Source organism: Alnus glutinosa, chromosome 12 (genome assembly GCF_958979055.1).
Source record: "Alnus glutinosa chromosome 12, dhAlnGlut1.1, whole genome shotgun sequence".
NCBI classification, from domain to species: Eukaryota; Viridiplantae; Streptophyta; class Magnoliopsida; order Fagales; family Betulaceae; genus Alnus; species Alnus glutinosa.
In genome coordinates this window covers 7,921,841-7,993,929 of record NC_084897.1, presented here as the reverse complement: position 1 = coordinate 7,993,929, position 72,089 = coordinate 7,921,841, and the positions used below count along the sequence as shown (strand labels likewise).

Genomic DNA, 72,089 nt, shown 5'->3' with positions numbered 1-72,089 from the left:
ACACAAAATTCTTGGCTAGCATTGCCACTGCTTCTTCTTCATTCTCATAGTCGTCTTCAGATGAAACTTTGACTTTCTTCTTGGAAGCCTTGAGGGCAATGGTCTTTACCTTTTTGACCGAGGGCAGGGATAGCTCATAAGTTTGAAGAGATCCCACCAACTCTTCAATCTTCATTTCTTCTAAGTCTTTGCTTTCTTCAATTCTAGTCACTTTGATTTTGAAATGCTTAGGCAAAGATCTTAGAATTTTACAGATGAGTTTTACATCCGAGACGGTTTTCCCAAGACTCACCATTGAGTTTCTTAGGTCGCTCATTTTGGAGTAAAACTCTCCGAATGTCTCACCTTCCATCATCTTAATCTCTTCAAATCTAGAAATCAACATTTGAAGTTTGGCTGATTTAACAAGTTTTGTGCCTTCATATATTGTTTGTAAGATTTGCCATGCTTCTTGAGCGGATTCAAAGTTTGAGATTCTTGCGAGTTCAGACGGTGAAAGTGCTTGACATAGAGCATGGAAGGCTTTATCATTGGAAAGTCGTGAGTTTTTCTTAGGGACTAGTTCGGGATTTGCATTTGCTAGCTTAGTCCAACTAGTTTCAACAATCTTCCAACAGTCAATGGATTTTAAAAAGAATCGCATGCGAGCTTTCTAATAGCCATAGTTCATACCATCAAAGGCAGGAACATTATTAAGATTTTGAGACATAGCAAAATAAAGTTGAAGTCAAAAGGATAACACTCAATAAATAAATCTAAACAGAATGTATCAAGCTCTGATACCAATTAAAAAAGAAAATAAGACTTCTATTTTACCAAGTGTGTGATAGTGTGCAACAAAATATTTAAATTGCGGAATTTAAATGACACAACTATTTTGTTGACGAAGTGGAAACTCAATTAAGAGAAAAATCACTCTGAGGCAGCCAAACCTAGGATATCCACTATTCAAAAGACAAAGCTAGTTACAAAGTAGTAGCACTCACATACCCTTATGCAATGGTCGTACCTTGAACTCTAACATGTAACCCAACACGAAAGCTTCCCAACCAAGTTACCTACTTGAAGGGGTCTTCAATGGAATCCTTTACCTTAGGGCCAACTCCTAAGATAGACTTCAGTTTCAGCACTTGGCAACGGCTTGAGAGTGAGCGGATCAGCACAACAACTCCTAAAATAAACTCTCTAAGCTCTACGGAATTCAATACTAAATTCTTACAAATTACATGCCTAGATGCCTCTATTTATAGTCTATAGAAACCCAAATCGCGTTTGATGCGATCTGAGGGCATCCAGACAGACAACTGTGCAATTGGTTTTCCAAATTCGCTTGAAATTCTTTCCTAAATAGGGTCGCGTCCAGACGGTTACACTTCAACTGCACCCAATTTTCATATTAAGGCCTAAGCATCCGGACCATAGAGTCTGACGTCTGGATGGTTGAACATCTCCTACACGACTTGCCTTATCAGGATAGCGTCCAAATGGAACAACCACGTCGTCCGGACGGTTGTAGCTATCTTCCCATATATGTGTTTTGGAAAGAAATCATTTTATTTGTTGAACACTAAAAGGTGTCCGGACATGTTGCTGAGACGTCTGGATGGATGCAACCAAGAACAGTTCGAAGCTTCTAGACACAGAGGGACATCTAGACGAAAAGTTCTCATCGTTCGAACGGATGATGCTTTGACAGATGAGCGTCCGGACAGAATACTACATCGTCTAGACGAATGCAAGGGAACTGAACTACATTGTTTTGAATCTTGCATAGAGTCTTCTTAAAGCTCATAACTGAAGTGTAGACTCTGAATAAAACAGCATCCCTATATAATAAGCATCATTACATAAAAGTGATTTTGTCCAACAAAATGCAGCCAATCACAAACTAACACCTTCCCCTAGGCCTGCTTGAGATTCTCACAATCTGCTTGCACGTGCCCAAAGCCGGAGCACTCAAAGTATCGGGGACCCCTAGGATCCTTTTTCTCAACTTCCTCTGACTCGGCTTCCTTGGAGACCTCAATCTTTCGATAAACTTCTTTTTGAATTTGTCGTTCTTCATTAGTCTACCGAAGTTCTAGGCGAGCATAGCAACTACATCCTTTTCTTCATTGTCAGAGTCTTCATCAGAGGAGACTCTGATTTTCTTCTTAAATGCCTTGAGGGCAATTGCCTTTACCTTCCTGATTGGGGACAGGGAATACTCATAAGTTTGAAGAGATCCCACCAACTCTTCATCGACTCCAGGTCCTTGCTTTCTTCAATGGTTGTCACCTTGATTCTGAAACACTCAGGTAATGACCTTAGAATCTTTTTGATGAGTTTTATATTAGATACATTCTTCCCGAGACTCACCATCGAGTTTCTCAGTCATTGATCCTGTTGTAAAACTCATTGAATGTCTCATCTTCCAACATCTTAATTTCTTCAAATTTTAAAATTGACATTTGGTGCTTGACAGATTTAACAATTTTTGTGCCCTCATATGTTGTTTCCAAAATTTACCACGCTTCTTGAGCAAATTCACAGTTTGAAATTCTTGCGAATTCAAACGCTGAAAGAGCTTGACATAGAGCATGAAGGACTTTATCATTGGAAACCCGTGCACCAGTTTGAGCAACTATGAGTTCAGCAGTTGTAGCCTTTGGTTTAGTCCAATTGGATTCTACAATTTGCCAAACATCAATAGATTTTAAAAAGAAGTGCATACGGGCTTACCAATAGCTAAAATGCGTGCCATCAAAGGCAAGAACGGAATTAAGAGTTTGAGACATGATAAAATAAGGAGTCAAGGATCGCACTCAAGAAGTTAATCCAATAAGAGTGAACCCGCTCTGATACCAATTAAAAAATAAAGACTCCTAATTTAACGTGTGTGTGTGTGTGTGTGTGTGTGTGTGATCAATTATACAACAAAATATTTAAATGCAGAATTTAAAGAGACAAATATTTTGTTGACGAAGTGAAAACTCTTATCAAGATAAAAACCACTCCGGGGAGGCCAAACCCAAGAAATCCAGTATTCAGAAGACAAAGCTAGTTACAAAGCACTCGTACTCACATTCATCTAATGCAGTAGTCATACCTTTAACTCTGACACGTACCTATACGTGAACTCCTCCCAATTGGGTCTCCTACCTGAAGGGGTCTTTAATGGACTCTTTTATCTTAGGGCTCCTCCCTAAACTAGACTTCAATGGGTTGATCAAATCACACAAATAAAACTCTTAGAGAGCTAGCTGATCTCACAATCTCTGCCTAAACACCCTATCCTATCACAATGGAATTCAATATCGAATTCACTAAAGAATACATGCCTAGACACTTCTATATATAGGCTTTAGAAAACTTAATACAATTCTGATTCGAAGTTCTCTTGGCGGCGTCCAAACCAAGACAATGGGCTTCCAGACGGCAAGCAGCAATCAACTTCTTTTCACGCGGTCTCACATGTTTCTTCATTAATCTTTAGTCATCGCGTCCGGGCGGCATAGCCCTAGTGTCCGAACGGTTGCAAGCTGTCTTCACTGTTCGCAGCCTTCAGTTTGTTGTTCTGACACTTTTGCGAATAGGTGCTCTCGGAAGTTGTTGTCCGAACATCTGTGCAAACATGAGTTCCCTGTGGTTGGTGTTTGCTGAGGTGTTCGGACACTTCTTCGAACACTGGTGGGCGTCCAGACGCTTACTCTAGGACGTCTGGATGATAACAAGGGAATCGTCTTTGCTGAGCTGTAAGTGCGTCAGAATCTTCCTTTACTTCTGGAAATTGCCTTTCTTGATATTTGAGACACTGAACTTGTCATATTAAGGCTTTCCATGTTAGGAAAATAATCTCTGAATATTTTGAAGACTCTAAATAATTACGGCATCCCAGTTATAGCAACACACGTACAATATAATGATTTTGTCAACAGAATGTAGCCAATAAACTAACATGAATGACCTAAGATACTGGTATAAGATGGATGACAATGGCATGGATGAATTAGGGAAGCCATTGACAAATGATGAACAGGTAGGGGATTTTCTTAATACTGTTGAAATTTACAAATTGAAAAGTGTTCACATATATGTTGAACATAGGGTTGATGAGCCAAATCTTGTAAGGGAATACTATTCTTGCTACTGCCTAGTCCACATCTTGATGAGCTAGATCATGATATTCAAAATGGCCATGTGAATGATCATGCAAATGTTGGCCATGCTGAGGGGAATACCGAAAAAGCTGAGGGTGATGCAAATGTTGAGGGAAATGTTGGCCGTGCTGAGGAGGATGATATTTATGTGGATTTTAAAGTAGAAGAGGCTGGTGTATCAAAAGCCTCAAAAAAGAAGGCTGCCAGATGTTCAAAAAAGAAGGCTTTTGTGACAAAAGCTAAGGTTGTAAGGAAAAAAAGGGGGGGGGGGGGGGGGGCTACTAATGCTGATGGGGTTGACACTAGTAAAAGAAGGAAAAGGGGGGCTGCCACTGCTAGAAGGGGTCAAGATAGTGGTTTGGCAAATGTAATAGACGAAGAAGAACAACAGTTGAGTGATTTCAAGATAATTGATGATGATGAGGATTTGTTCCCAGTTAATGTCCCCATTAAAGATGACTACATGGATGCTTGGTGGGGAAAGTTTGTAGATTCTGAGCAGCATTCAAACATTGCACATGAAGAGGATGAAGAATACTACGATAGTGAAGATTTGGTGAGTTTGAATGGGTCCAATGATGAGGGGACAAGCCGATGAAAGAGAAGGTACCGCGAGTTCAATGAGAGCCATGAGATGCAAAGACCAATTGTGTTAGATAAGGGGGACTTGTTTTGAAACAACCCGCCTTTTACAAAAAGACGTAAGTGAAAATTTCAATTTTGCGCGTGACGTTACGATGTCATCAGAGTTATAAAAAAGCAGCTGAATATAATTTTTACATAAAGACTTGGCAATTATAACACAATACATTAAGCTGACTGAAATTCCTCTAGACATTTATTAAGAGTCCTTTAATTTCCTTTACACTAATTACAATGAAACACGTATCATATATGACACGAAAGCATACATGGAAACTTACGACATACAAGTAAATCACTAAACATATTATATACAAATTAGTACAAACAATGATAATTACAAAGCACTAACACCTAGCTACAATAGCATTAGATCTCTTAAGCTAGTAGTTAATCAAATCCATAATCTTCAGAACCTACACAATCATCTAGGAGATGGTGGTTATTACCACAACCCCATAGTTTCATAAGTGAGCTAACTATCATTCAACAATATCATATATTATGCGTTATTTAAGGATAGAGATAACATAATGATGTGGTGACAATTTTATATGCAAAGTGTTAGACAGTTCAATTTAATTCTTTCACTCCACTCGTATTGAGCCGTCACTCGATTATCGACTATCCTCGGGGCCGTCCCCCTTACATTACTTTTTATTAACATATTTTCGTACTATCAGAGACCTCCCTCTTCTAGTACTTTGAGAGCCGTCCCAACTCAATATGATTATTATGGTTTCCGGTTTAGGAATTTCCTCATCTGAACCTTTGGGAACAACGTCATTTCCCAATATTAATAGATTTATTATTCACAGTATGCAATAATCATTCACACGCATCCAATTAAAATAAAACATAACACTATTGAAATTCAGTACTACCCTCAGTAAGTATTTTGTACTTACAGCCCTTTTGTGTAGTCTCAGTTCATCATCTACAATAAATACATATATATGTGCATAGAAGGTCAATATCATTACTTTTAGAAATTCATGCCTAAACATGAACTTAATCACACATATATACATACATATAAACAATTATCGATTAATTGGAAAATCATTTACATTTATTAACACTTAACATAACATGGTTAAGTCTCAATATTATTTTTCAACCATAACACCTAAACCTATTTTCTGCAAAAATACTAACATTTCTAACAAAACCTAATCATTTTTAGGGAACATCAATCCAAGCACCAAATTAATAACATACATTTAGCACCTATTAATTTTACAATTTCATAATCAAAGTAAACTAACATAAACATCCGTTTAAAAATATTAACTTTTAATTAATCATTCAATACAAAACAATACCACAGAATTTGCTGCTTAATTCACCATCACAGAGACCGTATCCAAAATTACAAAGATCACATGGCCAAAACAAAGGATTACCATGCTAAACACAAACAATCCCGAATCAGTCCATCCACGGCTAACCCACAACTAAAACTCCAACAACAAAGTTTATAATCAAAATCTGAAACCATGATAAATACCCAATTTCCAAAATATAGACTAATCAATAAATCCTAAAACATAGTATATGGCCAAAGTTATTAAATCATAACACCTTGCAAAACCCAGTTGATTTGAGAACTCAAAAATCACTGTTTAATTAATTTTGAAAGCTCAACCTTAACTCAATTGATTAACGATGAATCCTATCCAAAACATCACATGCCAAACACCATAGGGCCAAGAACAGGGAAAATACATCAAAATAGGGAAACCGAGTTTCAAAGCTTAGTCCAAATTGACAACTCATGCAATCAATTAAAACAGGTATCTAACTACAATCAAAACAGTACCAAGAACATCATAACAAATATAAGACCCAAATCAACAATTGGTTAAAACAAGGAGGAATACCATAAAACAAATGACATATCACAATATCCATAATCAGCCATCAAGAATCCAAAACAGGGAATTTTCCACAAAAAATATCAATTCCTAAATACCCAAATTACAAATCGTTACTGAACCCATACACGGCCAAACACACAAAAATCCAAGGAATCCAAATTTCATCACAAATCAGAGAACACCTCAGGACATACCCAAAAATCTTTACACCAAACACTAATCGGCTGACCTCACCAACAAACCACCCATAAACAATTGATCCTCAAAACATGGAAAATACACTCATATACATACAATCGGTTACACCGGTTCAACAAGAATCCAAACCCTCAAAACTAACCACAATAATCCAATCAAGAGTAACCCACAATAATAATAAATTAACAAATTAAACTAAATCATAGGGTTATTCACCTTGAGGATTTTTCCTAGAAAATCCACTGGAAATCATCTCTGATTCCGCCAAAAAACTCGTCGGAAAATCACACCCTTACACTGCTGGAGATTAGCCTTCCAGCCGTCGGAAGTCAGCTCTGCCTCCCCAGATTTGGCGTCCTCTGACTACCGGACTTCTCCACTGCCTCGACCCGTTGCTGAACTGCCAGAAATCAGCTCATGGAGGACCGGCCACCCATGATCGGGTCTCTCTCTCTCTCTCTCTCTCTCTCTCTCTCTCTGTGTCTCTGGGTTCAACAAGAAGAACCGGAAGAACATAGAGGAAAGAAGAGAAAAGGAAGAAAAGAAAAGAAGAAAGAAAGAAAATGAAAGAAGAGTGGTGCATGCCTTCACTGAAGGGTAGAGGCTGATTTTTGTAGAAAATATAGGATATTATTTCTAAAAACTTACTCACTGAGTTTAGTAAAATATCCCGTAGATATTTATGTATAAAACTTAGTAGTTAATTCTTGTAATGATATTTTACAAAACTTACTAATTACATTTTTACCGCGGATATTTTCACCTTGGGTCTTTACCATTTTAATTTAACTCATTAAGATTATAATCTAAGTCCGTTTTGAGCCTAATTCGTTTCATTGTTAATATTATTATTCCAATAATATTATAACACCATAAATATATACCAAATATATATTACACAATAATATTAAACACAGTAAATATTACACAATAATATTATTATATCAATTAGCCCACTGAATAATTCAGTCTGTCTATTTAATAATCCAGTAATATTATTAGAGTCTAATAATATTATTTTCTATTTATAAAATCATGGTTTATAAATAACAAGACTAAGGAATATGTATTTTCATAAATATTTATGTAACCTTATTAATTTATCGAGGATAAAGTATTGTATTTGAAGCCATATATTTTATTTACTACTAGACCTGAATACTGTTTCCTAGAGTATTAAGTCATTCAAGCATCGAGTCTTGTAGATCGAACGTTAATTCTAGACTTGTCTATTTTACTCAATCTTAATTCTAATTTAAGACATTTTATTTTATGACTTAAAATCTTGGGCGCTACGTGTTTATTGATACTTGTGTCTTTAGAAAGGCACTAAAATAGTATGCTATGCAATATGGGTTTGATTTCAAATACAAGCACAATGATAGGGTGAAGGTGACTGCAGTTTGCAAAGAGCAAGATTGTATTTGGAGGATTCATGCATCTTTGGATGCAAAGAAAGAAGCAGTACAGATTAAAACCTTTGTACCAGACCATCAATGTGGGAAACAATATGAGAATACAAAAGGGCTGTTGTGGAGTTTCTTGCAACCTAGTATATGCTTGATTTCAAGTATGATCCCACACGGACCATATGCATTGCAACAAAGGGTGAAGAGTGACCACAACATTGATGTTCCCTTAGGCCGATATTGGAGAGCAAAAAAAAATATGGCATTGAAGACAATCTTTGGTTCTCATATAGAGCAATACCGCTGTGCAAGGGATTACTGTGAGGCCATATTGAGGTCAAATCTCCGTAGTAGTGCATACGTGCAAATGGAAGGACCCTACTTCCAGCGGATGTATGTATGCTTAGATGCATACAAGAAGGGTTTCAAGTATGATTGTAGACTAACTTGAGTTTGGATGCTTGCCACCTTAAAAAGGGAATATGGGGGTCAATTGCTGTGTACCATTGGGAATGATGTGAATGATGATATGTTCCCCATTATGTACGCAGTAGCTGATGTGGTCTTTTGTTTACCAAAATATATCAATAATAAAATTACCACTCGCAATAGTATGAATCTTTGGAGGAGAGCTATATTGAGGGTATCGAACGTCAAAAACTGCGTAGGAATTATTATCAATCTTTTCGAGATTAAATATAACTTAATTAAAAGATGTTTGATTTAATTTTGTTCATAACTAAGTTAAATACATAAAACTAAAGACATAAAATAAAGATTAGAGTGATGAGAGAAAGAATAGGGGATTGATTTCACCAATCACTACATAACAATGGTCAATCATAAATTAACAAGGAAATTCATACTATGCATGATATAGGGCTCGTCTCACTCGAGTAGTCAAGAAATTACATTTAAAGAATAAGTATAATCCATCTTCGGTTGGCAAGAATCGTCCACCTAACTACTAAGATGTGGTATGACCCGTCTTCCCTAGGTATGGATTAGCTACGTCTTTAATAGGATACACACAATCAATGGAATAGTATAACTCATCTTCGGTTGGTACGAACTGTTTACCTAAATTACACTAAACTAAGGTGTAGTACAATCCGTCTTCCCTAGGCATGGCCTATCTAATCCTCATGATCATATATCAATTAAAACTGTTGTATAACAATCATTCACATAATCACAGAAAATATGAAGGATTGAGTTCAATCAATATAAATGACTTTCTAAGACAAGATAAGAAATTCATAATGATTGAATATAAACATTAAGATCAATTTTTACAGTTATACAACCATCATGCATATAAAAAATCTCAAATTAAAATACAATTAAATCATTATTACTTAGAAAGGGCTACATCAACACCCTATTAGGAATTTAGCTGCTCATCGTGGTGCTGGGATGATTCCTGCCATATTCTTTTCCTCTTCAACTTGTCAAGCCTCCAAGAAGAATTTTATGTCTAAATCTAAGTACAACACACCTTCTCTTGAAACTTAGGGGTTTATTTATAGAGACTAGGAGAGGCACAAAAGCCCAAGGAATTCAAGAATAATTGGAACTTAGTCTCTTAGTCCTAGTAAGAGATTGAAACTTCAATTCAAGTAGGAAAAGGACTCCAACTTCGTCCAGATTTGTGGTCTTTTATTGCTGGGCGATTTTGACATTTTAAACATTTGAATTAGGAAAACTCTATTTCTAACATATTTGTTTCATTTTGTATTATCTTTCCAACGCCACCAATTTCATTATAATCTAATAGCTAAGACGAAAGTTATGATGAAAACACTGAAACATATGCAAAATCCAAATTTGAATCCAATCCGATTTTGACTCTTATTGGAGAAATTCCGATTTAATTAAACTTAACAACATCATATAGGTCTTCTATTATGATTGGTTAAGTTTAAACATATGTTCTAGGTTTTCTCAAAGTGTGCTTTAAGCCCAAAATCAATGGAATTAATTGTATCTTTATTTAAAACCTGAAAACAATAAAACAACACAAAATTAAACAAATAACAATGCTAAGGAATTAATATATATAAGTTAATGAGTTTGAATGTGCAACATTCAACACTTATCACACTCCCAAACTTACATATTGTCAGTCTCTTAGCAATACAAAACAAGAAATAAAACTGAAAAACAACAAGATAAATCATTCTCTCGTGGGATGTACGATTGCATTTAACGTATGCAACAAGCTTTTTAAATCCCTAGGACTCTCTAGTAGACGAGTGAAGTCTCGTAAGGGTTTGCCAGGAATGATACCCACAAACATTGTTCCTACCATGTTATCCCCAAGAATGCTGTTTTGTAAAAATAATGTTCTCATTCCTTGGCAAGCTTAATAAAATAAACTTCATCTTCACAATTTCAAGGAATTAAAAATTAAGCTACTAACATAGCATTATGAGATATCAGAATATTCAACTAGTAAAGTGAACTTAACACAGCCATGGGCTTTCAAAACTAATCTCAATCATGAATGGTTCAACACTCAAAATTCGCTGGACTCCCCATTAGATAAAACAACCAAGGCATATATTATTATTATTATTATTATATAGGCTGTGCAATGCTTAGCTCCCTTAAGCTTTTTAATTGACTAATGTAACAAGTGTTAGGTCAATGACTCTCAAACCAGATAGTTTTAAGGCATTAGGTGTAAAACACCCTAAAGACTTACTAACTCGAGTCAAAAAGGCTACGAAGTTAAATTTAGCCATTTTATCAATCAAAGCAAACTTCTACTTTTTGACACAAACACTCAATGCTTAAAGAGGCAAGAGATCCGGTTACTCAGTGAAAAGCTCAAAGTGATCAATATTCTTCTTCTTCTTCTTCTTCTTCTTTTTAATTTTTTTTAATGCCAAGGTTATTCCTTCAACAAGTTGCCCAACTGCATCTAAGATATTGATAACAAATATAACTGATTTCAAATTTTATACCCCACAGACTACATGCTAGTGGGCTTGTGAGAATCAAATTGAAACAAGTAATATCGCATGCTACCAAAGAAAATAACAAAACTCTAAATTCCCTAGTCAAATGATCATGTGTTCATCATGTTAAGCTCACCAATGAAATACAAATTAGAATTTAACCAAATTCATAGAGATAACATAGCAAAATATTGGACAATGTTTCATTTTTTCATACCCCCAAACTTGAATCACACATTGTCCCCAATGTGTGTATAGAACTGAACATATCAGTAAGAGAATAGGAATATCTGAATGAGTAGATGTGGGGCATATCATACCCCCAAACTTGATTGCAAAAACACATATCCTGAAAAAGAAAGTGATACTCCAACCAAATACCAGTCAAGTGCAACATATTGTTGTAAAAATATAAACTAAGAATGAAATAACAATGGAGAAAATAAACCTAGAAGGAGATCATGTACCCTGGCCTGATGGAGGACTCGAGCGCACATGGCCTGTGCTCGAACCTATGAAGCTAACTCATTTAGTCAAAATATGTGGGATCTGCCAAGCCAATGAAATCCACATCCTTGATGTGCTCAGTGCTCTCTTACCCTTAAGTTTAAATTTGAAGCACCAATCTTTTCTTCTCTTGGACCAAAGAGAATGCATTTTACCGACAGAAAGGTAATTTCGAATGTCCGCATATCGAGGTAGATCCCTTTGAGTATTTTCAAACAGTTTCTCACCCGGAAAGGAATCATGAACTGGAATAGGGGCTCGGGGTTCTATCTTGGCAATGGATTCAGAGTGAGAGTTCACCATCTGATTCTAAGAGACTATTATTCGATCCATCGTGCTCATAAATTTCATCATCTGATCTTGAAAGTCATAACTCATCAGAGGAGGTGGTTCAACCAAATGGTATAGTTCATGAAATTGTGGTGCATAATTTTCAGGAGCTTAAGCTTGCCACGAGATATTAGATTGGTTACTCCATCCCGGGTCATAGGAATCAGAGTAAGGGTCATTCCTCAGCCTAGAGAATAGTGTGTTCATATGCTCATAAGAATAATTAGAAAATTGTCCGGTAGTAGGACAATCTCTAACATGGTGATAAGGATTATAACAATATGAACATGGTCCATGGGGTGTTGGAATGCCTCCCCACATGAACTAAATTGAATAAAATAAAATAAAATAACAAAAGAAAATTAAAAAATAAAAACAAAGAAACCAAAATTAGAAATAAAATAAAAACAGAAAAGAATCAAGTTAATTTCAATCTTTAAAACTTAATAAAATAACCGTTTGCAGTCCCCGACAATAGCGCCAAAAATTGATGTGGTATTTTGTTTATCAAAATATATCAATAATAAAATTATCACTCGCAATAGTACGAATCCTTATAGGAGTGCTATATTAAGGGTGTTGAACCTCAAGAACTGCATAGGAATTATTATCAAGCTTTTCGAGATTAAATATAACTTAATTAAAAGATGTTTGATTTGATTTTGTTTATAACTAAGTTAAATGCATAAAACTAAACACATAAAAATAAAGATTAGAGTGATGAGAGAAAGAATAGGGAATTGATTTCACCACTCACTACATAACAATTATCAATCATAAATTAACAAAGGAAATTCATACTATGCATGATATAGGGCTCGTCTTACTCGAGTAGTCAAGAAATTACCTCTAAAAAATAAGTATAATCCATCTTTAGTTGGCACGAACCGTCCACTTAACCATTAAGGTGCGGTACGACCCGTTTTCCCTAAGTATGGATTAGCTATGTCTTTAATAGGATACACAAATCAATGGAATAGTATAACCTATCTTCGGTTGGTACGAACTGTCTACCTAAATTACACTAAACTAGGGTATAATACAATCCATCTTCCCTAGGCATGGCCTATCTAATCCTCTTGATTATATATCAACTAAAACTGTTGTATAACAATCATTCACATAATCACAGAAAATATGAAGGATTAAGTTCAATCAATATCAAAGACTTTCTAAGACAAGATAAGAAATTCATAATGATTGAATATAAACATTAAGATCAATTTTCACAGTTATACAACCATCATGCATATAGAAAATCCAAAATTAAAATACAATTAAACCATTGTTACTTAGAAAGGGCTACATCAACACCCTATTAGAAATTTAGTCACTCATCGTGGTGCTGGGATGATTCCTGCCATATTCTTCTCCTCTTCAACTTGTCAAGCCTCCAAGAAGAATTTTCTATCTAAAGCTAAGCACAAGCACACATTCTCTTGAAGCTTAGGGGTTTATTTATAGAGACTAGGAGAGGCATAAAAGCCCAAGGAATTCAAGAAAAATTGGAACTTAGTCTCTTAGTCCAAGTAAGAGATTAAAACTTCAATTCAAGTAGGAACATGATTCCAAATTCGTCCAAATTTGTGGTATTTTATTGCTAGGTGATTTTGAAATTTTAAACGTTTGAATTAGGAAATTATATTTCTAACATATTTGTTGAATTTTGTATTAGCTTTCTACCGCCACCAATTTCATTGCAATCCGATTTCTAAACTAAAAGTTATGATCAAAACACTGAAACATGTGCAGAATCCAAATTTGAATCTAATCCGATTTTGACTCTTATTGGAGAAATTTCTATTTAATCATTCCCTTGATTTGATTAAACTTAACCACATCATATAGGTCTTCTATTATGATTGGTTAAGTTTAAACATATGTTCTAGGTCTTCTCAAAGTGTGCTTTAAGCCCAAAATCAATGGAATTAATTGTATCTTTATTTAACAAATAACAATGCTAATGAATCAACATATATAAGTTAAGGAGCTTGAATGTGCAACATTCAACACTTATCAATAGCAGAAGCTGAGACTAGGGCTTCTTAGGAGTGGTTTATACGTATTCTTGTTGATGATATTTATGTTGGTAGTGGCAAAGGTTGTGGCTAGACTATTATGTCTGACCTACAGAAGGTAATTAGCATCAATCATGTCTACATGTTTATTACTTTTTTATTTTATACTTTTTTGTTTTTGTGAACTTTATTGATATATATATATATATATATATATTTTTTTTTTTTTCTTTTTTGCATATGTGCAGGGGCTTGGCGACGGAGTATATCATTTGTTGCAACATATTGAGCATCAATTTTGTGTGCGTCACCTGCATACAAACTTTAAGGGAAAGGGATTCAAGGGAAAAGCATTCAAGGATGAATTGTGGGCAGCTGCACGGGCATCAAATGCAACAGTTTTTCAGCATCACATGAAAGTGATTCAAGGTATGGATGCCCGTGCCTATAAATACCTTGATGATGTTAACTTTGCACCGTGGTCTAGACATGCCTTTTTCTACTCAATCCAAGAGTGAAATGCTTCTGAATAATCTTACGGAAACATTCAATGCATGGATTAAAGAGTCTAGGGACGAGCCTCTCTTGACCATGCTGGAAATGATTCGGGGGCGCAATTGATGACATGATTCCAGCAAAAAAGAGATGGAATCCGAGCTGCTATTCACAAAATATGTCCCATGATTCAGAAGAAGTTGGAAAGATCAAAGGATGAAGTAAGGAACTGTATATGTAGGTGGCAAAATGAGTTGGAGTTTGAGGTTGACCACATGTACGATGTACGTCGTATGGTTAAGTTGGATGAAGGTACATGCACATGTGGGAGATGGTAGATCAACGGTATCCCTTGTGCACATGCTTATACTGTCATTTCATGCACAAACATAAGCTTGAGCAATATTTAGACGGTTATTACATGATGGTGAAGTACATGTAGGCATATGAACCACAAGTACTATTATGCCAAGGCCTGAAGAGTGGCCAGCTGCTGATGGCTATGATGAAATTATGCCTCCAATTGTGAGAGTTCAACCTAGACGTCCAAGAAAAGCGAGGAGAAGGGCACATGATGAGCCTACTAACCCATACAAGATTAGTCGTAGTGTGTATTTTGTGAGAGTTCAACCTGGACGTCTAAGAAAAGCGAGGAGAAGGGCACATGATGAGCCCACTAACCCATACAAGATAAGCCGTAGTGCGTATGTGGTCACGTGTGGGAACTGTGGGGGCCAAGGTCACAATTACAAGGGTTGCCATCTACCTCTAAATCCTAATCAAAAGATATGGAACCCAAAGAGGAAGAAGACTGTTGGAACTTCTTCAAATGTAAGTGTAATATGTTTATATTCTTCTATTACCAAATTTAGTGTTAACAAAGTTCTTACTCATTTCTAAGTTCTAATTACCCCAAAATAAAGATGCATCATCTCAACCATGTGGGTCATCTCAACCTCTTGCGTCATCTCAATTTCCTGCGTCATCCCAACTTATACAGACCCGTTATAGAAGAAGGAGGGGCAAGACAATTATGAAATGATATTTGGTTTTGTTTTATTTTGTTAATGATCTAAACACTTAGATTTGTTGGTTTGCTGAACAATATATGTATTTTGTTAATGATCTAAACACCTTCTACTAAATTGAATGTTGGTATTTTGGATAAACAATAGATGCATTATATTGGTGGAATGAACAGTATTTTGTGAATGTGTTGGAAGTATTGTACAGATTTTGTAATAGAGATATCTTGCGTTGTGCTGAAAATATTGGATTTGAGACAATATTTTCAATCCATATAAGGATATGTTCACCATTGAAGATATCTCTAAGCAGGTTGTTTGTTGGCACTGTATTACCTATTGCAAATGCATATTCTATCTCCTTTAAATAACCACTTGTAATGGAGATATCTTGTGTTGACATGCCTTCATAAAGATGCCAAATCATATAATGATTTCATCAAATAATATGATACTGCTAGAAGGGGTACCAACAAGCACTTCATGATTGAGCTACCAACAAGAACTTCATGAGCTATTCAATTAAAAAGTAATTCATTCTATTACACCTTCCACAAAATGGGAGTACCAAAATATACAATGTCAATGATACAAATTCACAAAATGGGTGTGGTAAATTAACTCCATCAAACATCCAAAAATGTCAATGCCGATAATACTATTACAAACATACTACCATTACATACACTTCCACAACCCTAAACACTATCAATGCATTGCCTTACACCTTGTCAAGCATCAAAAAATGCCAAAGCCAACGATACCATTACAAACACACTTCCTTCACAAACACACTACCATTATAAACAGATAAAAACATTACATACACTGTCAATGTATGGCCTTACACCCCATCAACCATACTCCTACAAAAGCAATAAAGACAACTGACAAACACACCAACATTTGAGTAAGCTGCCTCTTCCGTGCTCTAAGTTGTACAACCTCTTTCTTCAAGCGCTTTAATTCACTACGCAATGGAGGTAGTAATTCCTTTCCACAGGGACATGTTCTTTGTCAAACCAATGGAAAAATCGACATTGCTATGCTTTCTAACTTAGAAAAAGAAAAAAAAAAGGGTTATACATACAATCACATAGGTTTTACTTTTTGGGGAATATCATCAAACAATTGGGTTATGGTTAGTCCACCTTTGATGGGTCGTACATGGCACACTCAAAGAAACGCCTCACATGATTTTTTATTATCCACAAGGTCTTTTATGGAGATCGAAGGCTGCATTTGCACATCGGTGCATCAATACCCACATCACCTCTCACAGACGACATTGAAGAATCCTAAACAGTTAGATTGAGGAACTTTTAGCAAGAAACCCTAACTGAAACTACCCATAAACACAACTTACCAATACTCAACCTTATTTGCCTTCCCTATGGAGAGGTCTTCTATTTCACCTGCTCCGACTCCTTCGTGTAGCTTTTTTGCTTTTCGCATCATCCTTTCCCGATGTTCAGAAAATGCTCAAGAACATGTATAAAGTGCCGCCCATTTCCAATAGAGATGATTTGGGGCTGAGGTGTAAAGTCAAAAATGAAACAACGTCGTTTTTAGGCTGAGTTGTTAATGCTTACATGGACAAACGGTGACTCAACCAAACAAAATTTTCAAAATTGGACAAAAAGTGACAAAAAGATCCTATTCAAAATCACGAAAAAATTAATGAGTCAATATTGGAAATTAAAAAGTGAGTGATCATTTTCAAATTGCGCTCCGGCTTAGGGAGTTATTATACATTTACCAAAAAAAAAAAAAAATAATAATAATAAAAAAAGAAGAAGATAATAATAATAGCCCACAATTTACCCCTAAGGATTATAATTAGAAGGGCTTCCAGAATCCCAAACGTTCAAAACCCGTTTTGTGTTTTGTTTTCCCTCGGTCCGAACCACAAAACCCTGAAAACTCAAAAAAAGTGAAGCGCTAAACCACAAAACCCTAGCAGGAATGGAGGACACCCCAATCGAAGAGGGAGAAACCAACAAAGATATCGAGGTAGCTCCGGCCCTTATCGCCGTTCACCCGGTACAGGAATCCGTAGTTATCTCCGTCGGGTCGGACCTTCGCGTCTTCGACCTTCAGTAAGCTTCCATTAACTTTTCCTTTTTCTCTTAGTCTGGTTCGATTTTTCCTTGTTGATTCGGATCTGTAATGGGTCGAACCGAATGGAATGCATTGCATATTGTAAGTTTGCAAACTATAAAAGAAAATTACTTTTTTTTTTGTCATATCAATGCAAATGCAGCAAATTCTCAATCAAAATGTATATGCCTTTTTTTTTCTTTTTTAAAAAAAGAATGTTTTACGTTGGAAGTTTAAGATGCTGTTTTTTGATCGAAATTAAGCTCTGTTTGTCGCTGAGAAATGTGAGGGAAAGTAAAAAAAAAACACAATTTTTATCATAGTTTTTTAGTTTGTGTTGGTTAATAAATAATATTGGGGAAGTCTGCTCGGCTTGGTCTTATTGTTGCATTAGGCACAGTTCTTATTTTTTTAATAACTAATTTGCTCCAGGGGGCAGGGGAGGAGGAAGGGAACATTCGAATTAGTGACCTCCGCATCCGTTTGATTAGGCATAGTTTAATTGAATTTTTTGTTTTATCGGGTTTTAAAGGTCGAAAATGTCCATCCTCAAATTCGGTTTTCTTTTGTGTTATAAAATGAAAACTGTTTAAAATCTTCTCAGTAACCTTATTATGCAATTAAAGATTGGATTTAAAAAAGTGTCCATTATTTTATACAAAAAAAAAAAAGAACTGCCAAGTTTTTTCCTAAATTTTCATTGCTCAAGTTTTAAAGGTAAAGTGCAATTAGGATAATTTGATGGTCATGTTTGCAGATGTGTGTTCAGTACTTTGCAAAAGCTTTCATGGAGAGTAAGGGTCTATTTGGATTTACGATTTAAAAATAACAATTTAAAAATATGCGATTTGAACAAGAGATTTTTAAAAACGCAGCTAAGCTTTTGTGTTTTGAAATAGTAGATTTCTACGTTTTCAAATTGTAATTTTTAGAAAAAGTTAATTCTCAAACGATTCATTTTTTGCGATTTAGTTTAAAGTCACACATTTTATCTACGAAATCGCAATCCTAAGCGCATCCCAAGAATGTAACTTGGGTAACAAAATTTAACTTCTTCTTCTCTTTTTTGTTTTTTTTTTTTTTTACAGTGGAGGTAGTGCAGTTTCTTTAGTGGACGATTCACGTGGGCCGTCTCATAAGGATTCAATAAGAGCTATTTGTTATGGTGCAAAAGGGAAGCTCTTTGTATCTGCAGGCGATGATAAACTTGTCAAGATATGGTCCACGGAGCCTTGGCGCTGCATTTGTACTGTGTAGGTTCTTAAAGTCCATGAGGCTTTGTCTATTTTAAAACTTTAAGCTTACTTGATATAGGAGATTTTGAAACTTTCAGTTTTTAAGCTTTCATAGAGTTTATTGAATGCTATGTGTCACACAGGCAATCTGTGCAATATGTATCATTGAATGCTGTTTTCCTGCTGGCCTCATCTGTGCCATATGTATCACGCAACTCTGAATTCGTCTATAGCATTGAACCTGCCCCATGTCTGCCAAAAGTTTGTCCCTTTCCTGTCATATGAAGTTTTCCAACTTTTATAACAGGTCCTCCGAGAAAAGAGTAAGCGCAGTTGCACTGAGCAATGACGGTTTGTATGTCTGTTTTGCTGACAAATTTGGGGTTGTTTGGGTCGTGGACCTGGATGGATTTGATGGAAATCAAGCTTTAGACAGTAAGAAGGCAGTACCAATGCTTTCTCACTACTGTAGCATCATCACTAGCCTGGTGAGTATTGCTATTATTGATTTTCTTTTCTATGATTTTTTTTTTGTTAGTAATGTAAATTTTATCACTTACAGTTACTATTTTTTTTTCCCCTTTTCTCTTTCTTCTTCTTCCTCCTTTTTTTTTTTTTTCTTTTTTGTTCCTAACCTTGACAGCAGAGCAATAGATTGTGTCAGTACATATTTTTCATGGTCGTTTTCAAACATTCCTCGTTCACTTTTTTGAGACTTTATATGATGTTACTTTCTTTTTCCCTTTGTTTTTGGATGGATTCATTTCCATCTATTTTTGCTTACGTATTGGTGAAGTTCTTCATAGATTAGGAGTAGCTATAGTGTTTTTATCTTACTGGTTACATGATTTTCACATATGAGCTGGCTGTGCATACTTTTTGCAGGAATTTTCACCAGATGGGAGGTTTGTTGTTAGTGCTGATCGGGATTTCAAAATTCGCGTAATCCAACTGTACTACCTATTGAATGAGTGAAAGAACTATTTAATTTCTCATCTCTTTACACAATATTATTCTTATTATAGGTTACTGTGTTTCCTAAGAAGCCTTTGGATGGAGTTCATGAGATTCAAAGTTTTTGCCTTGGTCATACCGAGTGAGTGAGATTTTTTTTGTCACATCTTTTACCAAACAAAGAATGCAGATTGTGATTGGACTTTTAGGCAAAATAATTATTCTGTTTTCTTATTCAGATTCTTCTGGGTTTACTGCTGGTTCATGTTATCAATACCTTAAAGTGTGAATTTGGAAGACATATCAATACCTTTACTATATTTGGCTTGGCCTCTTCCTACAAACAAAAATGCATTTTTCTTTCTGTTAGCATTTATGTTGAAATAATTTTGCCACTTATCGGTGGTAATATAACCCTTATTGAATCTTGATTGCATAAGTCCTTTATCTTTCTTCATGTGTAAGTAATCTTCTAGCTGCTAGACACTAATTTCTGAAACTTTCATGTCTATTGCCAGATTTGTGTCCTGCCTTGCTTTTGTTTATACCTCAGAGTACCCCCAGGGGTTCCTCGTTTCTGGAAGTGGTGATTCAACAGTATGTGATCTTAACAACTTTGCATGATATAAAATAATTTGCTTTAAGGTGCAATTTTGAACTAAATGTACTTATCAAAAAGTTTTGGACTAAATGTAGATCCATGTTGATTTTGCAGGTTAGATTATGGGATATTTCCTCTGGATCTCTCCTTGATACTTATAAAGTTGAAGCAAAGGTATTCCACTTGTTCTAAGTATCCCTGAGGTTCCAACTGACCTCTCTATTCTTCTGAAATTTCACTTGCTTTTCTCTTCCGAGGGTTGATGTACTTAAGTCAATTGATTTCCTATTTTTTTTAATAAGTAATCGAATTTTATTAAAAGGAAAAGGGTGCAACCTAAGTTCACAGGAAGTATACAAGAGAGACACCTAAACAGAAAAAGAAAAACGATCAAGAAAATCATTAAAGCTAGTAATATGAAGGCAAACAAAGTGGCTGGCTATCCAGTGGTATAGGATTATGAAGTCATATGAAATTTGTCTTCAGATATTACCGTGTTTATTTGTATCTTAAGATATTTCCTGGTTTGGGTTGAACATTCCCAAATTACAACTATTAGTAAAATCCTAGTTCAAAATCCCCTGTTAAAAATACAGTATGATGTAAAAAAAATAACAGTTATAGGTTGAGATTATTAAAAGGAGGTGGATTTCCTTAGCCTTTTGCCATTAGCCTCTCTGTTTACTTGCTTTCAATTTCACTTTGCTTCCTGAAGGCAGGGCTTTTAGAGTCTAATGGGAAAGAGGAGGAGTGCAATTCTGCTGTTACCAATCTGTGCACCATCCCAGATGGTACACTTATTGCAGTGGCCATTCAAAGGCAAGTCAGAGCCTTTTTTACAGTATTATATCTTGCTGATGCATTCTGTTTTGATTTGATGTCTCAGTACATGTTACTGTTTTTTTATTGTAGCTTGCAAGGAATAGTGTTGTTGAGCTGTGACCTTTCTGCACGAACTCTTTCGATTGCAAAGGTTAGGACCTCAACCTCTTGGCAATATTGTGCAACTGTCCAGAAGAAAAGACTGCCCTGTGATCAGGCGCTTTCGGATGCATTAATTTATTTGATCCATCACGTCCAGTGGATCTGTTTCTTGTATCTGTTTGACATTGCCATAGATCTGTTAAGTTAGCATAATGGATATTTCTTGAAGCATGTTGATAATTGTCTTCACTTAATTTTCTGGAAACTTGTGGCTGAGTCAGATAAATACATCATGAATCAAACAAAAGTTCTTGATTGATCTATTTCCAACCTGTTTGGTTCTTCCAGGTGGTTTTAATCAAGGGCGAGACCTTCATTCCTACAAGCCTAAGCACTAGCTCTTCAGGATTATTGTGGATGGTGTCAGGTGTCTCTAACTTGCATGGTTTCGATCGCCCTTCTTTGGCCCGTGTGAGGGTTATCTCAGGGTTTAGGGAAAGCAGTGTCTGTTCCCCAGAGCATGAACCACCGACTGTCTTGGAAGATGATGAGATTCCTGGTGGCGACAAACTGCTCGAGAAGTTGCAGGGAAGTTTGACAGTTGAGGAAAAGGTTTTCCTGGCGGCTGCTGAAGCAGTGAAAACAGCAATGAGCAATTTGTTAGTTAAAAAACATTACTCTGCAGAGAAACGGGAACTTCGAAAGAGAACCAGAAATGATAGAAAAATCAAACAGTGATGAGTTTCTTGCAACGGCAACAGCTCTTTTAAAACTGGTTTTTTTTTTTTTTTTTGGAGCAACTGAGATCGGCCTGTTTGTAGTTCTCTCAGGTTCTTGTAATACTAATTATTTGTGGTTGTATCAGTAAAAAGCAACTTAAGGCTGGGTATATATATAGTTGTGATATTTCTTCAGGATTAAGGCAGCACTCAACCTAAGCCCAAAGGAAAATGAGTGGAGTTCGAAAGAGTAGAATTTGTTTTCTTTCATAATCCTGCATTCTTTTAGGAAGCAAAAGAGCAGAATTTAATTAATTTATCAACCATCTAGAAATTAAGGCAAAGAACATGGTTAAGGTTAAAGGGGCTTTTGAGACCGTGGTTACAGAAAAACAATGGGAAAATGGATAAGCAGTCTATGGGTAGTAGCCTCTCTGTTTTCTAATAAAAGTTGGTCTGTCATATCCACTAAGCGCTTGGTTAACATTTCGTGTTACACTGTTGAGAACCACGCGTGTTGCCTGTAAAAAATAATAATCATAATTAAAATTAAAAATTAAAAATCACTTGGGCACAAAACTGCAAGATAGAAAAGTCAATACTTGGGAGCCCGAAGAAAAAGAAAAGAAAAGTAAATATGGACTATTCGAGTCTGATATATATACGGCCAAATGCAAATAGTTTTAGTCGTAGTATCTCAAATATAATGTCACAGGGTCCTTATCAACATCAGCGGTACCTGGAGCCAAAGCATCAACATCTACACGATCGTGGTAGTAACCACGTTTAGATAGGTGAAAGTATGAGTTTACAAACTCAGTAGTATAAAATTCCTTAGGTTTTCACAATGAGCCAATTCCTTTATTTCTACTGTATATTTACAATAGTGGCTATTTTGTGGATTGATAGTTTTCATAAAATGTTTTGTAGCTGATAACGTAAACAATGACATTTGGTTTATAAATCAATAATCTACAATACACACACAATTACATATATATCATGTGACTCAAATACATTCATATACAAGCTCTCAAACCTTTGGAAAAATATAGGCATACAGATATATATAAAGAAATATTGACACTATGTCTTGGCTTTATGCGCATACAAGTCATCCGAACCTTTGGGGAATTATAATATACGCATACTCCTAAACATGACATCACAAGAAAACAATTGATATAATATTACGGCATTACACACATATAGTTCTTCCGAACCTTTGGGGAATACAAGTATACGTGCACCCGAACATTAAATCATAAGAAAGTATTCAACATAACATTTCGGTTATGTACGTATACATTTCTTCTGAACCTTTGGAGAATACAAATATACATATGCACCCAAACATTACATCTTAGCAAGTCAATCAACATCATAACTCGGCCTCACACGCATACATGTCATTTCGAACCTTTGGGAAATACTGATATACATGCACTCAAAATATATGACATCTCATAAAACAAATGCAATCTAGTCGATTATCACTATACATATGTTTTGCCCCATTCAAACTCATATGGATACTAATACGTCTAGCATGAAACACTTTACTGAAAAACATGTCACACGCTATCATGCTATGCATGCACTTGTTATGTTTCTTAGTTTCTAGTGCCTACAAAGATTCAACCCCAGGACTTGTTTCTGATGCCGTGGGACTATATACTAACCGGTCTTACACTTGCTCTGCCAAGGTGTCTTTCAACCAAAGTCTTATGTTCAGCGTTCATGATTTCGTACATGTTAGTGCTTCCACATCATTTATGCTCTGTGTACAGGCTTTCACACTTATGCAGCTCATATCATCTCATGCTCTTATAAAACCTTTCCATCATAACATGCATTATTAACTTCTTATAAAGCACATAAAATACAATCCAATGCACATATTTTCAAACACACTCATAACCATCATCAAATCAACTCTTTAACATTATTGAAGGTATTGAAAGCAAATCACAAGCATATATCATATTTAATTATCATTGGCTCGCATTTATAAAATCATAACATTTTCTTATCGTAAAACATACCATCTTTTCTCAATGAATAAAATACTCACTTTGGCTGCTCGGTAATTGGCGTAAATAAGGATTCCTAATGAAAGCATTGCAATGCACCACTACGTTATTACATTGTATGACATATCAAAACTAACACATAATATTTTCTAACTATAAATTCCCACATAGCTCTTGAATTGCTCAAGAACTAAAACCCATGGAAAAGCCATAGAATTTCTAGGGTTCCATTTGACAACCTATTAACTAAACACAATAACCCATAAGATTATCTTAGGGTTAGACACACAAATTGCTCATTTACAATACTTAGAAAAATCTAAGTTTTGGGTATTACCTTAATTTTTCACAAAAAATGAAACCCAACGATTGAAGATGACTTAGAACACTTCAAAACACACAATACCTTGAGAAAATTGAGAAATGAAGCCCAAACTCTCAAAAATTAACACAAATCTAAGGAAACTAGGATTTTTGGATTTACCTCAAAAGAATCTGTGAAAATGTGGATATTGCTATGAGGATCGTGTTTCCGGTATCGGATTTGAGTTTGGAAGCTTCAAACTATTGGAATCTAGAGTTTAAGATCAAACCCTAGGAGAGAGAAGAGAAGTTTTTCAGAAAAATGGGAGAAGAGGAGCTGAAAACTCACTCAACCAATTACTATCGAGGCCTGTCCGAACACGTTAGTGGGCTGTCCGAACACACGCTGAAGAAGGAACTTTCTACCAAGCCCGTCCGGACATGTGTCGAGAAGTGAATCTTCTGACACATGGGGGTCTACAGGGTTCATAACTACTCCTCTTACTACAAGACGCTTACCTAGCCAACACTTAGATCCGGCTCTACCCAAACTTTTCTGGTTCACCCCAACATTCCCCACTTGTATGACTATTGCTGAGCAGTTTTTGGATATCAAACGGACCTCCCCAGAAGGTAATTTTAATGTGGTCGATTTCTCCTATTTTGCAATCAGTTTCATTACAACACCTACTGCTCTAGCTAATTGTCCACCCTTTCCAAGTGTGATTTCTATTGAAAATCGAAATTGACTTCTAAAATAAGACAAGTGTGTGTAAAGTGTGCAACTAAAATAACAATGCGGAAAGTAAACAACACACAGATTTTTGTTGACGAAGTGGAAACTCAATTAAGAGAAAAACCACTCCAGGGCAGCCAAACCCAAGAATTCCACTATTCAGAAGACAAAGCTAGATACAAGATAGTAACACTCACATTAACCCGATGCAGTGGTCGTACCTTAGTCTCTAACGTGTAGCCCAACACGAATGCTTTCCAACCAGGTCTCCTACCTGAAGGGGTCTTCAATGGAATCCTTTACCTTAGGGCCAACCCCTAAGATAGACTTCAGATGTAGTGTATCACACTTGTGACGGCTTCAGAGGGATCTTGAACTTCTCTGAGCTCTTGTGGAATTCAATATCGAATTCTTGCAGTTCTCAATGCCTAGGGGCCTCTATTTATAGGCTGAGGTGCAGAATGGGCGACTGCTGTAATATGTACGGACGCCGTCCGGACGGACAACTGTGCTACAGGGTTTTCTGAAAACTCCTCTGAAAAATTTTTCCTGTTTGAGAGCCGCGTCTGGACGGTTAGACACTGACGTCCGGACGGTCGCACGTCAGCTGCAAGTAATTTCCATATAAGGCTTCGCGCGTCCGGACCATGGTGGATGAGCGTCCGGATGGCTGAACTTCAACACGCAATTTCCATATCAGTTATGTGCGCGTCCGGACCATGAAGGGCAGGCGTCCGAACGGTTGAAGTCGAATCGGCAATTTCCATATTAGTTGCACGCGCGTCCGGGCCAAGGCTGATTGACGTCCGGACCGTGATATTTGAATTGCAATTCTTGCCTTATGGAGACGCGCGTCCGGACGGGACACGAACATCGTCCGGGCGGATGTATCGATCTTCTCTTATTCTGAACTTGGATAGAATCTGAAGCTGGTCGATCACTGAAGGTCGTCCAGACGGGCTGCTGAGACGTCCGGACGTATGCAAGCCGGTACAGAAGCTTCTCGATACAGTATAGGGTCCGGACGGTATGGCACGTCGTCCGGACGGCTGGAACGGTTGACAGATGGGCGTCCAGAAGGGATGGCTTGATCGTCCGGACGACTGACAGGGATCTTGAATTCTTCTGACTTGCAGGAAAAATCTTCTGACATCACTCTGAATAGTGGAATCCCTGTTTACAACATCTTTTACATACAAGTGTTTTTGTCCATACACAAAATGAGGCCAATAAATCTAACAAACTCCCCCTTTGGCCATTCTGGGACAAAAAAAAACTTGACCGGTTTGGAAATACATTCCCGGTCCAAATCAAAAATTACTCTCCCTTTTTGTCACAAAGGGACAAAGGGTAAAACAGAGTAATAAAATCCAAATATAATAAAATAAAAATTACTCCCCCTAACGGTCTTAGAAGGACCTGGGTAAACAGAGTAATATAGATCCAAGTGTTTAACAGAACAACATAAAAATAAACCAAAAAGTCTCAAAAAGAAACAACAAGTAAAATAAAACAGAGGGAAACTCAAACATCCTCTGCCATAGGTGTAGTCCTGGGAGCCCGACGTACAGTCCTGGGAGCTGTAGCCTTATCATCACTTCTATCTGGATGATGGGCTTGGAGGCACTCCTGAATGTCCAAATGGGTTTGCTCCACCCGCTTGTTGATGGACCTCACTTCCAGCTGCATAGGCGTGATGGACTGCTGCATGGTGGACATAGTCACCTGCATATTGCTCATCCCCCCTGAAGGGCAGCAAGGGCCTCCATAATCTAAGAAACATTGACCTTCGGCTTAGACGGCGAGACGGTATGAGAGGATGAAGCCATGTCTGGAAAAGCAACTAGCATGGTGGCAGGCATGTCATCATCAGAATCCTCTCTCCGCAGCTGCGCATTTGACTTCATCAATGTATGTTTGCTGATGGGCTGCTGAATCTTCATCTTGGGCTCTCCAGTAATGATGATGCCGGACTGAAGAATGATCTGAGTGAGCAGGTAGCCAAATGGGGACTGGTATGATGCTCATCACGAGCCTCTAACATCACAGTCATAATATGCTTGCACAGGCAGAATGGCAAGCAGAGGTGAATGGCATACACAAACTGGGCCTTCTTCAGAGTCAGATCACTACGCCTGGCAATTGGCCAAAGGTTGTGTTGCACTATCTTGGCCAGTAAGCGAGGAGAGGGAGACAATGCGCCGATCCGGATGGTGGTAGCACGCTCTTCTCCCTGTGGAACGGCATGGAAGAACTCTCGAAGCTCATCTAGGGAGGGAGGTAGCACCACCTCATTGTATGGACTGCTGGGTAAATCAAGAACAGGTACCCTAATGAAGTGACTGATGATCTGGGGATCAACAGTGATAATATGGCCATCAACAGTGGACTGTAGTACCACCCCACGGTCATCATCCTGAACCACCTCCATGTTGGCATAGAACAGCCTGACCAGCCTGGTGAGAACAATGCAGGCACAGGTGTAGAGGTAGCCCCAGTGATAGGTTTGGATAGTCTCATAGATACTATCCAATGGAGGCACCATGATGTCGGCACGGACCACATTCCCCTCAGCAATGACATTACGGTCCATGATCTTGGCTTGGATTGCACTTCTTTCTTCCTCTGTCCTCTTTCGAACCCTTCGCTGGGAATTGATTGCAGACATGATGCTGCAAAAGAGCCAACAAGAATTTTGCCAAAAACAAATAATCCAAAAAAAATATTCTTGTTAGGTAAAAATTTGGATAGAGCAACAGCAGTTTAAAGAACTTGCATAACAATAAGATCATAAAAATCAAAATGTAGTCCTAAAAACATCAACACAAATAAACCCAATATGGCAGATCTAAGTTCTTTATAGATACAAATATTCCTAAAGAAACCAACATTCTAACAATTTTAAAAAAAAATTGAAGAGAAAAATGTTAAAAGAAATACCTAGAATGAGAAATAATCCACAAAAAGACAAGGAGCAACAAAAAGTTAAAAAGCTCACAAAATTTTCGCACTAGCGGCCAAAAAGAGAGATTGTGTGGGGTATGGAGGAAAAAACAGCGAACTGGGCCTTTTATAGCCACTGTGGGGTCCCCGTCCGAACGGTGAATTAATGCGGTCCGGACGCGCGCTGCCTCGGAAAGGAGCAGACTGGTTGTGCGCGTCCGGACGATTTAAAGTAACCGTCCGCACGATGATAGCCGTGTGCCTCCGGACGTAAAACAATTCCTGTCCGGACGTCTAGGCTCCATACAAGTCCGGACTTTCAGGGAATACCATCCGGACTACCATGCTCCACCCGTCCGATTGCCAAGAGAGACCGTCCGGACACTCCACATTGAAACACCAGAAAAACTGAGGAAATTTTACAGAATCAAATTTTCTCAAGTCAGTGTCAGAACACGCATGTATAATCAACTGATAACACAATCAGAGAACATCTCAATAACTAAATAGAGATATAAAGGAGAGTTGAGATTTCAATTAGCACAAACATTTTTCCTCATCATAGAAAATTCAAATAGACAACTCAACTTATGCAATGCGTGTGTGTGTGAAGACTTAAACCACAAGGTATGACTTTCAATGACATGACAAAGAGCAACCAGATTTCCTAGATAAGAGAGAAAATTTGCAACAGATTAGCCAAAAGTCAAACCTTATAACTTACTAAGGCCTAGCCACCCTCATCTGATACACTCCCCCTAAGATGGAACACCTAATTGATTTACTTGTACCATGAAGGACAACGTAAATGTTTTACTTGCACGTAGAGGGCAAGGCATAAAGCAAATGTAGCATATAAACAGTGAATATATACTTTAAAGCATAGATTTTATACGATTAACTGCTTGTTTCTTATGGTGCTGCAAACTATAGGGAATGCCAGAGTTTATAGGTGCTAGCATGTGGTCAATTTGGTCATCTTATCAAAAAAACTTCTTCTCTTATCCAGAATTTCTAGAAACAAAAAGGTTAGAGAAGGAAAGATGTACCTTATAGGAGAGTCGTAGATAGTGCACATTTTTCATCGCATGAGGATAATAAGCTATCAATCAAAACAAGTGAGCAGGAAACCTTTGCATATGTCAGATTTGTGTTCTCAACCATATGTAATAATAATTCATCCATGCATAGTGAACTAATAAACCAAGTAAAATGCATGAGAGAGCTGACATACCTTAGAAAGGACCAACCTGCTACAACCTCCCAAATTTTATTTATTTATTTATTTTTTTTTTAAAAAAAGAAAACAAACAAAACATGCAATATGGAAATGACATCATATGCAAAGGCAAGATCAAACCTGTGGATGCTCAATGATGCCAATACAGAAAAACAGTCGCTCGACCTGCTTTTTTTGTCTTCCCTAAAAAATTCCTGCAAAGTTCTCTCAAGAGACATAGGGGGCAAACACAACTGGTTCCTAGATTGCATATAAATATGTATCAAGTTAAGATAAGCAATCAAACCTGATGCCATAGGATTAGGAACCAAATCCTAGGCATAAACACCCGAATCTGCTAGGTGCGTTGCTTCCCCCTTATGGGGTGACTGTCCTTCTCGACCCAAGCCTGCCTTCCAGTGGGTGGTTGCTGGTAGGACTGCACCATCCACTCCATCATGTTCTGCATCCAGATAGGAGGCTCACTGGAGTATTGCTCTTCTTTCATCTTCTGAGGCCTTCTAAACTGCTTGGGTTTGCTCTTGTAGGTGCCACTGTGATTGGCTGGTACAAACCGATGCTGAGGCCGCTGATGCTGAGGAGCATGAGACCATGGGGCTTGATACTGATGCCTTGGTGCTTGTCCCCATGGTGCTTGGTAAGACGCCTGATGCCATGGAGCCTGATGTTGGACTACAGGTCTAGTGCCATAATGAGCTTGTCTGGGCACTTCTTTCATGGCTTTGGCCTTTTGTGCTTTCAGGAGGGAGCACTGAGGGTGAACATGCCCACTGAGAACGCAGTGATCGCAAATGGGAGGTCTTCTGATGGAATGAGGCTCCTGAGTGCCTGGTGATGTGAATTTTAATTGTACTCGCAAGTGCACGAATCGTTTGCAATAAAAGGTTTTACAAGTGCGAGGTCGATCCCACAGGGAATTGTGTTTTTGAAGAACAATTTTGTTTCTAAACTAATTGAATTTTAACCTAGTTCCAAAAAAAGTTTGATTTTAATAAATAAAAGAAAGAAAAAACATAAATAAAATAAAACAAAAGAAAAGATAATAAGGTTTTGGAATCCACACCCACCAAATCATAGCAACATATTATCATGTTCATCAATACACATCCGAAGTTCTCACCATACAAATCTTATGTATGCTTTACTATGCTTCAAAAAATCATTAAATCATTCAATGAATCCGTTCTTTGCACAAATCACAAAAGATATCCGATTTTAACCAAATCATCAAATGTATCTGTAGAACGAAACACAATGAATATCCAACGTTTTGATAAATAAAAACCCAAGCAATCAATTATGTGAAATTATCTCAAATCATCAAATGTATCCTTGAATCACAAAAGATATCCAAGAATCATTCCACACATTGAAAAGAAGTAAAACATAGGAAAAATTAAACCAAATAAAATTGTATAGTATAAACTTACATGAAAATATTGTTGCTCTTCTTCAATAGTGAGGCTTCATCCTCAACCTTAGTTGAAAAACTAGCTACACATGACTATTGAAAATAAAACCTAAACTAAAGAAAAGCTAAACTAAAAAGAAAAGAATATTTTGGTCTCTAGCTTCTCTATTTTTTTCTTGAGCCTTAGAGGTCTATTTATAGGGAGAAAACAAATCCTAGAAGCTCTAGAATTCCTAGAAAAATCGGAGGTTAATCTCCTAGTTTGAGTAGGAGACTCAAAACACAATCCAAGAAGGAAAAGGACTCCAAATCCGACCAAATTTGCGGTATTTTATTGCGAGGCACTTTTGGCATAGCAAACATCCGAATTAGGAAAATCCTATTTCATAAGGATTTGTAGAAAATTGAGTTAGCTTTCCTGGGAATAAATGCAAACGTGAATTGTAAAGGAGGACTTTCTGACCAACTTCAAAAGATCTTTGCAAAATGTTTTGGTCATGGGCCTTCTTCATATGAGTTTTGTACAGCTTGGCAGAGTCGTAAGCATCATTTCGCAGCTCCTCTAATTCATTGAGCTGGAGCTTCCTTTAAGAGCCAGCCTTGGTGAGATCAAAATTCAGCTGCTTGATTGCCCAATATGCTCGATGCTCCAATTCTACGGGTAGATGACAAGCTTTCCCATACACAAGTCGGTAAGGAGACATGCCAATTGGAGTCTTGAATGCTGTCCGGTATGCCCACAGTGCATCATTGAGTCACAAAAACCAATCCTTTCTTGTCGGGCTCACCGTCTTCTCTAGTATCCTTTTGATTTCTCTGTTAGATAGCTCAACTTGACCACTTGTCTGAGGATGGTAGGGAGTTGCAACTTTATGAGTAATACCATACTTCTTCATGAGTTGCTCAAAAAATTTATTGCAGAAGTGCTTCCCCCCATCACTGATAATGGCACGTGGTGTCCCAAAACGTGCAAACACATTATCCTTCAGAAATTGCAGCACAACACTATGATCATTGGTTTTGCAAGCAATAGCCTCCACCCACTTGGAAACATAGTCAACAGCCACAAGAATGTAGAGGTATCCATAAGAGTTCGGGAAGGGTCCCATGAAGTCGATTCCCTAAACATCAAAAAGTTCCGCAATCAGGATCGGGTTCAACGGCATCATATTCCTTCTTCCAATACTCCCTAGTTTCTGGCATCGCTCGCAAGCTAAACAATAGGAATGGGCATCACGAAAGATGGAGGGCCAATAGAATCCACTTTGAAAAATCTTCGCTGCGGTCTTTTTAGAACTGAAATGGCCTCCACATGCATGATCATGGCAAAAGGAGAGGACATTTTGCTGGTCACTCTCAGGAATGCACCTTCTTATAATTTGATCTGGACAATATTTAAACAGGTAAGGATCATCCCAAAAAAAATGTTTTACCTCAGCCAAGAATTTTGATCTATCGTGCTTGGTCCAATGAGAGGGCATCTGGCTGGTGACAAGATAGTTCACAATATCTGCGAACCATGGTGCATGAGTCTGGGAGATGTGCATCAGTTGTTCATCAGGGAATGTCTCAACAATGGGCACAACATCTCAGTGAAGTCTACAGTCAGCCTGGACAAATGGTCTGCTACCACATTCTCGGAACCCTTTTTATCCCGAATTTCAATGTCAAATTCTTGCAGCAATAGGATCCACCGGATGAGACGAGATTTAGCATCTTTCTTGGACAATAGATACTTCAAAGCAGCATGATCCGAGTAGACCAATACTTTAGACCCTAGCAAATAGGATCTAAACTTATCCAAAGCAAAAACGATAGCTAACAATTCCTTTTCAGTGGTAGAGTAATTAAGCTGTGCGTCATTCAGGGTCTTGCTGGCATAGTAGATGACATGAGGAAGCTTCTCCACTCTCTGCCCCAATACAGCTCCCACAGTATAATCAGAAGCATCACACATTATCTCGAACGGCACAGTCTAATTAGGTGGCTGGATGATTGGTGTGGAAGTTAAGGTCTTCTTCAGACTCTCAAAGGATGCATGACACTCTTCATTGAAATCAAATGGGGCATCTTTTGCAAGCAAATTGCACAGAGGTCTTGCTATCTTACTGAAGTCCTTGATGAATCTTCTGTAGAACCCAGCATGGCCTAGAAAGGAGTGAATCTCTTTCACTGTCCGCGGGGGTGGAAGATTGGAGATCAGATCTACCTTGGCTTTGTCCACCTCAATACCATTGTGGGAAACAACATGCCCCAAAACAATCCCCTGTTTTACCATGAAGTGACATTTTTCCCAATTTAGAACCAAATTCTTCTCCTTACATCGTACCAACACCAAGGTAAGATGGTGCAGACACTCCTCAAATGAAGATCCAAAAACAGAGAAGTCATCCATAAATACCTCAAGGTGACGTTCAACCATATCTGAGAAAATGCTGATCATACACCGTTGAAAAGTAGCAGGTGCATTGCACAAACCAAAAGGCATATGGCGATAGGCAAACGTACCGAAAGGACAAGTAAAAGTGGTCTTCTCTTGATCTTCTGGGTCCACTGGAACTTGATTGTAGCCAGAGTAGCCATCAAGGAAACAGTAATAAGCATGACCAGCTAGTCTCTCCACCATCTGATCTATGAAAGGCAGAGGAAAGTGGTCTTTCCTTGTGGCAGAGTTCAACTTTTTGTAGTCGATGCACACCCGCCATCCTGACTAAATACGAGTTGGGACCAACTCATTCTCCTTGTTCTTGATTACTGTAATTCCAGCCTTCTTGGGCACCACATGAATTGGACTCACCCATTTGCTGTCAGAGATTGGGTATATGATACCTGCATCCAAAAGTTTGATTACCTCAACTCGAACTACCTCTTGCATGGCTGGATTCAATCGTCTCTGTGGCTCACGAGAGGGTTTAGCATTTTCTTCCAGGTGAATCTTGTGCTTCACTACTGCAGGGCTGATTCCCTTTATGTCTCCAATGGACCAACCGATGGCTTCTTTATGTTCTTTCAACACATCCAGCAATTTTTGTTCTTGAGTCTCATTCAGGTCAGTGGCTATGATCACCGGTAGAGATTCAGACGGGTCAAGATATTTGTACTTCAGAGTGTCAGGTAGAGGCTTCAATTCCCACTTGGCAGGTTCAGATTCTGATGAAAATGGATCAGGGGATGATGTCTCAGTGGTTTCCCCAGTGTCAGTTTCTGTCTCAGGAGTTGAGTCCAACAAGGTGTCAGCTTGCTCAAGTAATGTGTCCAGGTCCATGTCACCTCCAAAAGTCGTAAGGCTCTTTCCCAACTGGTCTTCACTACTGGATTCATGGATAGTCTCCTCTACTAACTCCTCAATGCTACAAACACCTCTGACTCCATCATATTCAAATGGTTGTCGGCTGATATCAAAAATATTCAACTCCAGGGTCATGTTCCCAAAAGATACCTTCATTACCCCAGTTCTGCAGTTGATTAGGGCATTAGCTGTGGCTAAAAAGGGCCGCCCCAAAATTACTGGAATCTGAATCTCCATATTTATAACCGGTTCTGTGTCTAAAACAATGAAGTCTACCGGGTAGTAGAACTTATCAACTTTGATCAAAACATCTTCAATGATTCCTCTTGGGACTTTCACGGATCTGTCAGCCAGCTGAAGTGTTACCGAAGTGGGTTTGAGCTCACCTAATCCCAATTGGACATAAACTGAATGGCAAGAGATTCACACTAGCCCCCAAATCTAACAGAACTCTTTCAACTTTGCTGTCACCTATCATGCATGCAATTGTAGGACATCCAGGGTCTTTGTACTTGACAGGGATCTTACACTGAAGAATAGAACTGACCTGCTCAGTTAGGAAGGCTTTCTTGGGAACATTTGTCCTTCTCTTAATGGTTACCAAATCCTTCAGAAATTTAGCATACGAAGGCACTTGCTGAATGGCATCGAGGAAAGGAATGTTGATATGCACGTGTTTAAATACTTCCAAAATGTCATCAAACTTTGAACCTTTCTTAGGAGTCGCCAGTCTTTCTGGAAACGGAGCTTTGGGAACAAACTTCTGGGGAATCTCCTTAGCAATTGGAAAGATAGTGTCTGGTCCAAGATCTCTATCAAGCTTGTCCTGGCTTTCCTCCTCTTTTGTCGCCTCAGTGACTTCTTCCGGCATGGCCCCTTGATTATCCACTCGCCTTCCTGACCTCAAAGTTGTGATGGCTTGCATATGATCTTGCCCATGAGAAGGACCGGATGTACTCCCAATAACAAATTGCCCTTTTGGGTTAGGCACTGGTTGACTTGGGAATTTCCCTATTTCTCTTTCCCCCATTTGATTGGCTAGTTGGCCAATTTGCCCTTCTATCTTGGCAATAGCTTGATTTGAAGACATGACCTCGTTTTTAAGCTCTTGTATAGTCTGACTGTTGTTCATGGTGACCTTCTGAAGCTCTTGCATAATCTGACTGTTGTTCATGGTGACCTTCTGAAGCTCTTGTATGTTCTGGTTATTGCTCATGGTGGCACTCTTAAGCTCTTGTATATTTTGGTTGCCTGTCTGAATGAATGCTTTGACTGTGTCTTCAAATGATGAATGTGGTGCAGGTTGAGGCTGTGGCATTTGAGTGGTTGACTGGAACTGATTCTGAGCCTGTGGAGGGAATCCAGAAGAATATTGAGCATGAGCTTGATTCGAGGTTCTTCCTTGATTTTGGGGTTGATTTTGCTTCCAAGAGAAATTGGGATGGTTGCGCCACCCTGGGTTGTAAGTCTCAGTAAAAGGCCCATTTGTTGGTTTCCTGTAATCATTGAAGGCATTGACCTGCTCTGGTGGATATTCTGCACCTGACGACAGAGATGGGCAGTTCTGAGTAAGGTGCATCGGGCTAGCGCATAAATAACATACGTCAGCTTGATAAGTATTTGCTGCAATTACTGGCTTGTTCAGAGCAATGGCTTCAATCGTACGCATGATGTCCTTGAGTTGCCCCCTAATATCTTCATTGTCTCTCACCTCATAGAGTCCTTCCTTCATTGTAACCAGGCTTTTGCCTTACCATGTAGGGAGAAAGGAAATAGCCTTAGACGCACTGACTCATCTGAAAAATTTTGAAATTTGAAAGTGTTGCACCTCTCCAAAAATTCCTTTACATGAGCGTAAGGATCTTCATTCTCTAAACCATGGAAAGTAGGAAGGATTTGAATTACACTCGGCTTCAAATCAAAATGAGTAGCATTAGTAGCAGGCAACACTATGCAGGATGGAGTGTCGGTAGTGATGGGTGCAAATAATTCTCTGAGGGTTCTGGGTGGATCCCCATTCCTAAGTGGTTCTCCCATCTCAACAGACTTTTCCAACTCAGACTCTGAATTTTTCAGCAAGCTTAGATTCTCTCGAGCTGTTCTTTCGATCTCAGGATCAAAAGTGGTAAGTTCCAGATTTAAAGATCGTCGCCCAAGCATAAACAAAATGCAAAAACTAAAATAAACTAAAATTTAACTAGTAAAGAAAAATGCGAGTAGGGGAAACAGAATTCTCCAAGGACCTAGGGTTGTTCCCAGGAAAGTGAGGGGGGTCACACAGACACTCTTAAATCCCAAGACTTTCCTAGCCAAAACTTGCCTAGACACTTGGATAGTGCTGTAAGCCCACACTAGCAATTTTTTTTTTTTTTTTTTTTTTTGAAAAAAAGAAATTATTACAAGATAAAATAAATAAAAATAACTAATGAAAATTAACACAGAATCAAAAACTAACACACCAAAAATTAAAAACAAAAACTTATATGTTGACCAAAAATAAACTAAAACTAAAACTCACAAAATTGACCAAAAATAAATTTGGCAAAATTCCGCAGCTACTGAACTTATTGATGAAGCCTATGAGCAGAGGCGTATCCGAATAGTGCTACGGCAGAAAATTGAGTTGAAGGGATTGGTTGGACATCCACATGATCGAGGCAGGTATGGTAATTCTTTTTGTTATTTTATTTTTTGCATTTACTTTCTGCGTTCTTTTTACTTTTTCATTAAATTTCTTGTTATTTTATTTTTGTTTCTGACAGCATTTAACCTTTTGATGTTTGTTTTTATTAGAAAATATTGTTATTAGTTTTGTTGACAGGTGTTTTAGTGTTTAAGTTTGGGGGACGCCCTGGCCTTTTTCACACCTTGATGTTTCCTTACTTCTGGTAATGTATTTCTATACCACACATTGAGGACAATGTGTAATTCAAGTTTGGGGGTATGGAAAAACACTTTGTCTATTTGTTTGTTTGTTTGTTTATTTGTGTTTTTGTTCAAAAAAAAATAAAATTGTTTGTTTATTTGTCTTTTTCGTTTTAAAAAAAAAAAATTGTGCTAGGTTGTTGTTTGAGCATGATTACATCGTAACTGTGGTTTACATATCATTGGTTTGTTTAACATGTTGAATACTGCATGTCATTAAAATTTGAATCTTTTGACTCATCTGTTGGATTAGAGAGACTTCACTTGTTTGAATTATTTTTCACAAGCGCATTAGCATTGGTTCTATGAGGTATGAGATTTGAATTGAGGTATGTGTATCTTGAGATTTGTAGGATGATTTGTTGATGAAACCTTGGCTTAAATTCAAAAAAAAAAAAAAAAAAAAAAAAAAAAAAAAAAAAAAAGAAAAAGAAAAAAAAAAGATTTTTATCTTTTCTTTGTTTTGCTTGTTTTTATTTTCTTGGGACGATGATTCCTAGATTTATGCGCTTGTCTGCATAAATCCTTGAGAATCTTGGCATATGATGGCTCTTTGAGACATTGAAGAATCAAAACTTTGGATTCATGATGTGTCTCAAGAGGGACAATGATGAAGGAAGTGAGTACTGAAACTCATTCCTTCATCATTGTTCCTCTTGAGACACATCATGAATCCAAAGTTTTGATTCTTCAATGTCTCAAAGAGCCATCATATGCCAAGATTCTCAAGGATTTATGCAGACAAGCGCATAAATCTAGGAATCATCGTCCCAACTTTCTTTACCCAAATCACAAAAGAAATCCAATTTAAATTAAATCATCAAGTGTATTCGTAAATCACAGCAAGATATCCAATTTAAATCAAAACATCAATTGTATCCGTAGAATAAATCACAAGGGATATCCAATTTTTTTAAACAAAGAAAACCAAACACAATCAATTCTATGGAACTATCCTAAATCATCAAATGTATCATTGAATCACAAAAGATATCCAAGAATCATTCCAAAAAATTGAATTGAAGTAAAACAATTGAAAATCAAACTCAATAAAATTGGAAAATATTACATCACATGAGAATATTGTTGCTAATCATAAGTGAGGCTTCATCCTCAACCTTAGTTGAGAATTTAGCCTCTCATGGCTAAAAGTAACATGCTAACTTGAATTGAAAACATTAAAAATTAAAAGAACTTACAAGAAAAATTGTTGCAAGAAGACACCAAAATTTTGCTCTAGCCTCACACACACTTTTTCTTGAAGCTTAGAGGTCTATTTATAGGGAGAAAACAAATCATAGAAGCCCTAGAATTTCTAGTAAAATCGGAGGTTAGTCTCCTAGTTTGAGTAGGAAACTCAAAACACAATCCAAGAAGGAAAATGACTCCAAATCCGTCCAGATTTACGGTCTTTTATTGCGGAGCAATTTTTGGATAGCAAAAGTCCGAATTAAGAAAATCCTATTTCACAAGGATTTGTAGAAAATTGATCTAGCTTTCCAACGCCGCTTGATTCACTTCAATCGGATATTTGAGCTGAAAGTTATGGTCAAAATACTATGACATGTGCAGAATTTGAATTCTAATCCGATTTTGACTCCAATTAGAGAAATTCCGATTTAGTCCTCTCCTTGATTTAATTGAACATAACCACATCATCTAGGTCTTCTCAAAGTGTGCTTTCTTTCACCATAAAGCTATTGTTTTCTCTCAATGACCTACAAAATACTAAAATACCAAAACTAACAAAAAACATTAGAAAATAATAAAATTAAAGGTTTAGTAAATGCAAATTAAGGGGTTCACATATGCAATATTGGACACTCATCAAATACCCCCAAACTTACATTTTGCTAGTCCCTTAGCAAAACAAAACAAAACATAAAATGAAAGCATGAAATATAAATCATCTTTCGTGGGAGAGACGATTGCATTTAGCATATGCAACGAGCCTTTTAAACCCCTAGGAGTCTCTAGAGGACGAGTGAAGTCTCGTGAGGGTTTGCCAAGAATGATACCCACAAACATTATAAAGCATTATGTTGTTGACAAACAATGACTTCTATACAAAAACACGGTTTATACATCATGAGCAAGTTTAACAAGATGAACATCACACTCACATCATTAAGACATCAAAAATCATTTAACACATAGTTGAAAAATTGAGACAACTCATGCTCAAATAAGTGTAAAGTGAGATTAATATAGATTCATGAGGTTTCAATTTTTCTCAAAGCTTGTGTACCCCAAAATTCATAGGAATCTTGTCAGATGAAACAACCAAGGCTTAAATCAAAAGAGGTTTTTTTTTTTTTTTTAATAGGCTGTGCAATGTCTGACTCCCTTAAGCTCTCTAATTGACCTATGTAACGAGTGTTGGGCCAATGACTCCCAAACCAGATGGTTTCAGGGCACTAGATGTAGAAACATCCTAAAGGCTTAATTACTAAGTCAAAAAGGTTACGAAGTCAAACTAACCATACGATTAACCAAATTGATTTTTCTCATTTTTTTACGCGAACACTCAATGCTTAGTGAGGCAAGAGGCCCGGTTACTCAATGAGAAGTCAAACTGGTGACATTATTGTTTTTTTCTTTTCTTTTCTTTTCTTTTTTTTTTTTTTTTTTTTTTTTTTTAATTTAAGCCAAGGTTTCATCAACAAATCATCCTACAAATCTCAAGATACACATACCTTAATTCAAATCTCATACCTCATAGAACCAATGTTAATGTGCTTGTGATAAATAATTCAAACAGGTGAAGTCTCTCTAATCCAACAGATGAGTCAAAAGATTCAGATTTCTAATGACATGCAGTATTCAACATGTTAAACAAACCAATGATATGTAAACCACAGTTGTGATGTAATCATGCTCAAACAACAACATAACACAATTTTTATTTTTTTGAAAAGATTTTAGAACAAAAAGACAAATAAACATTGTTTTTTTTTTTTTTTTTAGATCAAAAAGACAAATAAATAAATAAACAAATAAACAGAGTGTTTTTCCATACCCCCAAACTTGAATTACACATTGCCCTCAATGTGTAGTTTAGAAATACATTACCAGAAGTAAGGAAACATCAAGGTGTGAACAAGGCCAGGGCGTCCCCCAAACTTAAACACCAAAACACCTGTCTACAAAACTACCAGCAATATTTTCTCATAGAAACAAACATCAAAAGGTTAATTGCTGTCAGTTCAAAAAATAAAATGACAAGAAATAAAATGAAAATAAAATAAAAAAACTCAAAAATTAAATGCAGAAAATAAAATAACAAAAAGAATTACCATACCTGCCCCGATCATGTGGATGTCCAATCAATCCCTTCCACCCTTTCTTCTTTAAAATTTGATAGTACTCTGAAAGGATATTTCCCCATCGTAGATAGCCAACTTGCTTGCTTAGAAATATTTTCTTGGGACGATGATTCCTAGATTTATGCCATTGTCTGCATAAATCCTTGAGAATCTTGGCATACGATAGCTCTTTGAGACATTGAAGAATTGAAGCTTTGGATTCATGATGTGTCGCAAGAGGGATAATGATGAAGGAATAAGCTTCAGTACTCACTTCATTGTCATTGGATGGACTTGTATCTGCTGGGGGCTCAATTTTTTCTTCATGTTCAACTTGTTCCTCTTGTTCAATTTGGTCTCTGTGTTCAATTTGCTCATCTTTCTCTTCTTGTTCCTCTATGTGCTCAATTTGGTCCATCTGCTCAATTTGCTCCTTTTTGTGCCCAATTTGCTCCTCTTTTCCTTCTTTCTCATTGTGCTCAATTTGCTCCTCTTTTCCTTCCTCCTCATTGTTATCAATTTCATTACTCTCGAGTATGATGGTGTCAGGGACATGCTCATAACAAGAATGGCTAGCATCATCCTCATCAATCATGTAGTGCCCTTCAGCCATCAACTGACTTTGAAGCTCTTCTTCCTCCATTCTGTTGAATTCAGCAACCAGATAATCAATATGTCCTTCTATCTTGGCAAGATTCTGTATATTCTCGTTATCGCTTATAGAGGCGGTCTTAAGCTCTTGCATAATCTGGTCGTTGCTCATGGTGACACTCTTAAGCCCTTGCATCATCTGGTTGTTGCTTATGGTTACCTTCTTAAGCTCTTGTATATTTCGGTTGCTTGTCTGAATGAATGCTTGGAGTGTTTCTTCCAATGATAATCTTTGTGCCGGATAATTGTAGGATGAAGGAGGGAAAGATTGGTGATTGATCTGCGGATACTCGGGATGGTGCAGATCATGGTATTAGGGACCACAATTTCCCATGGCTTGAGCTTGCCACGAGAAATTAGGATGGTTCCTCCAGTCCGAATTGTAAACATTGGAATTTGACTCAAATTCCGGGTTGGAGAAATTTGTGTTCATTTGATCATATGAAAAATTGGAGCCTCGTCCCCAGGATGGACAATTACTAGAACTGTGATAAGGATTGGAGCAATATGAACAAGGTTTATGTGGGTAACAATTGTGAGTATAGTTGATAGGAGCAGGTGTCCTACCACTAGGCGAAGCATGTTGTGTAGAAAAATTATTATAATTATTATAAGAAAAATCCATGCTTCGTTCTCACTTTTTAACATGCAAATATCCCACATAAAACATCAACCAATTTTTTTTTTTTTTTTTTTTTTTTTTTTTTTTTTTTTTTTTTTTTTTTTTTTTTTAAGAAAAAGGAATAACAAAAACAAATTGCAAATAAATAAATAAATCCTAATTATAACTAGTAGAAAGATAAAATCAATTTAAAAATAAACAGTTTTCAAAAATTCAAACAATTCCCCGGCAACGACGCCAAAAACTTGATGTGAAAATTTTAATTACTCGCAAGTGCACGAATCGTTTGCAGTTAATGGATTGCAAGTGCGAGGTCGATCCCACAGGGAACTGCGTTTTTGAAGAACAATTTTGTTTCTAAACTAATTGAATCTTAACCTAGTTCCAAAAAAAGTTTGATTTTAATAAATAAAAGAAAGAAAAAACATAAATAAAATAAAACAAAAGAAAAGATACTAAGGTTTTGGAATCCACATCCACCAAATCATAGCAACATATTATCATGTTCATCAATACACATCCGAAGTTCTCACCATACAAATCTTATGTATGCTTTACTATGCTTCAAAAAATAATTAAATCATCAAGTGTATTCGTAAATCACAGCAAGATATCCAATTTAAATCAAAACATCAATTGTATCCGTAGAATAAATCACAAGGGATATCCAATTTTTTTAAACAAAGAAAACCAAGCACAATCAATTCTATGGAATTATCCTAAATCATCAAATGTATCATTGAATCACAAAAGATATCCAAGAATCATTCCAAAAAATTGAATTGAAGTAAAACAATTGAAAATCAAACTCAATAAAATTGGAAAATATTACATCACATGAGAATATTGTTGCTAATCATAAGTGAGGCTTCATCCTCAACCTTAGTTGAGAATTTAGCCTCTCATGGCTAAAAGTAACATGCTAACTTGAATTGAAAACATTAAAAATTAAAAGAACTTACAAGAAAAATTGTTGCAAGAAGACACCAAAATTTTGCTCTAGCCTCACACACACTTTTTCTTGAAGCTTAGAGGTCTATTTATAGGGAGAAAACAAATCATAGAAGCCCTAGAATTTCTAGTAAAATCGGAGGTTAGTCTCCTAGTTTGAGTAGGAAACTCAAAACACAATCCAAGAAGGAAAAGGACTCCAAATCCGTCCAGATTTACGGTCTTTTATTGCGGAGCAATTTTTGGATAGCAAAAGTCCGAATTAAGAAAATCCTATTTCACAAGGATTTGTAGAAAAATTGATCTAGCTTTCCAACGCCGCTTGATTCACTTCAATCGGATATTTGAGCTGAAAGTTATGGTCAAAATACTATGACATGTACAGAATTTGAATTCTAATCCGATTTTGACTCCAATTAGAGAAATTCCGACTTAGTCCTCTCCTTGATTTAATTGAACATAACCACATCATCTAGGTCTTCTCAAAGTGTGCTTTCTTTCACCATAAAGCTATTGTTTTCTCTCAATGACCTGCAAAATACTAAAATACCAAAACTAACAAAAAACATTAGAAAATAATAAAATTAAAGGTTTAGTAAATGCAAATTAAGGGGTTCACATATGCAATATTGGACACTCATCACCTGGAACATCATCGTTGACCTTTTCCTTCTTTTTATCTTCAACAGTGGGAGGAGGCTCTGGGACTGTAGGTTTCACAAACACAGTCTTTGAGGAAGAAGGAACATTAGAAGAGGGAGCTACATACCCGAGGCCAGTCTTGTCATTTGGGCTCTTCTAGATAAACAGCATACGAGTCAACTTCTCATCAGTGACTCTCTCTAGATGGAGTTGCGTCTTTAGTAGCTTTTCCTCGAGCTCTTGTACTTTGAGCAGCAATGAACTCTTCTCGGTCTGCAAACTATTCAGATCATTAAGGTGCTGCTTCCGGCCTTCCCTCAGCTTCTCATACTCTATGTAGAGTGTCTTGTAGGCCTCCTTGAGCTCTTCCTCATTATCGCTATGCTCTGAGTAATACGAGTCTTCTTCTTCAACGTGTGGGGCTACAAGGGCCAAAAATTTTTCAGACTCTGGAGCTTCTTCTTCTGACTCATCACTGAGAGTCACATTGTATGCTTTCCCCTTGCCCTTTTTAAGATTCCCGCAATCGTCCCGGATATGCCCAAAGCCTGAGCATTCAAAACATCGGGGTCCTCTGGGATCTTTCTTATCTTCTTCCTCTGGTTTAGCTTCTTTGGGAGATTTCTTTACTCTTTCAGAAAACTTCTTCTTGAACCGATCATCTTTCATCAGTCTTCAGAAATTTTTGGCTAGCCACAGCCTTTTCTTCATCCTCAGATTCATCTTCAGATGATTCTTCTACCTTCTTCTTGGAAGCCTTTACAACAATAGTCTTCAACTTCTTGACCGGGGGCAGAGACAGCTCATATGCTTGAAGAGATCCCACCAGCTCTTCAATCTTCATCTCCTCAAGATCCTTGCTTTCTTCAATGGTGGTCACCTTGATTCTGAAACGCTCAGGCAAAGATCTTAGAATCTTTCTGATGAGTTTTACATCTGAGATGGGTTTCCCAAGACTCACCATGGAGTTCCTCAGGTCACTCATCTTGGAGTAAAACTCTCCAAAGGTCTCTTCTTCCAACATCTTAATTTCTTCAAATCTTGAAATCAACATTTGAAGTTTGGCAGATTTAACAAGTTTCGTGCCTTCATATGTTGTTTCCAAGATTTGCCATGCTTCTTTGACTGATTCGCAGTTTAAAATTTTGGTGAATTCAGAAGGAGAAAGTGCTTGGCAAAGAGCATGAAGGGCTTTATCATTGGAAAGTCGAGCGTTTTTCAGAGGGATTGTTTCGAGGGTTGTATCCTCTAGTTTAGTCCAACCAGTTTCAACAATACTTCAACAGTCAATAGATTTTAAAAAGAACCGCATCCGAGCTTTCCAATAGCCATAGTTCGTACCATCGAAGGTAGGAACAGAATTAAGAGTTTGAGACATAGTAGCAAATAGAAGTCAAAAAATAAATGACACTCAAGAATTTAATCTTCTCAGAGTGTACCAAGCTCTGATACCAATTGAAAATCGAAATTGACTTCTAAAATAAGACAAGTGTGTGTAAAGTGTGCAACAAAAATAACAATGCGGAAAGTAAACAACACACAGATTTTTGTTGACGAAGTGGAAACTCAATCAAGAGAAAAACCACTCCGGGGCAGCCAAACCCAGGAATTCCACTATTCAGAAGACAAAGCTAGATACAAGATAGTAACACTCACATTAAGCCGATACAGTGGTCGTACCTTGCTCTCTGACGTGTAACCCAACACGAATGCTTTCCAACCAGGTCTCCTACCTGAAGGGGTCTTCAATGGAATCCTTTACCTTAGGGCCAACCCCTAAGATAGACTTCAGATGTAGCACAACACACTTCTGACGGCTTCAGAGGGATCTTGAACTTCTCTGAGCTCTTGTGGAATTCAATACCGAATTCTTACAGTTCTCAATACCCAGGGGCCTCTATTTATAGGCTGAGGTGCAGAATGGGCGACTGCTGTAATATGTACGGACACCGTCCGGACGATGAACCTTGGCCGTCCGGACGGACAACTGTGCAACAGGATTTTCTGAAAATTCTACTGAAAATCTTTCCTGTTTGAGAGCCGCGTCTGGCCGGTTAGACACTGACGTCCGGACAGTCGTACGTCCGCTGTAACTAATTTCCATATAAGGCTTCGCGCGTCCGGATCATGGGTGATGAGCGTCCGGACGGCTGAACTTCAACACGCAATTTCCATATCAGTTATGCGCGCGTCCGGACCATGAAGGGCAGGCGTCCAGACGGTTGAAGTCGAATCGGCAATTTCCATATTAGTTGCACGCGCGCCGGATCAAGGCTGATTGACGTCCGAACTGTGATATTTGAATTGCGATTCTTGCCTTATGGAGACGCGTGTCCGGACGGGACACCAACATCGTCCAGACGGATGTATCGATCTTCCCTTATTCTGAACTTGGAAAGAATCTGAAGCTAGTCGATCACTGAAGGTCGTCCGGACGTATGCAAGTTGGTACAAAAGCTTCTCAATACAGCATAGGGTCCGGACGGTATGGCACGTTGTCCAAACGGCTGGAACGGTTGACAGATGGGCGTCACGACGGGATGGCTCGATTGTCTGGACGACTGACAGGGAACTTGAATTCTTCTGACTTGCAGGCAGAATCTTCTAACATTACTATGAATAGTGGAATCCCTGTTTATAACATCTTTTACATACAAGTGTTTTTGTCCATACACAGAATGAGGCCAATGAAACTAACATCTATGTTATGTATGGTCATGCCTAAGGGTATATCGGTTGAAGTAGATTCTTCTTTTTGATCAATCAAAACCTCTTCCCAAATTGTACAAGCTTTTTCCAAAGCATATGGCTTTCTGGATGTAGAAGATGATATCTATACAAATGGATCTTATATATATCGTATAATGAAGTCCGGACACAGCTAGAGGTGGTATTGGTTCAGTCGGTGTCGGTATGGGTGTTTTCGGCAACCAAACCGTCAAAGTAAGTTAATATTGGTTAATTCACCAACTTTATTTCGACAACATTTAATTTCGAAATTTTCGGTTAAATCGGTAGAATCGATTTAATGGTAGTTGGTTAGGTTGGTTAAGTCGGTTAAGTCACAAAGACCAGATCAATCCAATGCAACTACATTTGTACAACATAGTTGGCTGGTGCAACGTGCATTAAATTTTTTTAACATTAAATCAGTAGGCTTTGATGGCAAATCAATTACATTTGTATAACATGCTAAAGTCCTCTTCTAGTAAAGATCTTTGAAGCCATTTTCAGCCAACAAAATCAACTAGCTTTGAGATCCAGCTGCAAATTACTGTGTCTACTAAGTATAAAATAAAATGTAATAAAAATACCTCTAAGGATGATGATTGACGAATAGCAAGATGGCCTTGATCTAGTGCAGTGGTGTTGATGAGATCCACAGGACCACATGTTTGATCCACGTCAGTGACGCCGGCGATGGCTATGGGCAATGTCGAGATGGACACAACCGCACAGGGCATTGGATAGCGTCAATGTGGACTAGGTAGGGTCAAAATGGGCTTCAACTTTGAGTGGGGTGATGCGCCGATGGAGATGCTATCACATCGGTGAGAGGCGAGATTGGAGAGAGAGAGAGAGAGAGAGGGAGAGAGAGATTAATGGGTGGTGTGGTGCAGGAGAGACGAGACTGGGGAAAGAGAGAGAGAGGGCGGCTGCTGTAGTAGCTGTAGAGGAATCGATTGATGAATGGATGAGTTAGGGTCAAGAAGTTAGGAACTTAGTGGAAAAAAATGATTTTCTTATATGTTCAAAACGACTTCGTTTCAATTCTAATGAAAAGATGTCGTTTTGATTTCAAGAAAACTACAAAACGACGCTATCTCTAATGTTTCGGTTTGGCTCGATTGGTTAGTGTTTGGTTCGGTTCAGTCAGTTAGGTAGCGGTCCAGTTCAGTTCGGTTAACCAAAAAAAAAAACAATTATACCGATTAACCGAACTGAACCGACTTCGGTATAGATTTTTTATGCCGACTAACCAACCACCGGAACTCGGTAGAGGTGGTAGGCAGTCGATGGCAGTTCAATGGCGGTTGGTAGGTGGTAATCGGATATTTTGTCCATTCCTAGACACAGCAAGTGCCCGTTCGGACACCCAACCCAGAAACTCAATTCTATATGTTTTCTAAGTGTTCTTTTTGTACACTTTACCTAATTATTCACCTGATTAGTCTAATTAATATTTTTAGCACTTGATTAACATCTCGAACGTTACACTTTTGCATTGTGGTAAAATAGAAAAATGGGTGTAATTATTCTGCTATAAAGATTTATTTTATTTTATTTTATTTATTTAGATTCATTTTTTTTTACTGGTTCAATATGGTAAGAGTATATGACAAGGACATAAATTCTTTGTGATAAATGAAGATTTGTTTATTCTAAGTGAAGGGATTTGATTAGGATTAGATTACATTTGAAATTCAAATTATTTGTAAGTTCTATAAATAGAGCCTTTGTACAAAATAAAGTTAGGATTCTCTCAAATTATTTGCTCGAATTTGAGAAAATTCAGACATGTGATTGTGAGGGACCATTTATGGGATCCACTTGACCAAATTAAAATTGGGCTTCCTAACTACTTGTCCGGTCAGGTAGGTCCCATAAGTGGTATCTCACAATCAGCTGTCCAAATTCTCTCAAATTTGGGCAAATAATTTGAGAGGATCTTGATCTGTAAATTAATTCAATAAGAGTACGATATAGTTTGTTAGTTTTGTTAGCTGCATTCTATTGACAAAATCACTATTATGTAATGTTGCTGTCATAAACAGGGATGCCGTATATTTTAGAATCTTCAAGCATTTAGAGTTTATTTCTCTAATATGGAAAAAGCCTTATTAAGACAAGTTTCAGTGTCACAAGCTTCAAGAAGGCTATTTCAGTGTTCCAGGAAGATTCTGTGCAGATTCCAACTCAGAGAAGTCGGATCCTTTGTTTCAGTTCGGACGGCCCAGTGATGCATTCGAACACCCATCAGTGTCAATAAGCTTCTAAACAGCTCCAAGTTGCATCCGTTCGAACGTCATGGAAACACGTCCAGATGCTTTTCAGAGTTCGGGAAGATTCCAGTTTTCCTTTGCAGACATGGATTGGGAAGACAGTTTGCATCCGTCTAGACGACAGGGCAATACCATCCGGACGTAGTCCTTGATAAGGAAATTATGTGTAGACAATTTGCAACCGTCCGGACTCCAGAGCAACATCTTCCGGATGTGGTCCTTGATAAATAAATTACGTGAAGACAATTTGCAACCGTCCGGACTCTAGGGCAACACCGTCCGAACACACCCTTAATATGGAGAGTGTGAAGCGCGTTATGGAAAGGCGGTTGCAGTTATGAAAAAAAATTGTGCTTATTGAATATTTAACTCTCAATTATATATTTGCATATTTTTGAATTGCTATTTGATTGTCTTATTAGTTATTTATATATGCAAATTCTGAAGCTATCTTTAGGGAATTTTTTTTTTCCTACAAATTTTTCTTTAATTTTCAGCTTTTCAATGTGAAGTGTCCAAACCGACTTGGCTTACAGTCCAGACGCAAGTGGCCCTGCCGAATGCTAATCTGGCAGTGGACCGTCAGAACAAGTTGATAACACGTCCAGACACGATCCTTACAGGTATTTTCCCCCGCTTTCTTTTCCAGCCAGCCGCACACCACTGTATTTTCATTGATTTATCATGTCATGTTGTGTGTTTTTCTCGCGAATTTCTCCCAAGATTTTGACATTCTCTGCACATCTCTTCTCATTCCATGATATTCTTTGTGTCTTCCTTTGTTCTTTTAAGTTTTTTTTTTTTTGGCTTTTTTTTTTAGCATATTGGAACATTTGTTTGTTGGAATATTTTCTTGAGATATTGTGCATGAAAATCCTATTTTGTCTATGTGTTGGACTGATATTGATATATCTGGATCTTTTGGGTTGCTATTTTTTCTTGTGTAATTTTTCCATCTAATTGGAACTAACAGGATCTAATCTTTCTTGGTGTTAGTTTGTGTTAGCTGCATTCTGTTTGACAAAATTACTATCTTGTAAAGTTACTATTTTAATTAGGGATGCCGTATATTTTCGAGTCTTCATTTTAGAAAAGTGTTTCAAGATGTTAAAAGAATATTCTGTGTAGATTTCAACTCAGAGAAGTCAGATCCCAAGTTTCTGTCCGAACGGTCCAATCATGCATCCAAACGCCTATCAGTGTCAAAAAGCCGAATAGTTCAAGGTTGCATCTGTCCGGATGTCATGGCAACACATCCGAACACTCTTAAGAGTTCGAGAGGTTTCCAGCTTTCCTTCGTAGACACTGATGGGAAATTGCATGCATATACTCTGCATCTGTCCGGACAACAGGGCAACACTGCCCAGACGCAGTTCTATTATGGCAATTACATGCAGACAAATTGCAATCGTCTGGACTCTAGGGCAACACCGTCCGAACACGGCCTTAATATGAAAACGCGTGGAGTGCGTTATGGAAAGCCAATTGTACAGAAGACCGTCCAGACGCTCAATGCTTCCTTCCGAGCGCCTCCTAGAGAAATCAGAGATAGAATCGATTTAGGTCATTTTAGCCTATAAATATAGGCCTCTAGGCATGTATTCTTTACAAAATTCGGTATTGAATTCTTTATAGCTTAGAGAGGGTGTTTAGGGAGAAATTGTGAAGATCTGCTAGCTCTCAAGCTGTTGCCATTGTGCTGTTGCTATGCTCATGTTTGAAGTCTATCTTAGGGAGGAGCCATAGAAGACCCCTTCAAGTAGGTGACTTGGCTGGGAGGCGTTCATGTCGGGTTACGTGTCAGAGTGTAAGATACGATCGCTGCATCGGGTATGTGAGTGTTACTTTCTTTGTACTAGCTTTGTCTTCTGATATTGGATTTCATGGGTTTGGCTGCCCCGGAGTGGTTTTTCTCTTAATTGAGTTTTCACTTCGTTAACAAAATATTTTGTCACATGTTGCACACACACACGGTAAATTAGAAGTCAATTTTCACTTGGTAGTGGTATTTTTGGAAATATTTCTGCTTAACTTTTCAGGAATATGTCAGCCAGCGGCTTCCAGCACAACATTCGACAGATGGAACCTTTGGAAAATAGACTGTTGTTGAAGTTATATGCTCAAATACCAAGGGTCTTAGGATTTAGATGAGCTTGTTCCCCCAGCTCATGCAGAGCCTTCCGTAGCACCAATTAGAGGTTCAGTGGTGAATCTTCTCATTTATCTTGCAGACTAGTTGCTTAGAGGATGTCAATCTGCGGAAAACTAGTTTCAAGCTTTGCAAAATTAAGCGATCGAAGGTTTTTTAGTCTGTGGTTCCCAGCTTCAGGAGCTAAAAGCCGAAGTAGCACAAATCCAGCTTATTGCATGGATCTCTCTCCGTCACTTGTTTTCAGTGGATTAGCAGGATTTGGTACATGTAGGATTCTTGTTTCTTCCTCTATCAGTTGTTTTACAAACTTCTAATTATTTGGGCTACTTGCAGACACTTCTCTATTATCCCTATTATTTTTTGTTTTTAGAACTTTTTGTCTGCGAATTTTATATACTATGTTTATCCTTGTCCTTTTGAGACATCAAGAGGGAGTATTTTATAATTGTGGTTTTTCTATACTCTATTTACCCTTTGTCATTTTGAGACAAAAAAGGGGAGTATTTTTATTTTTGGACCAGGAATGTATTTTTTAACCGGTCAAGTGATTTTTATCCCAAAATGGCCAAACAAGGAGTTTGTTAGTTTTGTTGGCTGTATTCTGTTGACAAAATCACTATTATGTAATGTTGTTATCATAAACAGGGATGCCATATATTTCAAAATCTTCAAGTATTTGGAGTTTATTTCTCTAATATTGAAAAAGCCTTATTATGACAAGTTCCAGTGTCACAAGCTTCAAGAAAGCTATTTCAATGTTCTAGGAAGATTCTGTGTAGATTCCAACTCAGAGAAGTCGGATCCTTTGTTTCCGTCCGGACGGCCCAGTGATGCGTCTGGACGCCCATTAGTGTCGAGAAGCTTCTAAACAGGTCTAGGTTGTATCCGTTCGAACGTCATGGCAATACGTCCGGACGCTCTTCAGAGTTTGAGAAGATTCCAGTTTTCCTTTGCGGACATGGATTGGGAAGACAGTCTACATCCATCCAGACAACGGGGCAACACCGTCCGGACACAGTCCTTGATAAGGAAATTATGTGCAGACAATTTACAACCATTTGGACTCTAGAGCAACATCGTCCGGATGGGTCCTTGATAAGGAAATTACGTGCAGACGATTTGCAACCATTTGGACTCTAGAGCAACATCGTCCGGATGCGGTCCTTGATAAGGAAATTACGTGCAGGCAATTTGCAACCGTCCGGACTCTAGGGCAACACTGTCCGGACATGGCCTTAATATGGAGAGCGTGAAGCGCGTTATGGAAAGGCGGTTGTAGTATCTGTGACACGGCCTAGAGAAGTTCTATTTTAGACTCAACTTAGGTTTTCTTAAGCCTATAAATAGTGGCCTCTAAACATGTAAAAATTATGAATTCAATATTGAATTCTTCAGTACTTAGAGATGGTGTTTAGGTAGAAATTGTGAAGATCTGCTAGCTTTCTAAGGGTTGCCGGTGTGCTATTACTTTGCTCATGTTAAAGTCTATCTTAGGGAGGAGCCCTAAGGTAAAGGAATCCATTGAAGACCTAGTCAAGTAGGTGACTTGATTGAGAGGCGTTCACGTTGGGTTATGTGTCAGAGTGCAAGATACGATTGCTGCATATGAGTATGTGAGTGTTACTGTCTTGTTACTAACTTTGTCTTCTGAATAGTGAAATTCCTGGGTTTGACTGCCCTAGAGTAGTTTTTCTCTTAATTGAGTTTCCACTTTGTTAACAAAATATCTATTTCATTTAAATCCCTCAGTTATGATATTTTGTTACACGTTGTTCACACACACACACACACACCATAATTTAGAAGTCTCTATATTTTTCATAGTTTTATCGTGCTCTTCCTTAGTGGTGAACGTAGGTGTCTAAATACCGAACCACCCATAATTTTTTTGTCTTCCTTTTCTATTTAATATTGCATTTGTTTATGAAATTCTTCACAATATGGTGCATTGGATATTTGTGGCATGCAATTTTCAACCATTTATAGTAAGATTTTCATTGGGATGGGCTGAATATAGTACATACATATATTAATGCTATATGTGCAGTCCATTCAGATCAAATCCAGATAGATTGGCTGCATATAGCATTACTTGTAGAAATTGTTGAAGATATTTTTAAGATATTAATCTTAGTTGGGATGAAATATACTTGCCCTTGAACTAACAACATTTTTTATTTAGCCCCATGAACTGACATGTGTGACACTTAGGTCCATCAAACTATCATTTTATTACAACTTAGCTCTATCCGCTAGTCTTGACTATTATATCGGACAAAAATTCAAATTTGACCAATTTTTTTTCGGAAAATACCCTTATTTTGACCATTGAAAAACCAAAATTACCCTTTGAATTTAATAATTACTTGAAAAATATGATTTTTTTTTTTTAAAAAAAAAAATGCAAAATCAGAGCTAAATTTCAAGTCCCTCGTTGCTATATAAAATTTAATAAAAATGTCATCAGGATAGGCCAAAATAACAATTTACTCATTCCAGTCAAATTTTTCGTCAAAAACACTTGACGGATTCTATTAGTGTGTCACGTCATCACCAATAGAATGATAACACATTTCACTCTTTTTTTAAGAAAAACGTAAATAATTATAAATATATAAAAATTAAAAACTTAACAAATTAATTTTTTTTAAAGAAAAAAGTAGAAAAAGAAAGGGTGGCTAACCGGCAACATTAATTTTTAGGTTTTATATATATATATATATATATATATATATATATATATATATTAAGAGTGACACATATCATCATTCTATCGCAATGAGTGATTTGTAATTTAGGACAACTACATGGACCGAATTGAATTTATCCCAAAAATCTAATGTGGCTAATTTTTTTTTTTCTTTTTTTCTTTTTCCAATAAAATTAGTCTTTTTCTACTAATTAATAATTACAAAGGGTAATTTTTGTTTTTTAATAGTTAAAATAAGGGTATTTTTGAAAGATTTTGGTTAAATTTGATTTTTTATCCAACATTGTGCTCAACATTGACAAATGGGGGCTCAATTGCAACAAAATAACAGTTTGATAGATCTAAGTGTCACATCTGTCAGTTCATGGTGCTAAATAAAAAATGAATCTTAGTTCAAGGGGTCAAAGTATATTTATCCCTATAAAAAATATTTGTGATTTTTCGTACGCGTTAAATTCCAAAATATATTTTCTAAAAGATATTTTTAATGAAAAACATTTACTTAAAAATATATTTTTAATAAAAAAAATATTTTATACCAAAACAAAGGACATCTTAACTATCCTTCGAGTTCAAGGCTTAGCTACTTGACTTTTATGGTGGTCAAAAAGATGATGGTACTAATGGAATATTTGGGCCTCTAAATCCATTTACAATTTCCTTTTTATCCAATTGGGATTGATTTGATTTAGACAAACAAATGGCACAAATTCTAGAGAGTGGGAGAGAGAGGGGGGGGGGGGGGGGGGGGGTCAATTTCTCATCCTAATCGATGCCAACACCAATACCACTCACTCAATGATTCAATGATACGTGTAATTTCAACGCTGGAAGGGGTGTAATTCCAAGTGCGACGGTCAATAACACTAACGTTTGCTGCAACCAAATATTAACATCTAGTTTGAATCATGCCACTGACACTTGGAACAAGGAAAGGGACTTCCACTTGTCCGGTAGGCATGATGCGGCTAAATAATTCTTCCCTCGGAACAAGATATCACAAGAGGTCCTCTTATCCGCCTCCTAATAGTGCTTTGCCACATGCCAATACACGACAATCGAAAACTATGCCACCTACTTTATTTATTTATCTATATTCGCAATATAATTGATTTGGTTCAGAGACGTGTGCCCGGAAGTCTAAAACAAGTGATTGAATACGTACAAATTTATTATAGAATATAAAATAAGAAAATGGGGTTTACCTTTGGGACCGGTGATTTAACAATTTTTTATTTTTATTTTTACATAAATTTCCAATTCCTATTGATCTCTCCTTTATAACTAAAAGCAAAGATGGTGTCATGAGTCGATCTAAAGTCGGAAGCTTGAAGTTTTCTAGGAGAGAGAGAAGATGAGAGAAGGTGGGCAATTTGGGTTTACGGGTCGGGTTCGTGTCAACCCGGCCGACCCGATTACATAAACGAGGTCTGACACGAACCCGACCCGATTATTAATCGGGTTGTGACACGCGACCTGAACACGACCCGATTAATAATCGGATAACCCGAACATGACTAATAATCGAGTCATCTGTTAACCCGACCCGACCCGACCCGACCCGAATGCCCCATCATCATCACCTCTGTCCACATCTCTATATCCCCCCTCCCTTATTGCAAAACACTTGATTCCCAATTTCCCATGGCTCTGCTCCCAACTCCTTCCTTCTTCCCCCCATTCACAACTTTCCTCCCATCCCCAAGACAAACCCACGAATTCTAAGCCCCCAGGTTGCGCAAATCTGCGAAGAAAACCTCGCCGGAGTTCACTCCGACCTTGAACATCCCCGATAAGTCATCCGAAACCGATACGTTCAAAAAGCAATCGACTTTCTCCTTGACCTCCCAGACCACATTTCCAGACCTTAAATCCCAGAACTTGATGTTGCCAAATACTCCTGAAGGCCCGCTTTGAGACCCAGAAGCCCGAAACCTAATTCAGTTTTGTGGCCGGTATCACCGAGTCAATATCAGCACCGTAAATCTCGCAGTGACCGATCTCGGCCGCCGGACTCAAGCTCTGTAAATCGTAAACCATAATCGAATTTGAATTCCTCCGAGTCGATTCGAAGCTCGCGAACAAAAACTCCGGCGACAACCCGATTCCCTGAACAGTCGGGCCCGACCGAGTCACATTCTCCCAATTCAAGCTCTTTCTTAGGAACCCAATTTCTTCCTCTCTTCTTTTTATTTTTTGTGAAAAAAAGAAAAGAAACAAATGGGTCTAATCGTGTTATAATCGGGTTGACCCGATTACGACCCGAACCCGATTACAATAAACCCAAACCCTATTTTTCCGTGTCGTGTTCATGTCGGGTTCGCGGGTTGTGTCAAAAATTGCCAACCCTACGAGAGATGAGGAGTAATCTAGAAGGGTGGAGGTTTTGTGAGTTAAGTCCTTACACGTGGCAAAAGGGGACAGTTCCTGAGGGTGATGCGATCCAACTGGATCCCATCCTGGGTGTCCTAAACGGGGCGTTGAGGAGAAGAAAGGCAGTGCGTTTTATGTTTTGTTTAGTGTCGTTTTATGCTTGTCGTTTTATACCTTATTTTGTGCGTTTAAGGGATCCTGTTGTAAAGGTCAGTATATAAGGCCTATTATTGGAAGGGTTAGGTATCTGATGAATTGTTGAGCTAACTATGGAGGGAAGGCAACCTCGAACTTGCCATGTCCATGCTTTTCTATTATTTCTATGAAATTCCAGTAAACGTTTCTACTCATTTTTATCTTTAATCCACTCTAAACACCTAAACCAGAATTATACCTGTTACAATTGGTATCAAGAGCCAATCGAACCATACCCATTGCTTCCTTCCCTACCCAAAATTGTTTTTTCCACTCTTGAGCTTATTCAAACCCACGCAGCTAAAATGGCGGACCACTCCTAGCAGCTGAAGGATTTACATTATGGAATGGCGCAAATTCGGGGTGACCTAGCCACTTCTCATGCGTAGATTCGGGGTGGCATGGCCTCATCTCATGATCTGATCGCCACTATGCTCTCCGTCGAGTCCCATATCCAGCATCTCCATGATCTGATTCTCTCTAAACCCTGCCAGAACAATGGTAAGGATCCTATGATTCATTTTGGTTCTTTTAACAATCACACGGGTCTGGGAGAAACTTCTTACCAGAAGGGCTCCACCTCCAGTGAAGGGATTATTTAGGCCAAAACAGTCTGTCTGGACTTTCCCCGCTTTAACGATGAGGACCCAGAGACGTGGAGTTGCCGTGCTAAGCAATTCTTCAATTTCTATAACACCCCGCCCAATCACCGCATTTCCATTTCATCCTTCCATATGGATGGGCGAGCCCTAGTTTGGTTCCGAGAGCTCCGAGCTAGTAACTCTCTCACTACTTGGGAGGAGTTTATTTGTTCCATGCAAATCAGATTCGGTCGCAGTTCCTACACCGACCCTATGGAAACCCTGTCCAAACTCAAACAAGTGGGCACTCTAGACAAGTATAAGAATCTGTTTGATACCTTAGCCCTCATGGTTCAGCGCCTGCCGGAAGAGCACAAACTCAGCTGCTTCTTAGGCGGCCTTCGTGATGACATCCGAGTCCTTGTTCGGATGTTCAACCCTAAAACCCTTATGGATGCTTACTCTTTGGCGCAGATGTAGGAGGAATGTGTTCTCACTACTCAGAGGACGTCTCAATCTACTTGGAACTCCTCCCTGTTCCAGCAAATGGGTTCTGGTTGGACTGCTAATTTACCAGTGGGAGATGCTAAGGGGAATTTTTTCTCTAATCCTACTTGGGTAAATGGCCAAGATCAACCTCAACCGACCCCTCTGGCTCAGCAAGGCTCAGGTCCAGTGCTGAAGGGCAATTTTAACCCGGCCCAAGCCTTAATTTTGATCCCAAAAATTACTTCGGCCCAGATGGATGAACTTAGGCAGAAGGGCTTATGTTACACGTTCGATTCCCGCTGGAGTCGAGGCCATGTGTGCACTGCTCCTAAGCTGTTCCTTATTACCGCTGTGGAGGATGTGGAGACTGCCCCTGTACCAGATGCTCCCACTGTTGAAGAGGACCCGGGCGAGTTCTTTCTTGAGGAATTTCCTGAGATTTACCTAAATGCCATCACGGGCACCCTCAACCTAACCACGATGCGCATTATCGACTTCCTTAAGCTCCATCTGGTAGTCATTCTAATTGACTCGGGCAACACTCACAATTTTATGGATACAAAATTGGTTGCCACCCTTGGTTTGCATCCAATGGGTCACAATGAGATTAAGGTCCAAATTGCCAATGGGTAGGAGATTGTGAGCCCTGGACGCAGTAAGGAAGCTGAGGTAAAAATGAAAGGCTATGCTTTCCAGACTGATTTATTTATTCTACCTCTAGCTGGGTGCTACGCGGTGTTGGGAATCCATTGGCTTCGAACATTAGGGCCTATCTTGTGGGATTTTACAAAGCTTCAAATGGAGTTTACGTACAATGGGGTTACTTGTCTTTTGCAAGGTTTACAAACAGGCCCTACTCTTCACTTGGCCGGGGATGAGGGTTTCAAACTTCCTAAGCATGAACGTAAAGGATTCTTTCTCCACCTATAGGGCTGTTCGGCCCAGTGCTTGGCCTTTTCTGGGCACGCCCACCCCAAACCCTCCCAACATGTTGTTCCCCCACCACCGGCCAAGACTCTTAAGCTATGTGATGATGTATTTCAGGAACCAACAGGGTTGCCTCCCCGACGCTTACATGACCACTCCATCACCCTCCAGAAGGGTGCACACCTAGTCTTGGTTCGCCCTTATCGCTACCCTTTTTATCAAAAGGAGGAGATCGAGAAAATTGTCCAAGAACTCCTACACTCGGGAGTAATCCGGCCAAGACATAGCCCATTTTCAAGGCGGATGGCACATGGCACATGTGCATGGACTATAGGGCCCTTAATCAGGTAACCATTAAGGACAAGTTCCCGATCCCAGTTGTTGATGAGCTCCTAGATGAACTCTGTGGAGCACATAATTTTTCTAAATTAGACTTGAGATCCGGTTACCACCAGATTAGGGTGGTGGATGCCGATATTCCTAAGACGGCCTTTCGGACTCACGAGGGGCATTACAAATTTCTGGTTATGCCCTTTGGGCTCACCAATGCCCCCTCCACCTTCCAAGGTTTGATGAACAATATTTTCCAGCCCTACTTGAGGAAGTTTATTCTAGTTTTCTTTGATGATATCCTCATTTACAGTAAGGATATGCAGTCCCACATCCAGCACTTATCCCTAACACTAGAGAACCACTTGTTTGCTAAGCTATCTAAGTGCAAGTTTCGATGCTCAGAGGTTGAGTATTTGGGCCATCTAGTTTTTGCCAATGGAGTTTGTGCAAACCTAAGGAAAATTCAAGCCATGGTTGACTGGCCTTTTCCCAAATCTATCAAACCCTTGTGGGGCTTTTTGGGGCTCACGGGATACTATAGAAAGTTCATCAAAGGCTATGGGTCCATTGCTGCCCCCTTGACCCATATGTTGAAAAAGAACCCTTTTAGGTGGTCCACCGAAAGCCATGCAGCATTTGAAGCCTTGAAGCTAGCGGTCACACAGGCACCCGTCCTTGCCTTACCTAATTTCTCTCAGCCATTTATCATTGAATGTGATGCTAGTGGCCTAGGTATTGGGGCTGTCCTTATATAGGGAAACCGGCCCGAAGCCTACCTCAGTCAAGCTCTTAAGGGGAAATCAGTCCACATGTTTACCTATGAACGGGAACTCTTTGCTGTGGTTAAAGCTAGGATAAGATTAATAGCTGAGCATATATCAACAAGCATAGAATTATAACTGCTTCTATCACTTAGTCCTGCAACCTAGAGAGAAAGCCAGAATTTATGGGGTCTAGGTTCAACTATCGAGTTGGTCAATTTAACCATCTTAGCACACCAAAATCTCTCTTAAAGAATTTTCAAAAGTAAAAAATCAGAGATAAAAAGTGTACCTTAGGGGAGCCTTGGATAGTACACAATTTTCATCACATGAGAAAAGTAACTATCTAGTATGGATGCAACAGAGAAACTTTACAGATATCAAGTATAAACTCTCAGTTATATAAAGGCAAAAATAATTAATGTATTAAGAACTGAGACATCAGTTAAACATACATAAGATATTTGAGAAGTTATATAAGGAAACAATAAAAATCTGCATCCTTTCGCCCCCCCCCCCCCCCCCCCCCCCCCCCCCCCCCCCCCTTCCCTTTTTTTTGTTGAAAAATAAAAGACAAAAATAACAAAGACATGCTTAAAATGAAAAGAACATATGTCTAGACAAAACATGTAGGTAAGAGCAAACCTGACCTTAGGGAGAGAGGTTTCACTATACCAAGACAGAAAAGCAGTGATGTGTGCTTTCTCTGTCATTCCTAGAATGTACCTGCAGAAATCTCTCAAAGCAACCAAGAGAAAATCTATGAATAAAAATGGTGGTTCCTTAAACAAAATGCAAGGCAAAAATAGGATATATAAGATATGACAATCAATGCAATGCAAACATACCTAGTATGCACTAGGATTTAGGGACCAAAATCCTAGGCATGGTGAAACTGTACCTATACTAGGTGAGTCCACTCCCCCTCAAGAGGTGAATGGTCTCATCCTTTCTGACCCAACCCTAGTATACTCGTGGTAGATGTGATTGGGTATTGCTCATACTGTCCATTCTCCTCAGCATCCTTTGTAACAAGCTTAGCAACCTTTCATAGGCATGGTTGCTATCAGACTTTTGCAACTTTTTCTTGTAGTGCCTTGGTGTGTTCTTCGGTACATGAAAAATGAAATTGACTTCTAAAAATAAAAGGCAAGTGTGTGCTTAACATGTTAACAAAAATAACAATGCGGAAAATAAACAACACAAGAATTTTTGTTAACGAAGTGGAAACTCAAGATGAGAAAAACCACTCCGGGGCAGCCAAACCCAGGATATTCACTATTCAAAAGACAAAGCTAGATACAAAGCAGTAACACTCACATACCCCTGATGCAGTGGTCGTACCTTGCTTTCTAACGTGTAACCCAACACGAACGCTTCCCAACCAGGTCTCCTACCTGAAGGGGTCTTCAATGAAATCCTTTACCTTAGGGCCAACCCCTAAGATAGACTTCAGTTGTAGCGTAGCAACATTACACTTGGAATGGCTTAAGAGAGAACAAATCAACTCCGATAACTTCACAAAATAACTCTCTAAGCTCTGAAGGAATTCAATACCGAATTATTGCAGTTCTCAATGCCCAGGGGCCTCTATTTATAGGCTGAGGGTTCAAATGGGTGACTACAGTGATATGTACGGACGCCGTCCGGATGGTGAACCTGAGCAGTCCGGACGGACAACTGTGCGACCAGAATTTATGAGATTTTTGCTGAAAATCTTTCCTGTTTGAGAGCCATGTCCGGACAGAGAGGCACTATCGTCTAGACGGCTGCATGTCCACTGCAAGTAATTTCCATATAAGGCTTTCGCGCGTTCGGACCATCTTGAATGGTCATCCGGACGGTTAATCTTCAACACGCAATTCCATATCAGATGAGCGCGCGTCCGGACCATGATAGGCAGGCGTCCGGACGGTTGAAGTTGAATGCGCATCCGGACCAAGTTGGCTGAACGTTCGGAAGGTTGTATTTGAATTGTGATTTTTGCCATATGTATGAGCGCGTCAGAATGGGAATCCACGTCGTCCGGACGGTTGCATCAATCTTCCCTTATTTGAACTTGGAAAGAAAATCTGAAGCTGATCGATCACTAGACGTCGTCTGGACGGGCTGCTGAGACGTCCGGACGGATGCAAGCTGGAACAGAAGCTTCTCGATGCAGTGAAGGTTTAGGATGGAAATCTACGTTGTCCGGAAAAATGATGGTTGGTCTGTTTGGCGTCCGGACGGTATGGCACGTCATCCGGACGGCTGACAATGAACCAAAATTTTCTGACTGCAGAATCTTTTGAAACACTTCTGAATAGGGGAATCCCTTGTAAAACATATTCTTTACATACAAGTGATTTTGTCCAAACAGAATGAGGCCAATCACAAACTAACAAACTCCCCCTTTGGCCATTCTGGGACAAAAATCACTTGACTGGTTTGGAAATACATTTCTAGTCCAAAAATTACTCCCCCTTTTTGTCACAAAGGGAGAAAGGGTAAAACAGAGTAATAAAAGAAACCAATTGTAATAAAAATTACTCCCCTTAACGGTCTTAGAAGGACCAGGGTAAACAGAGTAATATAAGTCAAAGAGTTTTAACATAGCAAATTATAAAACAAATGTCTCAAACAAAAAGACAACAAAAAAAACAAAAAAAACTCAATCATCCTCTGCCATAGGTGCAGTCCTAGGCGCATCATCCTCATCATCACTACTGCCAAGATGATGATACTTGAGGCACTCCCTGAGATCCAGCTGGTTCTGCTCCACCCACTTGTTGATGGAATGCACCTCTTGCTGCATAGAGGTGATGGACTGTTGCATGGTGCTCATGCCTCCCTGAATGGCAGCTAAGGCCTCCATTATCTGTGAAAAGTTGATCTCCGGCTCTGAAGGAGGGACTGTCTGAGAGGATGAAGCCATGTCTGGAAAGCCGACTGGCATGGCAGCAGGGATGGGCCCCTCATCATCGGAGTCATCTTTTCGAAGCTGCGCATTAGACTTCATCAAAGTCTGCTTGCTGATGGGCTACAGAATCTTCATCTTAGGTTCTCCATTAACATTGATGCCGGACTGAAGAATGACCTGAGTAAGTAGGTAGCCAAAGGGGAGACCGGTATTACCCTTATCTCGGGCCTCCAACATTACGCTCATAATATGCTTGCACAGGCTGAAAGGCAAGCGGAAGTGGATGGCATAAACGAATTGGGCCTTCTTCAGAATCAAGTCACTGCGCCTGACAACTGGCCATAGGTTGTGTTGTACTATCTTGGCCAGCAAGCAATGAGAGTGAGATAAGGCACCGACCCGGATGGTGGTAGCACGCTCTTCTCCCTGTGGAACTGCATGAAAGAACTCTCGGAGATCGTCCATAGAGGGAGGAAGCACCACCTCATTATAAGGACTACCGGGCAGCTCAATGACTGGTACACCAATGAAGTGACTGATGATCTGGGGATCAATAGTGATGATATGCCCGTCAACAGTGGACTGCAATACTAACTCACGATCATCGTCCTGCGCCACCTCTAGGTTGGCATAGAAAAGTCTGACAAGCCTGGTGAGGACAATGCACGCACAGGTGTAGAAGTATCCCCAATGGTAAGTCTGGATAGTCTCATAAATGCTATCCCGTGGAGGCACCATGATGTCAGATCAACCCACATTGCGCTCAGCAATGACTGTGCGGTCCATGATTTTGGTTTGTAGTGCACTCCTTTCTTCCTCTATCCTCTGGCGGACCCTGCGTTGGGAACTAACTGCAGACATGATGTTGTAAAAAGAAACCAATAAGAATTTGCAAAAAAAATAATCCAAAAATATTCTTGTTAGGTCACAACAAAAATTGGGCAAAATAACAGCAGTAAAAGGACTATTTTAAAAATATAGACAAAAATTATCACATTGTAGTCCCAAAAAGTATCACCACAAATAATCCCAATATGGCAAATATATGTATCTCATAATATCAAAAACATTCCTAAATAATCAACATTCTAACAGTTAAAAATAAACTGAAGAGAAAAAAACTAGAAGAATACCTGGAATGTGAGATTAATTTACAAAAAGACAAGGAGGGATGAGATACAACCAAAAACACTCAAGAAATAACTCACAACAAGCCAAAAAGTGAGATTTGGGGGGGGGGGGGGGGGGGGGGGGGGGGGGGGGTAGGGTGGAGTATGCGGCGCCCAGGGGTATATATAGCTCCTGTGGGGTCCCCGTCCGGACGATGAATTAATGCCGTCCGGACGCGCGCTGCCTCGAAAATGAGCAGACAGGTCGCGCGCGTCCGGACGTTTATCCTGATCGTCCGGCCGTTTGGTGCCACACGCGTCCAGATGTAAACAGATACCGTCCGGACGACTATGCTCCGCCTGTCTAGACTCCAAAAGATATCGTCCGGACTACAAAGCTCCACCTGTCCGGACGCCAAGAGAGACCGTCTGGATGCTTCACACTGAAAAATAGAAAATTGAGGAAAATTTACAGAAATCAAATTTTCTCAAGTCAGTTTCAGAATACGCATGTATAATCTACTGATAACATAATCAGAGAGCATCTCAAAACTAGGCAGAGATATAAAAGAGAGTTGAGAAAGCAATTAGCACAAATATTTTCCTGGACATAGAAAATTTTAAATAGACAACTCAACTCATGCAATGCGTGTGTGTGTGAAGACTTAACCCACAAGGTATGACTTTCAATGACATGACAAATGGCAACTCGATTTTCTAGACAAGAGAGAAAATTAGTGAAAGATTAGTCAAAAGTCAAACCTTATAACTTACTAGGGCCTAGCTACCCTCATCTGATACACTCCCCCTGAGATGCAGCACCTAATTGATTTACTTGTATCATGAAGGACATAGTAAAAATTTTACTTGCACGTAGAGGGCAAGGCATATAGCAAATTTAGCACATAAGTAGTGAATATACAATTTAAAGCACATAATTCATATGATTAACTGCTTGATTCTTATGGTGCTACAATCTAAAGGGAATGCCAGAGTTTTTAGGTTCTAGGTTCAACTAGCATGTGGTCAATTTGGCCATCTTATCAAAGACCTCTTCTCTTATCCAAAATTTCTAGAAACAAAAAAGTCAGACAAGGAAAGATGTACCTTTAGGGGAGTCGTGGATAGTGCACGTTTTTCATCGCATGAGAAAAGAAGCTATCCTACTTTTGCATATACAGGAAAACACTTGGCAGATTATAGTCATGAACTCTCAATTATATCTAAGCAGAGTATATTAATGTTCAAGGAATTGAGATATCAGGGGAAAACACATGCAATATCTGAAATGCCAAGAAAAAGAGAAATCCTGCAAATTCTCCCCCAAAAAAAATTGCAATATGGAATTAACCTCATATGCAAGGCAAGATCAGACCTGATGATGACAATACAGAAAAACAGTCGCTCGACCTGCTTTTTCTGTCTTCCCCAATAAGTACCTGCAAAGATCTCTCACGAGTCATAGGGGGCAAAACAAACTGGTTCCTAGATTGTATAGTAAGCACTCAAATATAACAAGTAAAAGTGCAAGCAATCAAACCTGATGCAGTAGGATTAGGAACCAAATCCTAGGCATGAGCACCTGAACCTGCTAGGTGTGTCTGTTCCCCCTCATGGGGTGAATGGTCTCATCACTCTTGACCCATACCAGCTTGACCTGAGGCAGTGGCTTGCAGGTCATGTCTATGTTGTCCATTCTCCTTAGCATACCTTGCATTAGGCTCAACAATCCTTCATAGCCATGGCTGCCATTGGACTTCTGCGGCTTTCTCTTGTAGCGCCTTGATTTGTTTTTCTTTGTTTTGCCACTCTGATTGGCAGGAACAAACTTCTGCTGATGCCGTGGAGCTCGAAGAGCCGTATGAGGTAGAGTGCTCCCTGATGTAGCTCTTGTTGGCAGCTTCTTTGGCTTTTGAGCCTGGAGATGTGGACACTTGAGTCGGATGTGACCGGTGATGCTACAGTGATGGCAGGTGGGCAAGCTTCTTTTGCTTGAATGATTCTTGACATTCTCTGCAGAATTATAGTTAGCATTCTTACAAATAACATTGTTCTTACCTTTTATATGTCTCCTATGCAGAGGGACATATTTTGATGAGGAAGAATCATCAACTTCACTTTTCCTCATAGCATCCTGCTTAATCTAAGGCTTGTGGGATTTCAACAAATAACAATTTGGCCTAATATGACCACTTTTCCCACAATTATGACAAGTAGGAACAAACTTACCTCGTGTTCCTAATTCCTTGGGCTTGGGCATCACACAATTATTCAAGCAATAATTATCCAAACAAGCAGTATCTACTATCACAGGCTTAATAATAGTGGAATCTAATTCAGAATCAGAAGCATGTGAAGTAGAAGCACTCAAATCATCAACAATTAAACCAGGCTTGTTAGGAACATCTGAATGAATACAAAGCATGCTCTTCAAATTATCACTTGAGAATTTTTTCAAGAGATCATCAGATTCCTTTAATTTATTCTCAAGTGTATCAATAATGTTAAACAGCATGGTATTTTCAGATCTCAAAGAGTCAATCAAAGCATGCGATTCAGACAATTGCATAATTAATGACTATTTTTCTTGCTTCACCTTTTTAAGCTCTTTATGTGAAATTTTAGAATGTTGAGCATTCTTCAATTTATTAAAAACCTTAAAGAGCTTAATATTAGAATCCTCATTAGATAACTGAGAAGAATTCATGATAAAAGGTGTAATAAAAAAATAGAAGTCACAAAGAGATAAGGATCACACTCAGGAAATAAATCCTAAACAGAGTGTACCTGCTCTGATACCAATTGAAAAATGAAATTGACTTCTAAAAATAAAAGGCAAGTGTGTGCTTAACGTGTTAACAAAAATAACAATTCGGAAAATAAACAACACAAGAATTTTTGTTAATGAAGTGGAAACTCAAGATGAGAAAAACCACTCCGGGGTAGCCAAACCCTGGATATCCACTATTCAGAAAACAAAACTAGATACAAAGTAGTAACACTCACATACCCCTGATTCAGTGGTCGTACCTTGCTCTCTAACGTGTAACCCAACACGAACGCTTCCTAACCAGGTCTCCTACCTGAAGGGGTTTTCAATGGAATCCTTTACCTTAGGGCCAACCCCTAAGATAGACTTCAGTTGTAGCGCAGCAACAACACATTTGCAATGGCTTGAGAGAGAACAAATCAGCTCTGATAACTTTACAAAATAACTCTCTAAGCTCTGAAGGAATTCAATACTGAATTCTTGTAGTTCTCAATGCCCAAGGGCCTCTATTTATAGGCTGAGGGTTCAAATGGGCGACTGCAGTGATATGTACGGACGTAGTCCGGACGGTGAACCTAAGCCGTCCGGACGGACAACTGTACGACGAGAATTTCTAAGATTTTTGCTGAAAATCTTTCCTGTTTGAGAGCTGCGTCCGGACGGTGAGGCACTGTTGTCCGGACGGTTGCACGTCCGTTCCAAGTAATTTCGATACAAGGCTTTCACGCGTTCGGACCAATTAGGATGGCTGTCCGGATGGTTAATCTTCAACTCGCAATTTCTATATCAGATGAGCGCGTGTCTGGACCATGATAGGCAGGTGTCTGGATGGTTGAAGTTGAATGCGCAATTTCCATATCTGTTGAACGCGCGTCAGGACCAAGCTGGCTGAAAGTCCGGACGGTTGTATTTGAATTGCGATTCTTGCCTTATGTATAAGCGCGTCCGGAAAGGAATCCACGTCGTCCTGACGGTTGCATCAATCTTCCCTTATTTGAACTTGGAAAGAAAATCTGAAGCTGATCGATCACTGGACGTTGTCCGGACGGGCTACTGAGACGTCCGAACGGATGCAAGCTGGAACAGAAGCCTCTCGATGCAGTGAAGGGTCCAGACTGAAATCCACGTCGTCCGGACGGATGATGCTTGGTTTGTCTGCCGTCCGGACGGTATGGCATGTCGTCCGGACAGGATGGCACTGTCGTCCAGACGGCTGACAAGGAACTGGAATTTTCTAACTACAGAATCTTCTAAAACACTTCTGAATAGCGGAATCCCTTGTAAAACAACATCTTTACATACAAGTGATTTTGTCCAAACAGAATGAGGCCAATCACAAACTAACAGAACAGATCACTGTTGTCGCCGCTGATGCCGTGGAACCTGATGTCCCGTCGAAGGTAGAGTACTTGATATGGTCTTAGTAGGCAACTTCCTCTGAGCCTTCTTCTTTTGAGCTTAGAGCTGTAGACATTTGGGTCGGATGTGACTGGTGATGCCGCAGTGATGACTGGTGGGCAGGCTTCTTTTGTTGGAATGCTGCTTGACTTTTTCTGCAGAAATATGGTTAGCATTCTTACAAAAAATATTACCCTTACCTTTTATATGTCTCCTATGCGGAGGGACATATTTTGATGAGGAAGAATCTTCAACTTCACTTTTCCTCAGAGCATCCTGCTTAATCCAAGGCCTGTGGGATTTCAACAAATAACAATTTGGCCTGATATTACCAATCTTCCTACAATTATGACACTTAGGAATAAACATACCTTGTATTCCTGATTCCTTGGATTTAGGCATCACGCGATTAGTTACGCAAGAATTATCTAAACAAGTTGTATCTTCCATCACAGGTTTAATATCAATAGAATCTAATTCAAAATCAGAAGAATGTGAAGTAAAAGTACTTAAATCATCAACAGTTAAATCAGGCTTGTTAGAAACATCTGAGTGAATACAAAGCATGCTTTTCAAATTATCACTTGAGAATTTTTCCAATTTATTCTCAAGTTCATTAATAGTATTAAGCAACATGGTATTCTCAGATTTCAAAGAGTCAATCAAAACATGTGATTCAGACAATTGTATAATCAAAGACTCTTTTTCTTGCTTCACCTTTTTGAGCTCTTTCGGGGAAACCATTTTATCCAATTTAGCAAAAACTTTAGAGAGTTAAATATCATAATTTTCTTTACATAACTGAGAGAAATCCATGATAAAAGGTGCAATAAAAAAATAAAAGTCACAAAGAGATAAGGATCACAGTCAGGAATTAAATCCTTTAAACGGAGTGTACCCGCTTTGATACCAATTGAAAATAAATAATGACTTCTAAATTACCAAGTATGTGTTCGTGTGCAACAAAATATCTTAAATGCGGAAAATAAAAGAGACAAGATATTTGTTGAGGAAGTGAAAACTCTGTGAAGAGAAAAACCACGCTGGAGCAGCCAATCCAGGATATCCACTATACCGAGGACAAAGCTAGTTACAAGACACTCGTACTCACATACCTCAGATGCATTAGTCATACCTTTAACTCTGACATGAATCCCATCTTGAACACTTCCCAACCAAATCTCCTACTTGAAGGGGTCTTCAATGGAAACATTTACCTTAGGGCCAACCCCTAAGATAGACTTCACACGAAATAAAGAGCACACACCGGCAACGGCTAGAGAGCTAGCGAATCTTCAATTCTCCCTAAACACCCTCTCTAAGCACTATGGAATTCTGTATTGAATTCTTACAAATAACAAGCCTAAAGCCCTCTATTTATAGGCTTAAAGAAAACCTAATTCTGCTCAAATTCAGACTCTGGCTGGAAGTTAGCCTCGTCCGGACGGTCTTCTGCGACTGCCATTCTAGAATAGTGCGATTCTTCCCATAATAGGACCACGTCCAGACGGCTTGGCCGAGCGTTCGAACAATCTTCACTGTCACTCCTTTCCGCGTTTGTAAAGGAAACCTGAAATATTCAGGAACGCTGGGTAGCGTTTGGATGTGTTGCCACGTCGTCCGAACGTCTTGTAGAAACTTCCCAAATAGTGTCGATTGAAATCCAACTTAGTGTAGAAATTGGAGAAGCTTGACCTAGCGTCTGGATGGTGTTGCTCTAACGTCCGGACGTCTTCAACGTTGAAGCTTCTAGACACTGAGGGGCGTCCGGATGCCTTCAAAGGCTTGTCCGAAAGGTTGCTCAGGAACTGGCTGTTCTGACTTAGAAATAGTATGGAATCTTTATAGACTTCTTCTAGAAACTTGTGACAATACACATGGCATGAAATGAGACACTGTCCATATTACTTGAAGACTTTGAAAAGAACCAATAATCCTGTTAAGAACCAACCGTTACATAAAGTGTTTTTGTAAACCAGAATGTTGCCAATATAAAATACCAACACTTTTCTTTTAAGTTTCCTTTAATTTCATGTTATTTCTTCAAGCTTTGTTGGTGGTTTTAGTCATGGGAGGCTAGAACTCTCAACTAAGGTTGAGGATGAAACCTCACCATTGATAACACTTAACACTCTTGTTATGCTATTTGTACATTCCAAGTTTTCTTGAAATGCTTTGTAAACCAGAATATTGCCAATATAAAATACCAACACTTTTCTTTTAAGTTTCCTTTAATTTCATGTTATTTCTTCAAGCTTTGTTGGTGGTTTTAGTCATGAGAGGCTAGAACTCTCAACTAAGGTTGAGGATGAAACCTCACCATTGATAACACTTAACACTCTTGTTATGCTATTTGTACATTCCAAGTTTTCTTGAAATGCTATTCAATTTTTCATTTTCTTTATTGCTTATGCCTTAGATTGAATGTGCATTTATTGAAGTAGTAGGGCATTTTGAGTGTTTTAACCGATGGATACATCGATTTATTGGTTTGAAAGAGGGTATCAATTGTGATTTATTCTTTGAATGGGTATAATGGATAATTTGATTTCAAATGGGTACTCTTTGTGATTTATCTTTGAGTTGGATTCATTAAATAGTTCTAACATACATGGTTAAGTACTTGAATAACAATGCAAAGCTTAAATGTTCTTTGGGTGTTTAAATAGAAAACAAGAGTGTGTGTTGTTGGTTTTGGTTTGGTGGATTCTTAAACCTTAGTTCTTTTTATATTTTGTTTTTCATCATCTTTAACTTGGTTGTTATTTTTCATGTTTGAACCTCAATATTTGGAAGTAGGTTAAAATGAGATTAGTTAAACAAGAAATTGATTTTTGACAATTTCTCTGTGGGATTGACCTCGCACTTGCAAAACTCTTTATTGCAAACGATTCGTGCACTTGCGAGTTAATAAAATTTGTATAACAAGATATGATTTAGGGTTCAATAGCTCAGAGGTACCTATGGTTAGGCCCTAAATCCAATCGCACCCTTGATTTCAAAAAGCGTCACAGGTGATACATATCTTTAATAGATATTCTCGGTTGGTATTTCAGTTAGTCCTCCGTCCATTTTCTTAATGAACCTTCACGTCACCCACCTTAGAATGCCGATACCTGCCTCGGTTACCACGTGACCGTGTATCACATATGATACTTATGCTTTCAATACCAGGTAGGATTAGAAAAAAAAAAATACCTCAATGTTTTTTTTTTTAAAATAAAAAAATGGAGTGGCCGGCCACCCCCATGACGGCCAAGGGGTGGTCGGGCACCCCCATGTTGGGCAAGGGGTGGCTCGAGCCACCCCCTATGCCTAGCTAGGGGTTGACTGAGAAGGTCAAAATTGGGGTGGCCTGACACCTTTTTTTTATTTTTTATTTTTTGGTATAATCTCTGATATGTTATGCACAAGGGCGCTCCAAGGTTTTCTCACAATAAAATTTTACTAATTTTTTTTTTTTTTTAGTTTTGCACCCTCAATTTTTTTTTTTTCAATTTTGTCCCATAAATCCTAAATGCTGGCTCCGTCCTTGGTTATACAAATGTTATAAGATGTGATGTGTTTAGGTTGGTTCATGGCTAAATTTTCATGCCACTGTGATGATCTGTCTTTTATAAATAAATAAATAAGAAAAAAAGTCGTCACATGTGAGGCAAGCATTTTCAGAGCAAAAAGTGTCAAGTTGTTCAATGCAACCTTATCCAGATCGGTCCCGAATTAGGTGCATCCCAAAACTACCAAGAAGTGATCGGAATAGAGGAGGGATTCGCAGGGAGAATCTACTTCGAGATCCAGGAAAGGTTGTTGCAAGGTCTCAATCCAGAATTCTCAAATATCAACTCCTATCCCACACGATTTGGGATAAGAGCCTTATTCAAATTCAAATTCAAATTCAAATTCAAATTGAACAAGACTACTTGCATATAAATAGGCCTATACCCAGGAATGAAATACAGACTAACTATTGTGTTGGTTTATATGAATTGTTTTAAAAAAATCAATTAGGTATCGGAGTGAGACCCCGCTAGCACACTAGGCAAACTCTTTGTTTGATTTCTTTTGTTTTGCAGCATCGGGAGAAAGCACCCAAAAAGGCGTACGTCACCAATCTGAAACTTGTCCAAACAGATTAGTTGTAATATGAATTTATATGTGCGTTTAACAATTTTCAGCAAACAAAATTATGTCATGTGCCGATCAGCAATTAATTGTCACAGGACAACGTGCATCTTACGACTTTCGGCAAATGGTTGGAGGATAGGAATAATTTTTAAACATATAACTTGATCCAATAATCTTCAAAATATTTTTTAATACCATAAGAATCAATTTGGTAGAACTCTAAACTCAAACGATCTGATAAGTAATTTGCTTCATATATTTAATATTTCTGAATAAAATAACACAGCACAAAAAAATAATAATAAATAAATAAATCTCTATAATCTCGAATACGTGCGATGGTGGGGGCCAGCAAAAGAATAAAAATAGTGTATTGGTGGGATTCGTGGTGGGGTCCACCGAAAGTAACGGTAAGCAAAAATTTAGCGGGACTGTCCAGTCTGTCCCGCGGCGCAGAGACGTACACTTGAGTCTTGACAATCCCAGACTCCTTAGCCTCTTCTGGGGTCACGTAGGGTATGGGACCCACTCAGACCTCCACTCAAGATAGACATATAATCCCAATGCTACTTGTGGGCCCAATCTTCGGCCTTGTCCTTTTCCCTTTGTTAACGTATACTCAATACCTTAGGCCCCGGATTTGGGTTGTCGAGAAAAGTGGGCTACCACGGTTTTTTTTTTAGCTTTTTCTAACGGTTTCTGTGATTACACGTGTTTTCTCCGGCAATTTCTTACCTTTTTAAATCTTTGCTCTAACATTTTCTGGAGTACTATTTTTCCCATAAGGTGAATCTGTCAATTTTTACTTTTTTATTTTTAACTCAAAGTTACCCTTTGTTTATAGTGCTACTTTGTTTTGATATAAAATATTTTTAGCATTTTTTTATATTTGGTAGGACGAAAATAAGGTTAACGAAAATCATTTATAGTTTAATCGTAAAAGCCTCTTTAATTTTTGAAAAACGATTTACGGTTTCGTTTTTTTAGATTTAAACTCTTCATTTTTACACACACGTTTGTGAGAATCCACCATCGCCAGACATTTGAGTTTGTTGGTAGCTTGAATCTACCGCC

The 72,089-nt window shown here is 38.5% G+C and overlaps 1 protein-coding gene and 1 pseudogene across 1 annotated transcript; one reads left to right on the top strand and one right to left on the bottom strand.

Annotated features, from left to right (window-relative positions):
- Nucleotides 1-17,463: 17,463 nt before the first annotated feature.
- On the top strand, nt 17,464-22,341 carry LOC133851641 (uncharacterized). The gene is made up of 10 exons (XM_062288153.1): nt 17,464-17,705; nt 18,795-18,959; nt 19,249-19,429; nt 19,827-19,883; nt 19,967-20,037; nt 20,414-20,492; nt 20,611-20,670; nt 21,212-21,315; nt 21,409-21,469; nt 21,769-22,341. Exons 1-10 carry the CDS (start codon nt 17,572-17,574, stop codon nt 22,156-22,158), a joined length of 1,302 nt encoding a protein of 433 aa, XP_062144137.1. The 5' UTR covers nt 17,464-17,571; the 3' UTR covers nt 22,159-22,341.
- Nucleotides 22,342-27,150: 4,809 nt separating this feature from the next.
- Nucleotides 27,151-35,826, bottom strand: LOC133852539 (uncharacterized; annotated as a pseudogene).
- Nucleotides 35,827-72,089: the final 36,263 nt, after the last annotated feature.

Coding starts and splice junctions, on each gene's coding strand:
- LOC133851641 (XM_062288153.1), top strand. CDS start 17,572: ATGGAGGACACCCCAATCGAAGAGGGAGAAACCAACAAAGATATCGAG. Junction 18,960..19,248: donor TGGCGCTGCATTTGTACTGT/GTAGGTTCTTAA, acceptor CTTTTATAACAG/GTCCTCCGAGAAAAGAGTAA. Junction 21,470..21,768: donor GAACTCTTTCGATTGCAAAG/GTTAGGACCTCA, acceptor TGGTTCTTCCAG/GTGGTTTTAATCAAGGGCGA.